The following is a 72089-nucleotide window of genomic DNA, read 5'->3' as shown; positions in this document are numbered from 1 at the left end:
TAATCAGGTGGGCTCACTGGCCTCCCCACCCTTCCCCATCGCCTGATCGAAGGAATAAAATTTCCGGTCCAGGACTGATGGACCCTGAGCAGCCGCCAGGTTCTCCCAAGGCCGTTGAATAGTCTCTAGGAAGAGCTGAGAAGACGGTATGCTTTTTTCCCCTTACAGGCACCTTGGGGGCAGCTCCTTGGCAGCATAGGGTTCCTACCCTCCGTGGGGCGAACCCTTTGAGCTGCGGCCCCTTCTCTCTTGCCCACTCTCAAGCCTCTGTGTGGGTTAAGAAGGGGCCCCCGGGTTGCTTACCTCCGTGGTAGCGCCCGGTGTCAGATAACGCGGCTGCCGCTATGGGGGGCCTGCTCCCTATGGCGGGCACGCTGCAGGGGTATCCGGAGCTGGAAGCGCCCCTGCAGGAGGTCCGGTTTTACCTCCAGTGCTGTGGAGTTTTATTTTATTTATTTTGCCCAATGTACAATACATATTGAAGAGAATAGACGTGTAGTATTATATATAAAGAAAAGGTTAGAAGAAAAGATATAAAAATAGAGAAGATATATGAAAGGAAGAAAAGATATATGAGATATGAGATAAGGAGAGACAATTGCAAAAGGCACACTAGTTTTCTGACCCACCATAAATAGCCGGTCAGTTTTTGGCTCAAGAATCGCTGTTGTTGATCTCAAGGCCTGTGTGTGGGGGAAGTGGAATTAAGAGTGAGAGAAGCGGAAATTCCTGGCTGAGAATTGTGAAGAGAGCAAGGAAATGGAGGGTCTGCCACTAACGCCCTCATCTACGCTAGAGCTGCCCCCCCCCAATGGATTTTCCTCCCACCTTCTTAGCTTCCCTAAGCGGAACTTTCCTTCCCCTTCAGCTGAAGTCACAAAAGACTCTGCCCGGAAACCGATGACGCTCAAGCAGAGACAATTCTCATTGGTCCTGCCGTGATAAAGGCTTCCTCCCAGCCCTCCAGTTCAGAGCCCCGACTCCTCTTCTGGGGGTGGCTGTAAGGATCTGGGCGGGACAGCGCTCCCCCTGCACCCCCCTCCCGTTGATTTCACTGGTGGAAGATTTGTGCTGTGAGAAGGGTTGCTTCCCTGGATGAGAAGAGGGGAGGCGCATCCCGTAGCCAGGGAAGATTTGGAGATCTCACAGACAACCCCCCATCCCAATCCGAAGGGAACCCACAGAAAACCCTCTGCTAAACCAGGAATACCCCACGAGACTAGACTTTCATCCTGAGCCTAGAAAGCTTAGAACTAAGATGCCTTAAACATGATCTAAGTATTGCCCACACAAGATCAGAGGGACGGCATACAAATCTAATATATTATTATTATTATTATTATTATCATCATTATTATTATTATTATTATTATCATCATCATTATTATTATTATTATGTCAGTACAACACAGCAAACGAGATCACTATGCTCGATTTCGTATTTCATCACCAGTCGGGCGCTTCCCAAGCACCTAAGACTGCGTGATGTAGCAGCGAATTATGTTTGCCAATCCCAGCAAAGCAGCCTTTTGCAATTGACAGATGGAGATTTTGTCAATTCCAATGGTTTTCAAATGTCCGCTGAGATCCTTTGGTACTGCACCCAGCGTGCCAAGTACCACTGGGACCACTTTCACTGGCTTATGCCAGAGTCGTTGCAGCTCGATTTTTAGATCTTCATATTTCACTAATTTCTCTCGCTGCTTCTCCTCAATTCTGCTGTCTCCTGGGATTGCGATGTCGATGAGACATACTTTCTTTTTCTCCACGATCACAATGTCTGGTGTGTTAAGCTTCAGAATTCGGTCAGTCTGAAGTCGGAAGTCCCACAGTAGTTTTGCTTGCTCATTTTCGACCACTTTTTCAGGCTTATGATCCCACCAGTTCTTTGCCACTGGTAAATGGTAGTTCCGGCACAAGTTCCAGTGGATCATCTGTGCCATTATTATTATTATTATTATTATTATTATTATTATTATTATTATTATTATTGTTATTTAGATTTGTATGCCGCTCCTCTCCACAGACTCGGGGCAGCTCACAGCAGTGATAAAACAATATACAGTAACAAATCTAATATTAAAAGTCTAAAATAACAAATCTAACATTAAAAGTCTAAAAGCCCCATTATTTAAAAAGCATACACACAAACATACCATACATAAAACTACATAGGCTGCAATGTCCTGCCTGTCGGCGACTACTTCAGCTTCAACCACAACAACACAAGAGCACACAACAGATTTAAACTGAATATTAACTGCTCCAAACTTGACTGTAAAAAATATGACTTCAGTAACCGAGTTGTCGAAGCGTGGAACTCATTACCGGACTCCATAGTGTCATCCCCAAACCCCCAACACTTTACCCTTGGATTATCTATGGTTAACCTCTCCAGATTCCTAAGAGGTCAGTAAGGGGCGAGTACAAGTGCACTAGAGTGCCTTCCGTCCCCTGTCCTATTGCTCTCCTCTATCTCCTATACCTTTCTTCTATTCCTATATCTCTTCTTCTAGTTTTCCAGACAAAGGGAGTGAGAGGAAATGCAGGAATGGCAGCCCAGCCTCTCCCAGAGAAGGGACCTTGCAAATCACTTTCTTCTCCCATCAGGAGTCTTGTCTTCTTTGAGGTGGTTAAAAACAACTGTTATTCAGAAGCTCTGGAGGTGAACACCTGTGCTGTCTCTCTATCCCTTGCTCCTTCTTTGTTGTTCAAGAGCAGGGGTCTCCAAACTCAGCAGCTTTAAGAGTTGTGGACTTCAGTTCCCAGGTTTCCTGCTGTCTGAAGAATTCTGGGGGTTGAAGTCCCTGTCTTAAAAGATATGAAGTTTGGAGAGTCCTTCTCTAGGACTGCAACGGAGAGACTCTCTGAATGACTGGGTGTTTTGCCACATTCTTCAAGTGCCTCTCTGCCCCCCCACCCCAAATCTCTGTGCTTGGAGGTTTAAAGAGCTCTTAGAAATGGAAAGCAGGGACAATTTTCTCTAGCTGGTGGCATGAACAATAAAATCTAGGACACAGGAATGGGTGGGGATGGGAGAGGCATCCTTATCACCTTTACTTCATGCACTGACTGGCATTATTATAATTATTATAATTATAATTATAATTATAATAATTATTATAATAATAATGGCATTATTATAATTATTATAATTATAATTATAATTATTATAATAATAATGCCAGTCAGTGCATGAAGTAAAGGTGATAAGGATGCCTCTCCCATCCCCACCCATTCCTGTGTCCTAGATTTTATGGTTCATGCCACCAGCTAGAGAAAATTGTCCCTGCTTTCAATTTCTTAGAGCTCTTTAAACCTCCAAACACAGAGATTTGGGGTGGGGGTGGGGCAGAGAGGCACTGTGGATTAACCAATCACTTCTGCTGGAAGTTTGTTCCAAGCATCTACTACACTTTCAGTAAAATAATATTTATTCACGTTGCTTTGATCTTTCCCCCAACTAACCTCAGATTGTGTCCCCTTGTTCTTGTGTTCACTTTCCTATTAAAAACACTTCCCAACGAACCTTATTTAACCCATTAACCTATTTAGAAACATAGAAACATAGAACACTGACGGCAGAAAAAGACCTCATGATCCATCTAGTCTGCCCTTATACTATTTTTTGTATTTTATCTTAGGATGGATATATGTTTATCCCAGGCATGTTTAAATTCAGTTATTGTCTGCTGGAAGTTTGTTCCAAGGACCTACTACTCTTTCAGTAAAATAATATTTTCTCATGTTGCTTTTGATCTTTCCCCCAACTAACTTCAGATTGTCTCCCCTTGTTCTTGTGTTCACTTTCCTAATAAAAACACTTCCCTCCTGAACCTTATTTAACCCTTTGACATATTTAAATGTTTCGATCATGTCCCCCCTTTTCCTTCTGTCTTCCAGACTATACAGATTGAGTTCATTAAGTCTTTCCTGATACGTTTTATGCTTAAGACCTTCCACCATTCTTGTAGCCTGTCTTTGGACCTGTTCCATTTTATCCATATCTTTTTGTATGTGAGGTCTCCAGAACTGAACACAGTATTCCAAATGTGGTCTCACCAGCGCTCTATATAACGGGATCACAATCTCCCTCTTCCTGCTTGTTATACCTCTAGCTATGCAGCCAAGCATCCTACTTGCTTTCCCTATTGCCTGACCGCACTGTTCACCTATTTTGAGACTGACAGAAATCACTAATTAATTATTATTAATTTGATTTATATGCCACCCAATCCCGCAGGACTCAGGGCGGCAATAAAAACTACTGTATATAATAAAAAGTCAAATTCAAGCATTCATAATGATACAAATTTCATTAGAAAACCCTTAATAAACACTGGAACCCCTTACATTGATAACAATAAAAACCCATGGATTAAATCAATACTTTCATACCATCATGCATACCAGTCAAATAATGTTTGGCCAGAGATAAGCTATTAATTCTTATGGCTCCCAGGCCTGTTGGCATCACCATACTTCTTTCCCCACAACTTACACATCAACACAATTTCACAGCTGTTGCTGTTACACTCATCTCAGAGGCTGAAACCACCTGAATAACAAAGAAAGCGCAACGGATGGAGCAACAGCCCAGGTGTTAAATTTCTAACACTTCAGAGAACAGCTGCCTTGAAGAGCTTCCTGGAAGTTGGCTACAGTGGGAAGGGGCACCAAATTGGAGAGGTGGTTCTTCCAAGGGTGAGGAGCCCTCAAGGGATCCATTGAGGAGACCCATGGACCCTTTTGGCTGAAGCCCTTTGTGGGAGATCAACAGGCTGGGCTGGGAGGTAGGTTTAAACAACTCGTCAATTTGTCCCAAAGGGGCTGTTCAAGAGGCAACTGGACTTCCCTGGTTTTTTGTTTTGTTTTGAAAATGTTTCACTTCTCATTCAAGAAGCTTCTTCAGTTCTTGGATGAGAAACAAAATGTTTTCAGGGGGGGGGGGAGTGGACACAAAATCCAGTTGCCTTTTGGAAAAGCCTCTTTGGGACAGCCATGACTCGATGCGTGAGAATCTCCATAGACACATGTCATCCATTCGGAATCCAGCCACACAATCCAATTTAGCTTGAACTGTTCATAGACCAAATCCTGGCATATAGGTCACTGATTCTCCTCCAGGGAAGAGCTGTCTGTGTGAAGGGGAACTGCAAACCATTATCCTCTCCATTTCATCCTTCATCCCTGTCTTCCTCTTCCTCTATTTTCTCCATGTAGGATGGACAGCAACACCACCAGATGGATTCCAAACTGGCTAACCAACCACACAAGGTATCGGGTGAAAAGCCCTCCATGGCACCGGACCAGAATATCTCAGGGACCGCCTTCTGCTGCACGAATCCCAGCGACCAGTTAGGTCCCACAGAGTGGGCCTTCTTCAGGTCCCATCTGCTGTGTTTGCTTAGAAACAGCCGGCCGGTTAGAGCCGTGCGATTGGCGTCCCTATCCAAGGTTCTGATAGGGCGCTTTCCATAGTTACTTTGTAAGCGGGAAAGTTACTGTGTATTGATTGGTTCCTGCCTCAGCCTGCGGTGCTATATAACTCTGTATGTATTTGAATGTTCTCTCTAAGCCTGTACCTGCCTTGCTGGCATGCATTCCGTATTAAATCTATCAGTTATCTAAGGCCTCCTCTGTTTTACTGGCGACGAGGATTCTAGCCATTTCTTCGGAGAATTCTATGCTTGGACTCTGTAAGTAAGTGAAGATGTCAGTGCAGCTTACTTTCGCCCCCTTCAATCCCCAAGGGGAGACGTGGGACTCCTATGTCGCCTGTTTCGATTGCTTCTTAATCTCCAATGGGTACACAGAAATTTCCGGGGATAGGAAAAGATCATATTTCCTGGGGTTTTGTGGCCCCGAGATGTTTGAAACTGCCCGTGCATTGTTTGCCCCTACTTCGATCCACGACGTTTCTTGGGATGACTTTTTAAAAACATTGCAGGACCATTATGCCCCAGCTCCCTCACGGTGTGCACAGCGCTATAAATTTTATCAGCGGAACCAAGCCGAAGGGGAGTCTATAAACGACTATGTGGCCGCCCTTCGCCGAGCGGCATTGTATTGCGAATTCGCTGACCTGAACGATTACCTCCTTGACAGGCTTGTAATTGGGGTGAGAGATGGTCATCTTAAGTGGCGTCTCCTGGCCATTAGGGATCTGACATTCCAAGCGGTGCTAGCGGAGGCTCGTGCGTTTGAGCTGTCAACGCAGTCGCTTCCAGCCATGGACAGCGCCGTGAATGTCACCCACAAGAGTGCTGTTTCCACGGATAAGGCCGCCGTTCTTCCTGAAGAGGAAGGCATTCTTGGGGCAGAGGAGGAGGAGGTGTGCAAATTGGTAGTGAATAGGAACCGAGATGCTCCTTCTACACGACCCCGGCCGCCCCAGTCACCTTGTCGGGGGTGTGGGGGTAATCATCTGAGGTCCTCCTGCCCTTCCCGTGATTCAGTGTGTTGGCACTGCGGTGCCAAAGGGCACCTTTCCAGGGTCTGCCGTTCTCGCAGAGTTTCCACAGCCGCGACCCGGGAGCAACGAGAGCCCCAAAGTTTCACTCCCCGATGGCAGAGGAAATTCCCTTCAAACCGGCGGGAGGATTGCAACGCTATCTATAGCCGGCCACGTTTGGCTACCACTTTTGTAAAGGAGATGTCTAATTCGGCGGAGAAGATCTCGTTGGAGGTCCAGTTGGGAAGCTCGAGGTACCCAATGCAAGTGGACACTGGATCTGCTCACTCCCTAGTTTCGTGGGCAACATTGAAGCGCTGTTTTCCAACTATCAGCAGAGGTCGCCTGTTTCCATGTGCTGTGCAACTGAAGGACTACCAAGGGGCACCAATTCCTATCCTGGGGGAGGGTCGTTTTCCAGTCCATTTCAAAACTTTTGTGGGCAAATTGCCTCTGATTGTAATTAATGGGCCGTTCTCTAACCTTTTGGGATTGGACTGGTTCAAGGCATTGGGACTCTCTGTCATTGGGGTAAATGCTGTCAGTGATATGGGGAGGTTTGAGGTTCTGGCACAGGAATTTCCAACAGTATTTGATGGCCAGTTGGGCTGTTATACGGGAACCCCGATTTCGGTTGGGTTAAATCCACAAGTACCGGCGGTTCGTTTAAAAGCTCGCCGGGTGCCCATTCCTCTTCGGCCGAAAGTGGATGAGGAGCTGGATAGGCTAATTGCCCAGGGGGTGCTAGAGCCGGTGGATCAGGCCAAATGGGAAACCCTGGTGGTTATTGCTTTTAAGGGGGATGGGGGAATTAGGCTGTGTGGGGACTACAAATGTTCCATTAACAAAGCGTTGGCACATCACTCATATCCGCTGCCAGTGGTGCAACAGCTGCTGCATACCCTGGGAAAGGGTCGGGTGTTCGCGAAGCTTGATCTCTCTCAGGCTTATCAGCAGCTCCTCGTCGACCCCCTAGCTGCGGAAGCGCAGTCAATCATCACCCACCGGGGGGGTCTTCAAGTGTCACCGTTTACAATTTGGGGTCTCCATTGCCCCAGGGATATTCCAGGGCCTGATGGAAAGGTTGCTATATGGGCTCGAAGGAACTGTGCCATATTTTGACGACGTCCTGGTGTCGGGGAGTTCCACAGACGAGTTGATGGCACGAGTAAGGATGGTTTTGTCCAAGTTTAGGGACGCGGGGCTTAAACTGAAAGAAAAGAAGTGTGTCTTTGGTGTCCCGAGGGTGGAATTCCTGGGTTTTATTGTGGACGGAGAGGGAATTCACCCTACCCCTGAAAAGACACGGGCGATTAGGGACGCCCCCAGGCCAAAATCCAAGGCAGAGCTGCAAGCCTTTTTAGGACTCTTAAATTTTTACGTGGTTTTTATTCCGCATAAAGCTTCGGTGGCCGAACCATTGCACCGTCTTTTGGACAAGCATTCAAACTGGCACTGGGGAAGCAGGGAGGAATTGGCATTTAACGGGGTCAAAGCAATACTATTGTCCAACAATGTGCTGGCCCAATACTCACCGGGATTACCTTTAGTATTGACCTGTGACGCTTCACAGCACGGGGTGGGCGCTGTTCTCAGTCACAAACTGCCCAATGGAACTGAAGCCCCTCTGGCATTTTTCTCTCGCACGTTGGCAAAGGTGGAGAGGAATTATGGGCATATAGACAAGGAGGCACTGACACTCATTGCAGGGGTCAAGCGGTTCCACGATTACCTATATGGACGGCACTTCGAGCTGGTTACTGACCACCAACCATTGCTGGGGCTTTTGTCTGGCAACCGTCAAAGTCCAGTGGTCCTATCACCCAGAATGTCATGCTGGATCGTCTTTTTAGTGAATTACAATTACACACTGACCTATAAGCCAGGACGCCACATAGCACACACTGATGCCCTAAGCAGATGTCCGCTGCCAGATGTTCTAGTCGACCCCGCTCCGGCATGCTCTGTGTTCGCTCTATCTGAGAGTGCTATCCCTATTTCTGCAACCGAGGTAGCTGGAGTAACTGGACGGGATGCCATACTATCCCAAGTGAGGCAATGGGTGTTAAGGGGATGGCCATCTGCAGCCCCCGCAGACATATTTGTTCCATTTTTTAGATGCCAATCGGAGCTCTCTGTAGAGAAGGGGGTGGTGCTGCGAGGCAGCAGGGTGGTGGTTCCAGAAACCTTGCGCAGCCAGGTGTTGGCACTATTGCACAGGGGTCACCCGGGCATAGTGCGCATGAAGAGCTTAGCTCGTGACTATGTTTGGTGGCCAGGGGTGGACAAGGCGGTAGAGCTGAGGGTGGCAGGTTGTGCTGCGTGCCAAGAAAGTCGTCCTTTCCCTCCCCAGGCCGAGCCGCTGGTTTGGGAACCGCCAGCAGGACCTTGGGCTCGCATACATATTGATTTAGCCGGTCCCTTTATGGGACAGACCTTCCTAATAATCGTGGATGCCCATTCGAAATGGGTGGAGGTCGTCCAGCTTAGGTCTACCTGCGCTCAGGCAATCATAGATACTCTAATGACCTTATTTGCTACGCATGGATTCCCTGACCTCCTCGTCTCGGACAACGGTCCACAGTTTACAGCAGTGCAGTTTGAGTCATTCTTGGCATCTGCTGGCATCAGACATGCGTTGAGCTCGCCGTGGCATCCGGCCAGTAATGGCCAGGCGGAACGGGCAGTTCGGTCTGTAAAAGATGCCCTAAAAAGGATGCCGCAAGGTTCTTGGCAGGAAAGGTTAGCAGATTTGTTGCTAGCGCAACATTCCACCCCCTGTGTGGCCACGGGCAAAACCCCGGCTGAATTATTGATGGGTCGCGAGCTCCGAATCATCTTAGACAGACTGCACCCGTGGTATTCCCAAACTGTCCAGTGGCCAGTAACCCCGGCCAGACAGGTAAGGGTAGGAAATGCCGTTTTCGTTCGCTCATACTCTGGGGGACGAAGTTGGGAAAAAGGAAGAGTAAGCAGGGAACTGGGGCCTCGGTCTTTCGAAATCGAACTATTGGATGGTAGGATTTGGAAAAGGCATTTGGACCAGATCCGAATTGACAGGGCGGGCGACCTCCGAGGAGAAAGGGATCCTGGGCAGACAGAATCTGCTCACAGTGAGTTATTGTTGCCCGCAAGGATTTTGGGGGAAAACGCCTCCACGGAGTCATTGAGAGGTGAGGCATTTCCGGATACTGAAGAGGGAGTACAAGAACCAAATTCGGAAAAGGTTTTAGAGCCGGCGGTCATGCCTCGGCGCTCTGAGAGAGTGCGCTACAAACCGGCATATTTAGAGGACTATGTATGTGTCAATCAAGGGGTTAGGAGTGCTGTGTTTGCTTAGAAACAGCCGGCCGGTTAGAGCCGTGCGATTGGCGTCCCTATCCAAGGTTCTGATAGGGCGCTTTCCCTAGTTACTTTGTAAGCGGGAAAGTTACTGTGTATTGATTGGTTCCTGCCTCAGCCTGCGGTGCTATATAACTCTGTATGTATTTGAATGTTCTCTCTAAGCCTGTACCTGCCTTGCTGGCATGCATTCCGTATTAAATCTATCAGTTATCTAAGGCCTCCTCTGTTTTACCATCAACTAAACAATGTCGTTTGGCGGGGCCCAGGGGAAGAAACTTCTCTGTGGCGGCCCCGGTCCTCTTGAACCAACTCCCCCCGGAGATTAGGATTGCCCCCACCCTCCTTGCCTTTGGTAAGCTCCTTAAAACCCACCTCTGCCTTTAGGCAAGGGGGAACTGAGATACTCTTTCCCCCTAGGCCTTTACAATTTATGCATAGTATGTTTGTTTGTAGGTATGATTGGTTTTAAAATTAGGGTTTTTTAGTTGTTTTAGTATTGGATTTACATGCTGTTTTTTTTAATTGTTGTTAGCCGCCCCGAGTCTATGGAGAGGGGCGGCATACAAATAAATAAATAAATAAATAAATAAATAAATAAATAAATAAATAAATAAATAAATAAATAAATAAATAAATAAATAAATAAATAAATAAATAAATAAATAAATAAATAAATAAATAAACAAACAAACAAACAAACAAACAAACAAACAAACAAACAAACAAACAAACAAACAAACAAACAAACAAACAAACAAACAAACAAACAAACAAACAGGGGAGGGGCAGAGCACTCCCAAAACATTGTGTCAAAATGAACTCTAAAGAAAGCAGGGCAGTGATTTGCGAGGTCCCTTCTCCAGGGGAGACTGGGCTGCTGTTCCTGCATGTTCTCTTATTCACTCTGCCTGGAAATCTATTGCGCAAAGGAGCCCAACCCTTTGGATACTCTCCAAGATGGCTGGCTGTTCTAAGCAGTGGAAGAGAAGAAGGACCAGGACCAGATTGATTACACCCCAAGGTTCTGAAAGAACTGGCAGATGAGATCTCAGAACCACCCGATTCAAAGATCCTGGAGCACCAGGGAACTGCCAGAGGACTGGAAAGGAGTTTATTTATTTATTAGATTTGTATGCCGCCCCTCTCCGAAGACTCAGGGCGGCTAACAACAGTATAAAAAGACAATGTAAACAAATCTAATATTAAAAACAATCTAAAAAACCCCAATTTAAAGAACCACTCGTACATACAAGCATACCATGTATAAATTCTATAAGGCTAGGGGGAAGGGAAATTTCAATTCCCCCATGCCTGAAGAAAGAGGTGGGTTTTAAGGAGCTTGCAAAAGGCAAGGAGGGTGGGGGCAACTCTGATATCTGGGGGGAGCTGGTTCTAGAGGGTCGGGGCCGCCACAGAGAAGGCTCTTCTCCTGGGTCCCGCCAAACGACATTGCTTAGTCGACGGGACCCGGAGAAGGCCAACTCTGTGGGACCTAATCGGTTGCTGGGATTCGTGCGGCAGAAGGCGGTCCCGGAGTTGGTGTAGTTCCCATCTTCAAAGAAAGAAAAACAGGTCCAGGAAACTACAGACCTATCAGCCTGACCTCAATATCAGGGACGATTTTGGAAAAGAAAATCAAACATGAGTCAACAAAAACCTAGAAGCAAACAAAGTAATAACAAAAAGCCAACATGGGTTTGTCAAAAACAGATCATGCCTGACTAACCATATTGCATTCTTTGACAAAATGACAAAATTAGTAGACCAGGGGAATGCTGATTGTTACTTGGACTTCAGTAAGAGTTTTGACAAAGTAGACCATAACCAGGGGTGGGCTACTGCCCGGACAGGGGGGAACATAGTGGGATAGCGAAAATGGAGCTCCACCCCATAGTACCCAATTTGCACTGAAAGCTGTTGAAAGAAAATGCAGGGCGTCCTGCATAAGACACACCCACAGTGTGGTAGTAAAAATTTTAGTAGCCCTTCACTGACCATAACCTACTACTAAATAAAGTAGAAAAATGTGTGATGGACAGCAACACCACCAGTTGGATTCAAAACTGGCTAACCAACCGCACTCAATGTGTAGTGCTCAATGGAACTGCATCTACATGGAGGGATGTATGCAATGGAGTACCCCAAGGCTCTGTTTTAGGCCCAGTACACTTCAACATCTTCATCAATGATTTGGACGAAAGGATAGATGGGGAACTCATCAAATTTGCAGATGACACCAAACTTGCAGAAATAGCCAGCACTTCAGAAGATAGGCGCAAAATACAGAAGAATCTTGACAAACTTGAACAATGGGCACTATCTAACAAAATGAAATTCAATGGTGAAAAAAGTAAGGTTCTACATATAGGCAAGAAAAACAAAATGCACGGATACTTTATATGTGTAATAGCAATAACTGTGAGAGGGATCTTGGAGTCGTAGTGGACAACCACTTAAATATGAGCCAGCAGTGTGCAGCAGCTGCCAAAAAAGCAACACAATTCTAGGCTACATTCACAGAGGGATAGAATCAAGATGATACAAAGTGTTAATATCATTATATAATACCTTGGTAAGGCCACACTTAGAATACTGCATTCAATTTTGGTCACCATGATGTAAAAAGGATGTTGAGACTCGAAAAAGAGTGCAGAGAAGAGCAACCATGTGAGCCGCCCTGAGTCTTCGGAGAGAGGCAGCATACAAATCTAATTAATTAATTAATCAATATTAATTAATCAATATTAATTAATTAATTAATTAGACTGGAGGCTAAAACATATAAAGAACGGTTGCAGAGAATGGGTATGGCTAGTTTAGTGAAGAGAAGGACTAAGGGAGACATGATAGCAGTATTCCAATATCTCAGGGGTTGCCAGAAAGAAGAAGGAGTCAACCTATTCTCCAAAGCACCTGAGGGTAGAAGGAGAAGCAGGTGTGGCTCAGCTTTGCTTATCTCTCCTAGAGAAGAATCGACCAACCAGACCAGAGCCTTGGAAGTCTAGTCCAAAGTTCCTCAACTTTTCAACTTTGGCAGCCTGGAGCAGGGGAAGGAGGAGGAGAATAACCCTGGGAGAAGAGCTCAAAGCAGCGTTGTTTTCTTTCTTCTACTCTTCTGTAGACTTTTGATGTGGAGAAACTGTTCATTGACTGCAGAGGGAGTGTTGCTCTCATCTGGGACCCTCATTTATTCTTGGGGGGGGGGAGAAAACTGGTGCCTTTGGTTGCAGGTGCTGGTGGTCGGAGGGTGATGGTGCTGCAGCTGCTTCCTCTCTTGCTCCTGTGGGCTGTGCTGGGGTCCTTGGTGCCAGTGGGCCGACTGGGTGAGTTTCTGGAAGGATTTGTGACCTGCTGGGAAGAAGCTGAAAGTGGGAGTAGGGGGGAGAAAGCATGTGTTGCCTGTATGTCTCCCCCACATTCACACCCCACCCAATTAAAGTTCCTTTCTCAGCAGGAAACTTCTCCCGTCCTTCCTCCTTCGCTCAGCCTTTTTAAGAACTTCTTTGTATCCCAACTTATGAATGATGGACATATGCACAGCACCAGGAAGGTTTCAATAATTGCTTCAGATTTTGGTTTTGCTGATTAGATGAACGGAACAGAAAAGAATGACAGAGTTTGAAGGGTTCTTGGAGGTCTTCTAGTCCAGCCCCCTGTAACATTCCAGGCTGTCTGATTTTCCAATCTCTTCTTGAAAACTTCCAGTGTTGGAGCATTCACAACTTCTGGAGACTTTTGGTTCCACTGATTAATTGTTCTAATTGTCACAAAATTTCTCTTTAATTCTAAGTTGCTTCTCTCCTTGATTAGTTTCCACCTATTGCTTCTTCGGCTAACCTCAGGTGCTCTGGAGAATAGGTTGACTCCCTCTTCTTTGTGGCAGCCCCTAAGATATTGGAAGGCTGCTGTCATGTCTCCCCTACTCCTTTTTTATCAAACTATCATTTAAAAGTAAAAAGTTATTCTACTGCACCAAAAGGGGTGAGAAGTCAATGCTTCTCTTTTTCTTCCCTTACATTTTTCTCCCTTCCCCTTTTCCTCCCTTGTTTTCCCATTACTCTCACTTCTCTTTATACCTCTGTATTTTATATTTTTGATAATCAAAGCAAAATACTAAAAAAAAAAAAATAACCAGAAGAAGAAAATTGTCCCAATGACTTTTGATGTTTAATTTGTTATCCATTCTGAGTGAATTTCTGCCCATGGAGTGAAAGTTAAAAGAGAATGTTTAGAGTCCATGTTGACTCTTCCTCCTTCCTATGTGCCAGCGGGCAAAGGGTAATCATAAAAGTCAAGATGATTGTAGAATTCTGGACTGCTACTAAGGGCAACTGCTGGGTGTGGTTTAGCTTCCAGAGGCAGGAAGTCAAAAACCACAGCCATTCCTTCCCATGTGCCAGCGGGCAAAGGCTAATCATAAAAGTCAACATGATTGTAGAATTCTGGACTGCTAAGAAAAAAATAATAATCAGAAGAAAATTGTCCCAATGACTTTTGGTGTTTAATTTGTCATACATTCTGAGTGAATTTCTGCCCATGGAGTGAAAGTTAAAAGAGACATGTTAGGGTTTTGCCAAATTCCAATGTGTTGGGCCTGAAGAAGTGAAAATCAAAAGAGAATGTTTAGAGTCTATGTTGACTCTTCCTCCTTCCCATGTGCCAGCGGGCAAAGGGTAATCATAAAAGTTGACATGATTGTAGAATTCTGGACTGTTATAAAGGATAACTGCTGGGTGTATTGTAGCTTCCAGAGGCAGGAAGTCTCCACACTCTGGTGAAACTTCAAGCAGCTCCTGCCCACCTGCTCTTCAGGCAATGGGCATTTAGAGTCCAATGGGGTCAGGCCCAGAAGCACTTGTGTGAGCCTAGAGAATCCCCTCACCTGATGTGGCCTTGTCCAAAATGAACCAAAGGTTGCTAGGGTCTCCTTCAGCTATTTTCATGTCTGGAATTTTCCCAAGTGAAGCAAAGTTGGTTTTATTGAAGGAAGAGCTGGAGCTGCAGACTCCCCACAATTCTCTTCTCCACCTTCTTCCTCTCAGGCTCCTCCAGGCACTCCCTGTGCTATTCCTACCTGAAGGTATCAGAGCCCAGCCAGGGGCTGCCCCAGTTCCTCTCCGTGGTCCACCTGGATGACCATCCCATTGCTCGATATGACATCCTCAATGGGAAGACAGTTCCTCTGGTGCCCCGGATGGAGGAGGAGGAGATGAAGGCACCTGAGAGGATGTTCAGAGCTGACCTGGATCAATTAGCAGAACTCAACCACCCGATTGAAGGTGAGCAGAGGCAGAACTGCCTTCAAGCCCTGAATTCTCCCTCAAATCTCTCTTTCCCAGATTTTAACACTTTGGTTATTGGGGAAAGAGGCAAGCAGGCAATGAATAGAAAGTGGGAGGCTGGGAGGTTGAGATGAGCCCCATCCCAGTAAAGGATAATATTGTTTCTGCCATTGACCACCAATATCTGTAAGGAGAATGAGGATAATAATAACAATGTCACAAAGGTGTTGGATGAAGATGGTGCCATGAATATTGCCTATCTGGATTTCAGCAAAGCCTTTGATACGGTTCCACATAAAGAGCTGATAAGTTAGTGAAGATTGGACTTAATCCCTGGATAGTTCAGTAGATTTGCAGCTGAGTGAAGCGTAGACATCAGAGAGTTATTGTTAATGGTGAGTATTCTGAGCAGAGTCAGGTTACAAGCGGTGTGCCACAAGGGTCTGTTCTGGGTCCTATTCTTTTTAATATGTTTGTGAGTGACATAGGGGAAGGTCTGGTAGGGAAGGTTTGCCTATTTGCCGATTACTCTAAAGTGTGCAATAGGGTTGATATTCCTGGAGGCGTCTGTAATATGGCAAATGATTTAGCTTTACTAGATAAGTGGTCAAAGCAATGAAAAGTGCAGTTTAATTATTCAAAATGTAAAATAATGCACTTGGGCAAAAGGAATCCTCAATCTGAGTATTGTATTGGCAGTTCTGTGTTAGCAAAAACTTCAGAAGAGAAGGATTTAGGGGTAGTGATTTCTGACAGTCTCAAAAGGGATGAACAGTGCAGTCAGGTGGTAGGGAAAGCAAGTAAAATGCTTGGCTACATAGCTAGAGGTATAACAAGCAGGAAGAGGGAGATTGTGATCCCACTGTAGAGAGCGCTGGTGAGACCACATTTGGAAAACTGTGTTCAGTTCTGGAGACCTCACCTACAAAAAGATATTGATAAAATTGAACTGGTGCAAAGACGGGCTACAAGAATGGTAGAAGGTCTTAAGCATAAAATGTATCAGGAAAGACTTAATGAACTCAATCTGTATAGTCTGGAGGACAGAAGGAAAAGGGGGGACATGATCGAAACATTTAAATATGTTAAAGGGTTAAAATGAAGTTCAGGAGAGAATTGTTTTTAATAGGAAAGTGAACACAAGAACAAGGGGGCACAATCTGAGGTGAGTTGGGGGAAAGGTTAGAAGTAATGTGAGAAAATATTTTTTTACTGAAAGAGTAGTAGATCCTTGAAACAAACTTCCAGCAGACGGGGTTGGTAAATCCACAGTAACTGAATTTAAACATGCCTGGGATGTATATCCATCCTAAGATAAAATACAGGAAATAGTATAAGGGCAGACTAGATGGACCATGAGGTCTTTTTCTGCTGTCAATCTTCTATGTTTCTAACAACCACAGACTTGGAAGGGACCTTAGAGGTCTAGTCCAACCCCCAACCCTACACTACTTCAGACAGGTGGTTATTCAACATCTCCTTAAAAACGTCCAGTGTTGGAGCATTGACAACTTCTGGAGGCAAGCTGTTCCAGTGATCAACTGTTCTGACTGTCAGGAAATTTCTGACAGGATGAGAGATGCTTTCCTCTCCCCAAGATCATCTCTCTCATGATCTTCTGGCCCAAAGGTTGGCAACCTTAAACAATAAAACCAAAAAGGTTCTGACTGGAAGCCTCTCCCCCCCCCAACCCCAGTTTAATTCCCTTTTCTTCTACCAGTCCTAACCAAAAGCCCTAAAAATTGTGGAGATGACTGGGAAACCAGAGTCTCCTCCTGGCTTGCCCTTCTCCCCCCTCCCCCAACCAGAAGCTCCTCTCAAAATTGTGCTGCCAACTGGTGACAGGGAGCCACAGCAGAGGAATGAATGAGCCACATGCAGCTCCAGGGCTGCATGTTGCTGATCCCTGTTGTAGTCCCACATTAAGAAGACTCCCACCATTGAAAGAAAGAGAGGAGACAAGATCTGTTTCCCCACCCCTGGTGGGATGAGGGGGAAGTAGAATGAATCATTTTGGGGGGGGGCTCCTCTAGGGAGAGGAACTCTAGACAATTTCATCACTTCTTTCTGTATTTCAGGGCTTCACACCTGGCAGCTGATGTTGGGCTGTGAGCTCAGGGAAGACGGGAGCAAAATAGTTTTTTTGCACTATGGTTACCGTGGGATGGATTTCATCAGCTTTGACAAGGAGACCCTCAGATGGGTGGCCGCTCAGCCCCAGGCCGAGAAGGTCAAGGAGATATGGGAGGATGATCCAAGGCGGTCTCTGAGAAACAAAGTCTTTCTAGAGGAGACCTGCATTAAAAGGCTGCAGAGATACCTGCCCTACCAGAATGAGACTCAGAAGAAGACAGGTGAGTGGCCAAGTGGGGTCAGGTTCTTTTCTAGGTATCCTCATCTTCCTCTCCTCTAGTTTTCTGCTCTACACAGCCAAGCTACCCTTCACATGCATGGCAGACTGTGCTAGTGACCATAAGTTAGGCAGGAAGCTGATTCTGAAGGATATTTAATAGATTATGCTAAGAACTTATGCTATGATGGTTGAGAGTTTTTTTTAAAGAGGTAGACACATAATCCATCAAGGCCACGTTTACCCCAAAGTCCCTTTCAAAAATGAATCTAAAGTGTTCCAGAGGAGAGGAAGAGGAGAGGGAGGGAGGAGAGGCAGTGGATGTCCAAAGGAGGTCTTCCCACTTATTCAATTGCCTTGACAGAAACTCTAAAAAATCCCAGGAACTGAGGTGTTGCTTTTCCTGCAGAGCCTCCAGTGGGGAAGGTGACCCACAAGGTGGTGGATGACAGCCTGCAGGTCCTTATCTGCCAGGCCTTTGGCTTCTACCCCAAGGAGATCCAGGCAACCTGGATGAGGGACGGAGAAGTCTGCAAGTATGAGACTCTCCCGAGGAACGTGGCCCCCAACTCAGATGGGACCTATTATGTCTGGCTCAGCATTGAGATCAACCCCAAGGAGAGGCACCGTTTTCAGTGTCATATTGAGCACGAAGGCTTGAAGGAGCCCCTGATATTGGCTCTGAAGGAGGATCCAGGTGAGAGGCTGATGTGACAAGTAGATTTTGCACAAATGATTGAAAATCTGTTTTAGTGGTCTTGATTTCTTCTACAACATCTCATGTTTTCTAATGGAGAGGAGGAAATGTAGTCCTGCATTTAATAATGATGGGAGAGAAGTGATCTCTGTTACAAGGAGGAGTTGGAAATAGTAACTTAATATTAAAGGTATGAAAATCTATATCAGAGGGTTGGTCATGGCTCTTCCTTCTGCCCTTCAAGGCCATTAACTCCTCCCTCTGCAGCGTTGGTGGAGGGGGGCTTTCTTCAGGTGGGGGATCTTCCTGGAGGACATTGCAGTTTTGGAAATGCTTCCATTACTGAACATCTCCACTTCAGGGAACTCAGCATCTGCCTAATCAGAACCATGTTTCTCCTTCTTTAGCTACAGGGTGGCTGATTCCTGCGGTAATTGTGGCAGCCTTAACCTTGGGAGCTTTGATTTTCTTTGTGATATGTAAGTAAAAAACCTCATCCACTGCTTCACCCCCACTTCTGTGTCTTTCTGTGTTGACTGAGCTGATGTGGATGAGAGAGAGACTCCTTGAGGGCCACAGCTAGAACCCCCACGAGACCCTTCCCCACAAACAGCCCTTTGAATTGGAATCCGAAAGGAAGAAGAAACTAAGCAGCCATTTGTTCAACCCATTTAAATCTCAAAATGGTCCACATGCTTCTTGTCTGAGAAGAAGCTGCTTTGGCTTCAGAGGAGCAAATATCAGGGCTGAGGAGACTCCTAAATGACCTGGGAAGCACTAGAAAATCCCTAATCCTGCCCTGAAGAAGATGCATGTGCTTGGGATGAGGGACTTCGGGACGGGGATGGGACTTTTTGCCTCCGCCAGTTGGATGAAGTTCTTTCCTCCGCAGCAGCTGATCGGCCGCTGTCTTCTCTCTCTTTGGTCACAAAAATCTAAAATCAGCCACAGCCTTTTGGCCACATGGGATACTTCGCCACCATCCAATCAGAATGGTTCTTGCAAAATGCTACTTTTTAAAGGAAAGAATGGGATAGTTTGCTCTTTCATACACACACACACACCAGTTGAATGATAGAGAGGGAAGAGGCATCAGTGGCCATCTTGTCTGACCCCCCTTGATGGAAGATAGGTCCATAGAAGGAGGGACCCATGTCCTCTGCCCCTGCTTGCAATCACACGTGGAGACAAAAACAGGGTCCAAGGTCCAGCAGTCGAAGGAGCTGCTGCTTCCTCTGCTTCTACTCAGAGCAAGAGGCATGGCAACGAAAGTGGATGTAGGAAGAATTGAGTTTCACCAAGTGCAGCTCGAGATCTACACCTAACATTCTCATCAATGGGGTGGAATTGCTTTGTCATTTTCTGCTTGAAAATTGTGCTGCTTGTCTAATTCAGAGAAACCGAGTGTAACCTTTCAAGATTGCTGGTACAGTAGCTAAGTTGGGACAGGGACTTTGGAGTACAAACTAAAACAAAGACTGTGAGATCTGGAGAAAGAAGTACCAAGTTTGAAATGGATGGGGATGCCATCTCTCTTGCTCCAGTAACAAGATTCCCAATGATCTAGCATCATTGTTTAAAATAAATTAATGTTGATACAGGACAGGGTCCTTTTCGGAACAGCCCTGCTGGGCAACTTTGAATGGCTTCAGTGGTGGTGGAAAAACAGGATTGTGACATCCCAAAGGAACTGTAATAGGAACAAGGAGAGTTTCAACTTGATTATTCCTCAATAACCCCCAGGAATGTTCTTCTGTATTACTTTCCCCTCTGTTCAGCAGCTCTTGATGGCCAATAATTCTGCTTTTTGCCCATAAACAGACAAGAGCACTAATGCCTGATTCTCAGGATGCTGGGTTATATATAATTCAGCCAGTTTGACTATCTGGGCCTCCTGGAGGTCTTCAGCCAGTGGTGGGCTACTGCCTGGGTGGGGGTGGGGGATGCAGTGGGGTTGCGAAAATGGAGCTCCACTCCAGAGCACCCAATTTACACTGAAAGATGCTGAAAGAAAATGCAGGGCGTCCTGCATAAGCCACACTCACAGTTTGGTAGTAAAAATGTTGGTAGCCCTTCACTGTCTTCAGCATAGTCCTCTGTCCCAGGCAAGAGCTGCTGCCCAATAATTAACTAGCTATCTTTTTTTCCCCATCTATCAGACAAGTGGAGGAGATCCAGGAAAAATTTCCATTGCAAAGTAACAACTGATCCTTATAATGGTTCTCAAGAAAAGGTTCCTTCTCAAACTGTCAGTGTCATAGAAGTTGAGATGCAGTCACAGCCGATGCTCCAACCTACAATTAGCTCAGAGGTGAGCCTGACACTTGCTGAAATCTATTTAACAGACCAAACTCCACACTTGGAAAACACCTGGGAGACAAGACTTGTGGGCTTGTGGGGTAGAGGAATCCACCCTCTTTCAAAGCTAGCCATGAAGAGATGATGGGCTCCCCAAGGTTCCTTTGGGGCTTAGCTCCTCTTGCCTGATCAGATGCTCTGCAGAGGGGATCCTGCCCTGCTCAGCCACTCCATTCCAAAAGCTCAGAGGGAAGAATGTGGGATGAGGAAGGAGACAGCAGGACTGGACAGAAGGGAGAGAGAGAAGGATGGTGGGGGAGGAATCCATCAAAAATATCCCCTTGTTAAGGATGAGCTTCAGGGGTAACAGGAAAGGAATTCTAAGGGGGAGAAGTGAGGATCCCTCCCAGAGAATTCCTCTCTCTCCAAAGAGCAGTTTTGTTGATTGCCCCTGTGTTTGCCTGGGGTTGCTGGAGGTGGTGGGATGGAGAGGGAGATAAGGAGAGGAGAGAAAGTTCCCTCCCTGTCAAGCACCAGGGAAATCAGAAGATCCAGGCTGTTCAAAGGGGTGTCAAGATTTATTGCAAGCTTACGAACTGTGCAAGAATCTCTGAACTACTAAAGGTTAAAGCAATTTGGACATAGACAGGGAACTGAAGGTGGCTTTCACTCAGGTTTCTTGTGTGCATGAAGGGACTCTTGACTTATTACTTGTTTGACCCTCCTATCGGGCTCAGCCTGGTCACCTCCTACACTCCCCATACAAACCAGGATGCTGACTTTCTCCATTTTCTCCCTCTGCAGCACAACACAACCAATGGAGGATGGAGGCCCAGGAGAGCTCTGGAAGACGTTGTTTCACCTTTGCCCAATGGAATAAGGAAGCAACATATTATTGCTGGGAAGAGCTCTGGTCCCCTTCTTCGCAACCCGGGCTACCTGCTGGAGCGCTTCTCTTCCTGTGTCCAGTAGCTGCTCCTGTCCGTTCCCCTCCTTCCTGATCATGACATGTTGTCAATTCCCAGTGGGGATTTTTTATGGGACTCCTACACAAGCCTGACATATGGCAAAAAGAGAAGACTGAAAGCTTATTCCAAGGACAGCAGCTTCTGAGCTGGAGAAGGATTTATTCCGAAGACCTCCCTAGGAATCTGCACTCCACTGCCATCAATTATGTTACAATTAAGAACAATCTTTTTGTTCTTAGAGGATAGATAGTATTTCCCCATATACTCTGGACTCCGGAGTTCTTTTTTTTTTTTAAGTTTTCTTTATTGAGAAAAGAAGTGGGTGAAATTGGAAAAGGAAATCAATAAGATAAATAATAAGGAGTTATTATTTTAAAAATGGAGTACAGTGGAACCCCGACATAAGAGCTGCTCTACTTACGAGCAACTCGAGATAAGAGCTGGGAGGGGAGAGATATTTTTGTTCTACTTACAAGCCCAAATTCGAGATACGAGCGCCAAGGAGCTGTCTCCTGAAGCCGAACGCTAACTTCCGCGTTCGGCTTCAGGAGACAGCTGCGAAGCGGCGCGCGTGTTTTAAAAGGTTGCAGCCAGCCTGGGGGGCTCGGGGGGTGCTTGCAGCCGGCCTGGGGGGCTTGCCAGCACCCCTCCGAGCCCCCCAGGCCGGCTGCAACCTTTTAAAACACGCGCGCGGCTTCGCAGCTGTCTCCTGAAGCTGAACGCGGAAGTTAGCTCTTTTTCTTTCTCTTTTACCTTCCCTTCCTCTATTTCTTCTTTTCTTTCTCCTTCCCACCTTCTTCCCTCCCTCCCTCCCTTCACTCATTCCTCTCTTACTCTCCCCTTTCATAAGTTTCCTTGCTTCCTTCCTCTGTTCCTGTCCCTTCCCTCTTTCCTTCCTTCCTTCCCACCCTCCGTCCATTCATTTATCCCATTCCTCTCTTGATCGCTTAAAGCCGGTCCCTGGTGCAAAAAGGGTTGGGGACCTCTGTCCTACAGGATTGGGTGGCAGAGAAGTTGAACATATGTAAATTTAAAAGTTTAAGAAAGTTTACAAGTTAAGTGAAAGAAACTTCATTATTCATTTATATGTACATGTACATATCTTCATTAAAAACTTGTCTTTCTGCATAATTTAGACTAACTTTGTGAGTTTTTTGAGGGCTGGAACCAATTAAAATTATTTACATTAATTCCTATGGGGAAAAGTCATTCGAGATAAGAGCTGCTCGACTTAAGAGCCCAGGTCCAGAACGAATTAAACTCATATCTCGAGGTACCACTGTAAAAGCAAATTAAAAAGCAGAAAGATAAAAGTTTGAGAAAAATGGCCAAAATAAGAGCTCTTAAAATGATGATTATTCCAAAAATGACGTACTTATTCCAAGTTTTACCAGGTACCTTCCCAGGAGTAAAACTAAGGGAATGGGACAATAAAATGAACTTTTGGATTGAAGGAAATAAAAAACCTAGAACAAGGAAACGATGGTTGATTGCCAGAGAAAAAGATGGAGGATGGGGGTGCCCAAATTTAGAATTATATAGAGAAGCATTTCAAATAGAAAGATTAGTGGAATTACAATCATTGACAGAAAAGAAGTGGGTGAAACTTGAAAGGGAGATTAACAATATTAAAAATAGACTTCCGGGTGTGACGTTGCCCTGGTGCCCTGCTTTTCTTGACTGCTCTGAGAAAGCTGGGCTTTAGAAGGGGTTTTTTTGGCTGCCAAATGGGCGATCGTGGACCCGAGGACCTGCGATCAAATAGGGGAAACTCCAGTGCAGCTGAGGGTGTGATCGACACCCCCCTAGACATTGGGGAACCCCCTTTGCCAACCTTCAAAGAGATCAGCCTCCCTAGACCGATCCAGAAGCGCGACGTCTTTGACTCATTAGCGGAAGCTGTGAGGACGACTTAGAATCAAGATTGAGTGACAGAAAGAAACAAAGAAGAGGGAATTGTGAGTGATTAAATAGTGGATGGTTAAGAAAGCACCTCTTTCAGAACTTTGCTGGGGGTTTCCAAAAGAAATAAAAAACATCGTTGGAACTGCATTGTTTTTCCTCTCCTGTAGCTTTAAGGCTTTAAGGCTGAAACCTCTTACAGAGGGGACAACATGATGCAGCAGGAATACATTACATCAGAAAAACACTGCAGAGTTTGAAACCGAGCCAGGGAGAGCTAAAAAGTGTTAAGGTCTAGCTGAAAGAGTGGAAGATCCTTTGAAAGTGAAGAAGGTTTGTGAAAGTGTTGGATCTCACACTACTTACTAGAGCTTACAAAACTTTTGCCAGACCCATCCTCGAATACAGCTCATCTGTTTGGAACCCATATCGTATCTCAGACATTAACACCCTTGAAAATGTTCAAAGATACTTCACCAGAAGAGCCCTTCACTCCTCCACTCGAAATAGAATACCCTATGAGACTAGACTTTCAATCCTGGGCCTAGAAAGTTTAGAACTAAGACGCCTTAAACAAGATCTAAGTATTGCCCACAAGATCATATGCTGCAACGTCCTGCCTGTCGGCGACTACTTCAGCTTCAACCACAACAACACAAGAGCACACAACAGATTTAAACTTAATATTAACCGCTCCAAACTTGACTGTAAAAAATATGACTTCAGTAACAGAGTTGTCGAAGCGTGGAACTCATTACCGGACTCCATAGTGTCATCCCCAAACCCCCAACACTTTACCCTTAGATTATCTACGGTTGACCTATCCAGATTCCTAAGAGGTCAGTAAGGGGCGAGTACAAGTGCACTAGAGTGCCTTCCGTCCCCTGTCCTATTACTCTCCTATATCTCCTATATCTCTTCTTCTATTCTTTCATGATATACTCTATTCCTATATATATGTGTGTATGTATATATATAGCTGGAAGGGTTCTGATCTGATAGCTCAAACTGCTAGCTCTCTGCTTTACAAAGCAGAGTTCACCAGATCGAATCCCAGTAAGGAAAGGGTGTGGCTAGCTGATGAGGCCAGAACAAGGCCGAAATGGGACCATCCTAGTCTCCCTGATTTTTAAAATTCCAGCTAAAAACATTTAACATATATATATATATATATATATATATATATATATATATATATATATATATATATATATATATATATGTGTGTGTGTGTAATGTTTTGCATGTCTATGCGACGTTTCGGTGAAATCACATTCACCATCATCAGGCTGGAGTTCCAATCTTTGTGTTTTTGCAAATGAATATTAGCAACTGACATTTCTTCTTAGCATGTAGTGTGGGGGTGGAGATTTGCTTTGAATGTAGCAAATAGATTGGGTGACTATGCTTCCGTGATCTGATTGGTTGGTGTAATCATGGTTATAGAAGGAATGGCATGAAGATTATGAAGTGTTTTGTTTAAGTCTGATTTCCAAATATAAAATTCTAAAATCATAATAATTAAAGGATTGATCTGTTGATTATAATGAGGTGTTTATTTTGTTTAAGGCTGGTTTCCAAATCTCTGGCAGGCGCGAGGTATCATCCCTTTTATTTAAACAAAAAGATCTTTTTTCAATTTCAATAGCTTCTAGAGAGATTCTTTTATATAAATTCTCTGTTTTGTGGAGTAATTTAGTTTTTTCAAAGTCAATTTCGTGCCCTGTTTTTTTAATGTGCTGGACAAGGGAGGAGGTCTTCTCCTGTTTCTTGACTGCATTCATATGTTCTGCCATGCGCTGGCTCACTCTTCGATTAGTTTGTCCAATGTATGTGGCTGCACATGTTTTGCAAGGGATTTCATAGATACCTTGGTATTCTAATTGGATTTTATCTTTGGGGCTCCTTAGGATATTAGATATTTTTTGGTTAGTGCAAAATGAGGTTTTGATGTTATGTTTTTGTAGAATTTTACTAATTTTATCCGTGGTGCCTTTGATGTAAGGAAGGATGGTGGTGCCATTGTCCTGTTCTTGATCTTGTTTTTTGGGGGGTGTCTCTTTATTGATTAGGTTTGTTATTGTTTTCTCTTTGAATCCATTAGAAATTAGTACATCTTTGAGTTTGTTCAATTCAGTTTTTAAGTGCTCATGGTCAGCTAAGCGTTTGGTTCTGGTGATGAGAGTTTTGGCCACTGAGGTGATTTGTGCGGGGTGGTGGTGTGAGTGTGCATTTAGATAACGGTTGGTATGGGTTTTCTTTTGGTAGATAGTATGTCCTAGGCTGCCATTGGGTTTTTTATAGACCAGTACATCTAGAAAGGGAAGTTGATCATTGATTTCTGTTTCCATAGTAAACTGTATTTTGGGGTGTAGGCTGTTGAGATGAGTGAGGAAATTGTCTAGTTTTTCTTTACCATGTGGCCAAATTACAAAGGTATCATCAACATATCTCAGCCAAAGTTTGGGTTTGTATTTGGCTTGCTCTAAAGCATTATTTTCGAAATATTCCATATAGAGGTTGGCTATGACAGGTGATAGAGGTGATCCCATGGGGGCTCCCTCTATTTGTTTATATCTTTGTTCATTATAGATGAAGTATGTATTGGTCAGGCAGTGGTTGGTAAGGTCTAGGATATATTTGGGGGGTTTGTGTTTGTCTTGGATAGCTGTCAAGGCTTCTGTAATAGGTATTTGTGTGAACAGGGACACGACATCGAAACTTACAAGTAGGTCATCGGGTTGTAGGTTTTGTTTTTTAATTATTTGTATAAAGTGGGATGAATTTTGAACATATGAGGTAATAGTTTCTGTATATGGTTGAAGGTATTTGGCTAAAAATTTGGCAAGGTTTTGTAGAGGGGAGCCTATAGAACTGACTATTGGCCTGAGAGGTATTCCTTCTTTGTGTATTTTTGGAAGGCCATAGAGTTTTGGACATATGGAAGATTTTTCTCTGGGGATGATTTACCAACCACTGCCTGACCAATACATACTTCATCTATAATGAACAAAGATATAAACAAATAGAGGGAGCCCCCATGGGATCACCTCTATCACCTGTCATAGCCAACCTCTATATGGAATATTTCGAAAATAATGCTTTAGAGCAAGCCAAATACAAACCCAAACTTTGGCTGAGATATGTTGATGATACCTTTGTAATTTGGCCACATGGTAAAGAAAAACTAGACAATTTCCTCACTCATCTCAACAGCCTACACCCCAAAATACAGTTTACTATGGAAACAGAAATCAATGATCAACTTCCCTTTCTAGATGTACTGGTCTATAAAAAACCCAATGGCAGCCTAGGACATACTATCTACCAAAAGAAAACCCATACCAACCGTTATCTAAATGCACACTCACACCACCACCCCGCACAAATCACCTCAGTGGCCAAAACTCTCATCACCAGAACCAAACGCTTAGCTGACCATGAGCACTTAAAAACTGAATTGAACAAACTCAAAGATGTACTAATTTCTAATGGATTCAAAGAGAAAACAATAACAAACCTAATCAATAAAGAGACACCCCCCAAAAAACAAGATCAAGAACAGGACAATGGCACCACCATCCTTCCTTACATCAAAGGCACCACGGATAAAATTAGTAAAATTCTACAAAAACATAACATCAAAACCTCATTTTGCACTAACCAAAAAATATCTAATATCCTAAGGAGCCCCAAAGATAAAATCCAATTAGAATACCAAGGTATCTATGAAATCCCTTGCAAAACATGTGCAGCCACATACATTGGACAAACTAACCGAAGAGTGAGCCAGCGCATGGCAGAACATATGAATGCAGTCAAGAAACAGGAGAAGACCTCCTCCCTTGTCCAGCACATTAAAAAAACAGGGCACGAAATTGACTTTGAAAAAACTAAATTACTCCACAAAACAGAGAATTTATATAAAAGAATCTCTCTAGAAGCTATTGAAATTGAAAAAAGATCTTTTTGTTTAAATAAAAGGGATGATACCTCGCGCCTGCCAGAGATTTGGAAACCAGCCTTAAACAAAATAAACACCTCATTATAATCAACAGATCAATCCTTTAATTATTATGATTTTAGAATTTTATATTTGGAAATCAGACTTAAACAAAACACTTCATAATCTTCATGCCATTCCTTCTATAACCATGATTACACCAACCAATCAGATCACGGAAGCATAGTCACCCAATCTATTTGCTACATTCAAAGCAAATCTCCACCCCCACACTACATGCTAAGAAGAAATGTCAGTTGCTAATATTCATTTGCAAAAACACAAAGATTGGAACTCCAGCCTGATGATGGTGAATGTGATTTCACCGAAACGTCGCATAGACATGCAAAACATTACACAGGGCAAAACCCGAACTCAGAACAATCTACATACATATACCCGTGAAAATTTACGAAAACAAATATATATATATATATATATATATATATATATATATGCCTTACAATGCAGAAGCTTCCCAGATCGAATCCCAGTAAAGAAAGGGTGTGGCTAGCTGATGAGGCCTAATAAGGCCGAAATGGATCTATACTAGTCTCCCTTAATTTTAAAATTCCAGCTAAAAACATTTAACACATACAAAATATAGTTTGTCGGCTATAAATATATTACTGCCTTGCAGTGGCCCTGGGCTGGGCCTAGAGGCAAAAAAAGCAGCTGTGACGTTCCTTAAAAATATACCAGGGTGATCCGACATAAGAAATATATATATATATATATATATATATATATATATATATATATATATATGTGTGTGTGTGTGTGTGTGTGTGTGTGTGTGTGTGTGTGTGTGTGTGTGTATATGTATATATATATGTGTGTGTATGTGTGTATATATATATGCGTACGTGTGTGTATATATATATATATATTCTGTTACTATATTCTATATATTCTATATATTCTATTCCTATATATTCTATTCCTATATCTTCTTTTCTATTCTTTCTTAGATATATTTTACTATGAGTATCTCCTCTAACCATCATCATGTATTTTACTATGTGTATATTGATATACTGTATACTCACTAAAACCCTCATTGTGTATTGGACAAAATAAATAAATAAATAAATAAATATACTTTATTAAAATCCTCTTCCTTTATGTCTCCATGTTCTTTTGACTTGCCCTTTATCTGACTGCCCCACTGACTTTTTAATTTTTTTATTTTCTTCTCTACCTCCACATTTCAACCCAGACTTTGCTCTAACTATTTTGTTTTCAAAGAGACAACTACTAAAATATTTGGATTCCTAACCACAATTGGATCTTTACCCTTTCCCCTCTTCGAGCCTATTTGGATTATATTAACTTTGTGCCTACTTGAACTGTACCAGCTATAACTACCACTCATAACAACTACAGACTAGAGACTATTTGATTATTAGATGGACTGATAGACTGATTAATTAATTGATGGACAAGAAGCGCAGTAGAGAAGAAGCTGGTAACTACAGGCCAGTTAGCTTGACATCAGTTGTAGTTAAAATGATGGAGACTCTACTCAAAAAGAGGATAAATCAGCACCTAAAAAACAATAACTTATTGGACCCAAATCAGCATGGCTTTACTGAAGGCAAATCATGTCAGACTAATCTCATTGATTTCTTTGACTATGTCACAAAGGTGTTGGATCAAGGTAGTGCCGTGGATATTGCCTATCTGGACTTCAGCAAAGCCTTTGATACGGTTCCACATAAAGAGCTGATGGATAAATTAGTGAAGATTGGACTTAATCCCTGGATAGTTCAGTGGATTTCAAGCTGGCTGAGGCATAGACATCAGAGAGTTATTGTTAATGGCGAGTATTCTGAGCAGAGACAGGTTACAAGCGGTGTGCCACAAGGGTCTGTTCTGGGTCCTATTCTTTTTAATATGTTTGTGAGTGACATAGGGGAAGGTCTGGTAGGGAAGGTTTGCCTATTTGCCGATGACTCTAAAGTGTGCAATAGGGTTGATATTCCTGGAGGGGTCAGTAATATGGTAAATGATTTAGCTTTACTAGATAAATGGTCAAAGCAATGGAAACTGCAGTTTAATGTTTCCAAATGTAAAATAATGCACTTGGGGAAAAGGAATCCTCAATCTGAGTATTGCATTGGCAGTTGAGAAGAGAAGGATTTAGGGGTAGTGATTTCTGACAGTCTCAAAATGGGTGAGCAGTGTGGCCAGGCGGTAGGAAAGGCAAGTAGGATGCTTGGCTGCATAGCTAGAGGTATAACAAGCAGGAAGAGGAAGATTGTGATCCCCTTATACAGAGCGCTGGTGAGACCACATTTGGAGTACTGTGTTCAGTTCTGGAGACCTCACCTACAAAAAGATATTGACAAAATTGAACCGGTCCAAAGACGGGCTACAAGAATGGTGGAAGGTCTTAAGTATAAAACGTATCGGGCAAGACTAAATGAACTCAATCTGTATAGTCTGGAAGACAGAAGGAAAAGGGGGGACATGATCAAAACATTTAAATATGTTAAAGGGTTAAATAGGGTTCAGGAGGGAAGTGTTTTTAATAGGAAAGTGAACACAAGAACAAGGGGACACAATCTGAACTTAGTTGGGGGAAAGATCAAAGGCAACATGAGAAAATATTTTTTTTACTGAAAGAGTAGTAGATCCTTGAAACAAACTTCCAGCAGACGTGGTTGGTAAATCCACGGTAACCGAATTTAAACATGCCTGGGATAAACATATATCCATTGTAAGATAAAATACAGGAAATAATATAAGGGCAGACTAGATGGACCATGAGGTCTTTTTCTGCCATCAGTCTTCTATGTTTCTATGTTTGTATGTTTCTATGTTTCTATGACTGATTGACGGAGGATACCAGACAGATTGATAAACTGAAATAAACTGATTTAATAAACTATCTCATTTTCTACACTAAAAAAGCTACTTGAATACCAGTGGAACATTTTTGTGGAATATCTTTGAAACGTTTTAAACTTCCTATCCAAACATACTGAAGATACTTCGTTGAAAAAGATAAGAAAATGGCCTCATTAACTGATTATTAAATTAATTAACTGTTTATTAAATTAATTTTATAAGCAATTATAATAATAGCTTACTCTTACTTAAACTAATAATTGTATTTACTTAATATCTCTTCTCTTTTTTCTTTCTTTTTTTGTACTTTTGTACTTAAATAATTTAGATTAATATTTAGATTAATAGTAAAAGATTTAGAAATGTAGTAGTAATATATATTTCCTCTTTGCATACTTTATATATTTAATTAACTGGAAAAAAAACCTTATTACACATAATATTTCTGATATAACTAATTGTCAACTAGATTGTTATTTTCTTTTTATATAAAATATATATACTCTCCCCACTTTCTTTTCCCTTTCTAAATCTACTCCTTTTCCAAACCGACTATTTTATACTTACTCTCCTTTCTACTCTTTATATATAACATTAACTAATGAATTGTTTGAATCTGTATTAGATAAGTTATTTTGTAAATATTAACATTAATTGGAAATCAAAATAATTGTATTGAAATATTTATAATTGATTTTATATAGATATTTATAGTAGATCTTCCATAGATTAAAACCAATTAACAAAATATAAAAACCTCTCCTAATTGATTGTATAACATAACCTATATACATTATAGACAAAATTGTACTGAATTTATAATATAGAATACTGTGTTTCCTTTTTATATTTAATATATTATAGATAAAACTCTACCTACTTAATAACATAATCTACTGTGTTTTCTTATATATATTATAGACAAAATTGATTGATAAAACTGAATGCCTTATTCTCCTGTTCTACATACACCTTACTTCTATCCTATACATTAAAATCTTACGTTTCTTACTAACTTATTAATAATCTTTAACTTTCAAATAAAACTAAATAAAATTAATCAATTAACATACTAATATACGCTTAAAGATACTAATACCATTCTATTCCCTATACCTAATTAAATAACTCTATTAACCCAAGAATTGAATTGAATACCACCCCAAAAATCTAACGTGAAATATCGAACAATAAACCTGAAGATGTCTACAACAAACCAAACAACAATAACGAAAGCATGGAAAAAGAATACCACACAATTGGCCACATCATCTGCTCAACGTCCACCAGAGGCAACTCCTACAGACAAAGCAACACCACCTCAAGCCTCACAACCACCCCAGAATATTACAATGGCCTCACTCTACGAAATGATGACAAAGATGCAAGAATCCATCGATCGCAACCACAAATCAATGTATGGAAGCTTGGGAATAATGTGAGAAGATATTTAAAAAATGCAAGACACCATTGGCAGCCTAGACGAACACGTCAGAAAACTAGACAACAAAATGGAAATGGTACAAGAAATAGTAACCACTAATGGTCAAAAAATTCAAACAATAGAAGAAAAAAATGAACAAACAGAAACACGGCTGCAATTTACAGAGGCCAGAGTAGAATACATAAACAAGAATTTAGAAGAGGCGGTGATGAACTTAGAAATGGAAAGATCTGCCTTCTTGCGATTTCAAAACATCAAAGAAACAGATGACCAAGATCTTCCACAAACCATGTCCGAAATCCTTTCAAAAATTACTGGGAAAACAAAACAGGAAATGTTAGAACAAATTGACGAAATATATCGAGTCTCTACCTCGTTTGCACGCAGACATAGACTACCTTGTGAAATACATATAAGATTCATAAAGAGAAATATATGAGATGAAATATATAGAACATCAAAAGAAAATGTAATTTCACATGGAGGAAAAGAAATAACAGTACTAAGGCAGATTCCCAAACGAGTACGAGATAAACGCAAACCCTACCAATTCCTAACATCCAAACTAAACAAAAATAAAATTATGTTTAAATGGCTGATACCAGAAGGGATACTCATAACTCTACTGGACAAAAAATACAAAATAACGACACCAGAAAATGCAAAGGAATTTTATGAAGAATTATTAAAACCCCTCGAAGAAAGATTTTCAAAAGAAATAGAAGATAAAGATACAACAAACACCGAAGAATCAAGTTTAGAAGACATCATCCAAGAAAAAGAGCCAGAAACAATACAGACTGAGGGAAATGACCCACAAAAACTACAAAACAAACATGACAGACAAGGACCGATCACAAGGGCAAAAGCCAAAGCCAAAAAATAAAAATGGCAGAAAATTAGATACTACAACACAAAAAGACGACATTACCATATTCTCAACGAATATTAATGGATTTAATTCAGTCAGAAAAAGAGAAAATTTTTTCCACAAACTCCTAAGCCATAATTTCCACATTACATGTCTACAAGAAACACATATCGTAAAAAAAGACATCATGACCTTATTACTCCCAGGTCTTGGCGAACTTTTCACCTCATCAGCATTAGTTAAAAGGAGAGGAATAGCAATATATGTCAAAAGTCAATATAAAGCAAAACTTATATATGAAGAACCTGATGGCCAAATTTTAATGGTACAAATAACGATAAAAAACGAACAATTAACAATAATAGGAATATATGCACCCACTATTAATCAATTAGCATTTTAGACACAACTACATAAAAAAATTCTAGAATTAAATTTAACAAATTTTATTATAATAGGTGATTTCAACGCGATACACAACAAAAACCAAAGACCATAAGAGTAGCAAACACCACTGTTCTCGAAAAATCCTCCCATCTACATTTGATCACCTAACATACGAATTTGCCCTTAAAGATATATGGAGAACACACCACCCGGAAAATACACAATACACTTTTTTCTCATACCCACACAAATCCTGGTCCCGCATAGATATGGCTTGGTCCAATTCTTATATTATAAATCAAACAAGAGAAATAAAAATCTTACCTGCCACATGGGCCGACCATAACCCCATACTCTTAACTCTCAATAACCAAGACTCTATAACATACAAAAGATGGACTATGAACTATTCCACCATAAATGAAGAACATTTTAAAACCAAAATAGAAAAAGAATTACCACCTTTTATAATGACCAACTGCGAAGGAGATACAACTTTACAGGTAGTTTGGGATGCAATGAAAGCCTATATACGTGGAATATATACAGTGATCCCCCGAGTTTCGCGATCTCGATCTTTGCGAAATGCTATATCGCGATTTTTTCACCCAATGACGTCATCCCTTCCTTTCTCATCTTTCTTTCTCTCTCTCTTTCTCTATCTTGCTTCTTCCTCTCTCACACTCTCTTCCTCCCTCTCTCATCTCTTTCTTTCCTTCTCTCTCTTTCTCTATCTCTCCCCCTCTTGCTCTCGAGCAGCGGGCGGCACCCAGGGAAGGTTCCTTCGGCCGCCCAGCAGCTGATCTGCTCGGCAGCGCAGTAGCAGCGAGGAGCTGAAGATGGGGTTTCCCCTTTGCGTGGGCAACGGGGAAACCCCATCTTCGGCTCCTCGCTGCTACTGCGCTGCCGAGCAGATCAGCTGCTGGGCGGCCGAAGGAACCTTCCCTGGGTCTTCAACTCCCAGAGCGGCGGACAAGCGGCGGCCAGACAAGCGGCGGACAAGCGGTGGCCGGACAAGAAAAGCGGCGGCCGGACAAGCGGAAAAGCAGCGGACAAGCGGCGGCCGGACAAGCGGCGGACAAGCGGCGGCCGGACAAGTGGCAGAAAAGTGGCAGACGGACAAGAAAAGCAGCGTCCGGACAAGCGGAAAAGCGGCAAACAAGCTGAAAAGCGCCGGACAAGCGGACAAGCGGCGGACAAGCGGCGGACAAGCTGAAAAGCGGCGGACAAGCGGGCAGGCAGGCGGCTCCTCAGCTGCTGGGTCTTCCCAGGTGCGGAAGTAAAAACACCATCTGCGCATGCGCGGCCATGGAAAAAGGGGCGCGCATGCACAGATGGTGTTTTTACTTCCGCACCACTACATCCCGAAAAATCGATTATTGCGAGGGGTCTTGGAACGGAACCCTCGCGATAATCGGGGGATCACTGTATATCCTACTCAGCCTACACTAACAAACAAAAAAAAGAGAAACTTAACAGCCTTAACATAAAACTACAGGAAGCAGAAACAACATTACAGCAACATCCAGATGACCCAGCAATACTAATTAAAATCAAAACCATAAAACATGAAATAAATCTAGAAACTCAACAACAACTCACTGCCAAATATAAAACCCTAAAGCAACTAAATTTCGAATCGGCTAATAAACCTGGTCGATGGTTGGCCTTTAAACTGGCGCAACAAAAAGCTGACAAAACTATAGAATCCCTTTATGATAATTCAGGCTTACTGAAAACAAACACAGAGGAAAAGAAAAACATAATACAGCAATATTATCAAGACCTATACAATTCAGACAAACCGGATAATTCTGCAATTAAAAAAATACTTAGCTCTAAACGAAACATTTCAGATAACAGAAGAACAAAGAAAAAAGCTAAATAGAAATATCACTTTTACAGAAATTAAATTGGCTATTGCAAAACAACACAATAACAAAACACCAGGACCTGACGGTATTCCTTCAGAATTCTATAAGCATCACCAGGACATACTAGAACCAATAATGCTAAATTTATATAATCAGGCACTACAACAAGGCAAACTTCCGAAAACATGGTCCGAAGCTTACATTACCATCATACCAAAGGAAAACAAAGACAAAAAACACTTAGAAAACTACCGGCCAATTTCATTACTAAACACAGACTGAAGAGTCCAGAGACAAAGGCTTAAGTAAAGATGGTTCCTTTATTCAGCTCTTAAAAGGAAGTGACAATCAGCGGGAACACGTCTGGCTTAACCTGGAGAGCAGCCGCTCTTTTATACATTTGCGGCTCCCGCCAAAAGAAAGCAGTCAGCGCCTGAGCCAATCAGGCGTGACTTCCTGTTTCAGCACAGACAGCGTTTTTTCATGGAACCAACTATTTACATAGGATTCAACACCCCTCCCTCCTTAGTCAAGAATACATAAATCAAGTAAGCCATGTGACGAAATCCTCCAATCTGCTCGGTCTACGCAGGGTTCTCTCCGACCTGCGCAGATCATTAGAGTCCTCGCTTCCAACGGTGGAGGTCGGTTCGCCTGTACCTCCCCAGTGCGGCTGGGGCCGAGTTTGGGCTTTGGCCCACTGAGTCGAGTGGGCAGGCACAACACCGACCTCTGAGGACGAAGATGGCTCGGCGTCGCTGGAGGACCTTTCCTGGCTCGGTAAGTCCATTTGAATGTCCATTAAAGCGGGTTGCGCGTTACAGTCCATTAGAGGGGAAGAGTCTGTTTTTGCGGTTTGCTCAGGGGAGGTTTCAATGCGCTTTCGTACATGGTCAATGTGCCGCTTCCACATTCGACCATCTTCCAATTTTACAATATATGTTTTAGGAGCAGTTTGTTGTACAATTGTTCCCTTCATCCAATTCAAACCCCCATCAAAATTCTTTGCAAAAATACTTTGACCCAAGTACAATTGTCTTTCAGGATTTACATACATAGGATTATGAGTACAATACCTTGGGTGTAATCTATCCAGTGGGGATCTAAGTTTCCTTCCCATTAGTATTTCAGCAGGACTTATATGTGTGTGGGAATTTGGTGTGATATGTTGCGTTAACAGAAATTGGTCCAGATGCTGTTGTACATCTCCAGGGCCTGACCTGCGCAATGCTTCTTTTGCAACCCGAACGTACCGTTCTGCCAACCCGTTAGCCCAGGCCGAGTAAGGCGAGATGAGAGCATGTCTGATCCCCAAGTTATCTAAAAACAATTCAAATTGCCTGGCTGTCAATTGGGGCCCATTGTCTGACACTAAGATGTCAGGACAGCCATGGGTGGCAAACAAATGGCACAGAACCTTAATTGTAGCACTAGTGGTTATATTATTCATTGCAATTATTTCAACCCACTTGGAAAATGCATCTACCACTATTAAGAAATATTGTGACCCCACTGGCCCTGCAAAATCAATATGGACCCTGGACCAAGGCCCTGCAGGTTGCTCCCACTCAGCTGGAGTTGTTTTGGGAGGATTTGGCCGAGACTCTTGGCATGGATCACACTTGGCTACCCACTTTTCAATATCAGTATCCAGACCTGGCCACTATAAGTGCCCCCTAGATAGACCCTTCATCCTGACAATACCAGGGTGGCCCACATGTAGCATGGTGAGTACTTTGGTCTTTAGACTTTCAGGAATGATTACTCTATCACCCCACAACAGGCAACCTTTAACATATGACAATTCCAATCTTTTGGTTTTAAAATCACTTAAGTTTGTTTCTACAGAGTCATTTTGCCACCCCTTGAGTACACAGTTTACCACCTTTTTCAAAATTGGGTCTTGCTGCGTGTGCACAGCCACCTCCCTTGCTGTTGTTAGTGGGTTATCTTCGAGTTCTATCATTAAAACATCAGCAGATGGGGCAGGGTCCTCTACTAACTCTGCCATTGGGCACCTACTAAGACCATCTGCGTGGTTGATGGTTTTACCCCCTTTGTGAATGAGCTCGTACTGGTACCCTGAGAGAAACAAGGCCCACCTAATTAGTCTTGGAGACATAAATGGGGGAGTTGGTTTGTTAGGGGCTAGGAGGCCTAGTAAAGGCTTGTGGTTGGTAACCAATTCAAAACTCCTGCCAAAAAGATAGTTATGAAACTTCTTCACCCCAGCCACTAGCGCTAGAGCCTCCTTATCTAGTTGGCTGTAATTTCTCTCAGTATTGGTCATTGTTCTGGAAAAGAAAGCAATTGGGGCCTCTGTATTATTCGGCAAAACATGTGCCAAGACCCCTCCCACGCCATATGGCGATGCATCGCACATAAGCCTGACGGGTAGCAAAGTGCTATACTGGACTACTACACTAGTGGAAGTTAACAACTGCTTTATTTGTAAAAAGGCTTCGTGCTCAGTTCTCCCCCATGTCCAAAGGGTTCCTTTCTGAAGCAGCCGGTGTAGAGGCTCTGCTGCTGTTGCCTTCTGTTTTAAAAAAACAGAGTAAAAGTTTAGAAGGCCTAAGAATGCCTGCAATTCTGTTTTATTCTGTGGCTCTGGGGCTTCCCTAATGGCTTTTAATTTTTCAGTAGTGGGGTGGATGCCTTCCCCATCGATTCTATATCCTAAGAATTCCACACTGCTGGTTCCCCGCACACATTTGTCAGGTTTGATCCTTAGCCCTTTATCTTGTAGTCTATGTAATACCTCTCTTATTCTTTTGTTGAGTTGAGATTGGTTTTCTCCTGAAATTAAAATGTCATCAAAATAGGGAATGGTCCCTTTAATTCCTGACAACAAACGTTCCATTATGCTTTGAAAAATCCCGAGGGCTATGCTTACTCCAAATTGTAATCTGGTACATTTAAACGCACCCCTGTGGGTGACAATTGTTTGTGCGAGTGCTGTCGGTTCATCGACATCGAGTTGCTGGTAAGCTTGGGCTAAATCGATTTTTGCGAACACTTTCCCTTCCCCCAGGGAGTGAAGGAGCTGTTGTACCACTGGAATGGGGTAAGGGTGATGTTGGAGGGCTTTGTTGAGCGTTGACTTATAGTCAGCGCAAACCCTCAAAGAGCCATCCGGTTTAAGAGGCGTAACTATGGGTGTTTCCCAAGGCCCCTGCTCTACAGGAACTAAAATGCCCTGGCTTATGAGCTTATCTAGCTGTAGGTCAAGCTTGGGAAGGAGCGTGAGGGGTACCCTGCGTGGTTTGAGCCGGACAGGAGGAACCTTGGGGTCAATCGAAAAGTAGATAGGGGGCCCTTTATACGATCCCAAGGTGGGGCTAAACACCTCTGGGAATTCCTGTAAGAAATTTGGAATGCTATCAGAGTTAACAGTACAAATACCAGAAATTTCAATTCCCAATGGTTCCATCCAAGCCAAACCCAGGAGAGAGTGTCTAGCCCCTGCAACAACAACCATAGGAAGGGTACATTTAACAGTTTTAAACATAATAGGTACATTCACTTGGCCTAGAACAGGTATTATCCCCCCTTGAAAATCTCTAATTACCAATGAAGTTTGTAAAAGGTCAGACTTTGAGAGGCTAGGCATGTACATTATAAGCTTTTCCCATGGCATAATGGTGTATTTAGACCCCGTGTCAAGTTCCATAGTGCATGGCTTGTTGTTTAGGAGCAGTGAGATTACAATCTTGCCCCCATTTTTTGTTGCCGTGCTATTTACAGAAAATTGATTGTTACCTCTTGAGTAGTCGCGGTTAGTGGTTGAGTAGTTCTTGCGGCCGGAAAACCGAGGAAACCGGTTTTCGCGCGGTTGAGGTGTTTGGGTCTGGAAACGAGGAGGACGAGGAGTGGAAAAAGATTCCTCAGGCAAAGGTGCTCTGCAGGCTTCGGCGATATGGCCGCGTTGGTTGCAGCGGTGGCAAATGGCGTCCTGGAAAGGGCAGCGTTGGTGCGGATGGTTTCCTCGGCAGCCGGAGCAGGGGGCGACGGGGCGAGGGTATCTGGGTTGTCTCGGCTGGTCCTGTTGCAGCAGAAAACAGCTGTCCTCGTTGAGGGCTGGTGGGCTGAGGTCGTCTGGGGCCTCTGTGTGGGAACCCGTGGAGTCGATCTTGGCAATGACTTCCCGCTTGTCATGCTCCTTCAGCTCTTTGGCAGCAGCGTCAGCGACCTCTGCGGTTTGTGCCAGCTTGATTACTGCCTTGAGAGACGGTTCGTCTTCGGTGAGGAGCTTGTTTCGGACCATGGCATTTCTCATGCCGAAAATTAGGGCATCAGTGAGGCGAGCTTCCGGGCTATTAAAACTTACATTTTGAAAGCACCGTTCGAAGACGCATTGCGAACTGGTTAATGGATTCGGATTCTAGCTGGGCCATTCTTGAAAACTGGTGCCGGAAAACGACGGCTGGTTTCGTAGGCTTGAAATGGCTCGCGAGCTTGGTTTGCAGGACGTCCCAAGCGACGGATTTGGCTGGAAGCGGATCGGTGAGAGTCTGGGTGAGATCGAATATCTCTGGGCTGCAGTAATTCAGGAAAATTGCCCGCTTCCGTTCGGCGTCGGCGTCCCTTATTCCGGCAGCTTCGAGGAAGATCTCGAACTTGGCCATGTAGGCGTCCCAGGAGGATTTCTCCGGATCGAAGAACTCAGGAGCCCGGCCGATTTGGAGGTTGTTCATCTTGCACGCGTGGTTCTTCCGTCCGTCGTCGCCAGTGAAGAGTCCAGAGACAAAGGCTTAAGTAAAGATGGTTCCTTTATTCAGCTCTTAAAAGGAAGTGACAATCAGCGGGAACACGTCTGGCTTAACATGGAGAGCAGCCGCTCTTTTATACATTTGCAGCTCCCGCCAAAAGAGAGCAGTCAGTGCCTGAGCCAATGAGGCGCGACTTCCTGTTTCAGCACAGACAGCGTTTTTTCATGGAACCAACTATTTACATAGGATTCAACACAGACTACAAAATCTTCTCATCTATAATTGCAGAACGCTTCAAAAATATATTAAATAATATCATACATCCGGACCAAAACGGATTTTTACCAAAAAGAAATATAAGCAATACTACCTGAACTGTACTTAACACCATAGAATACTATAACGAAAATCATGATAAACCAGTGGCACTCATGTTTATTGACTTGAAAAAAGCCTTTGACTCCCTTTATTGGGAATATTTTATAATACAAATCGAACACATGAAATTTGGAGATAATTTTACTAACTTAATAAAATCTATTTACTCCCAACAAACAGCAAAAATACTTTTCAGCAAAGCCACCACAGAAGAAATAACAATAAGAGGAGTATGCCAGGGATGCCCTTTAGCACCTTTAATTTTTATATTAGCTATTGAAACATTTTAAAAAAATATAAGAAACAATGAAAAAATAAATGGACTTAAAATAAAAAAGGAACACTTCAAAATTCAAGCGTTCGCAGACGATATAGTACTTACAATTCAAGACCCCCTTAAATCAGCCCACATTCTAATGAGTGAAATCCATAGATTTGGGGAAATAACTGGTCTTAAAATTAACCTTGATAAAACTCAAATTATAACCAAAAACATGACAATAGAACAAAACTCTATACTGGAACAAACCCTTAATATAAAAATAGTGAAAAAAACCAAATACTTGGGCATTACGATCTCAGCGAACAACAATACTCTGAAAAAAGATAATTACGACAAACTCACACAGGACATACAAAAAGATTTAAATAGATGGACAAATTTAAAATTATCACTGATGGGTAAGATTGGTGCAATAAAATCAAACATTCTCCCCAGATACCTATATTTATTCCAGGTAGCCCCAATTAAATTAAACAAATCATTCTTTAACAATTGCACAAAATAATTAGGAAATTCATTTGGACAAAAAAAAAAAGGCAAGAATAAAATTTAAAAATTTGCAAAATCACAGATCAAGGGGAGGCTTTGGCTTCCCCAACTTCTATCTTTACTATCAAGCCACTATTTTAACTAAACTTAAAGATTGGATAGCATTACAAAATACAAGATTGCTTTTCCTAGAAGGATTTAACCTACAATCAGGATGGCATACATTCTTAATGGTAGAACCAAATGAAATTCCAAAATACTTTAAAAATCATCATATTAGAAATACACTAATATCGACATGGCAACAGATAAAAAAAACTTATTATCTAGCAATTCCAAAATGGCTATCCCCAAATGAATCTTTCATATACCAGACCCCTCATTCAGTACCAAAAATAATAACCTACTCTAATCTGTTAGATACTAATGATAACATTCTCACCAGACAACAACTACAAGACAATGGAATACTCATAGACTGGTTCACATACATACAAATAAACACAAAATATAAACATCACAAAAGCACACTCGGATTTCAAAATACAAATCCTCTCGATTTAATAATATTTGGATTCAATATAAAAATGATTTCTAAACTATACACCTACTTGTTAAAAGAGGATACTATAGAGGAACAAGTTAAAGGGTCAATGATTGCATGGACACAAAACTTTGGATGCATAATAACACTCACGGAATGGGGAAAAATATACACAATCAATTATAAAATGACACTCGCGGTTTCCTACAAGGAAAATCTTTACAAAATGATATACAGATGGCACCTTCCACCAGCTAGGCTTTCTAAAATGTACCCAAACGTATCTTCTCTCTGCTGGAAATGTAAAAAAAAATCAGGGAACATACTATCATATGTGGTGGACCTGTACATACGCCCAAAAATTTTGGACACAAATTAAAAGAATAATGGACCAAGTCATATTGACAAAGATTATAATTAAACCAGAGCTAAACCAGATTCAGATTAAACCAGATTAAACCAGATTCAGCTCCAGTGATCTTAGAAACCGATGTCTTAGAAGAACTTGAACGATTAAAGATAAATAAGGCAATGGGTCCAGATGGCATCCACCCCAGAGTTCTTAAAGAACTCAGATCTGTCATTGCTACCCCCCCTGACTGATTTGTTTAACCAATCCTTGTTAACAGGAGAAGTTCCTGAGGATTGGAGAATGGCCAGTGTTGTGCCTATTCACAAGAAGGGCAGTAGAGAAGAAGCTGGTAACTACAGGCCAGTTAGCTTGACATCAGTTGTAGTTAAAATGATGGAGACTCTACTCAAAAAGAGGATAAATCAGCACCTAAAAAACAATAACTTATTAGACCCAAATCAGCATGGCTTTACTGAAGGCAAATCATGTCAGACTAATCTCATTGATTTCTTTGACTATGTCACAAAGGTGTTGGATGAAGGTGGTGCCGTGGATATTGCCTACCTGGACTTCAGCAAAGCCTTTGATATGGTTCCACATAAAGAGCTGATAGATAAATTAGTGAAGATTGGACTTAATCCATGGATAGTTCAATGGATTTGCAGCTGGCTGAAGCGTAGACATCAGAGAGTTATTGTTAATGGCGAGTATTCTGAGCAGAGTCAGGTTACAAGCGGTGTGCCACAAGGGTCTGTTCTGGGTCCTATTCTTTTTAATATATTTGTGAGTGACATAGGGGAAGGTTTGGTAGGGAAGGTTTGCCTATTTGCCGATGACTCTAAAGTGTGCAATAGGGTCGATATTCCTGGAGGCGTCTGTAATATGGTAAATGATTTAGCTTTACTAGATAAATGGTCTAAGCAATGGAAACTGCAGTTTAATGTTTCCAAATGTAAAATAATGCACTTGGGGAAAAGGAATCCTCAATCTGAGTATTGTATTGGCAGTTCAGTGTTGGCAAATACTTCAAAAGAAAAGGATTTAGGGGTAGTGATTTCTGACAGTCTCAAAATGGGTGAACAGTGCAGTCAGGCGGTAGGGAAAGCAAGTAGGATGCTTGGCTGCATAGCTACAGGTATAACAAGCAGGAAGAGGGAGATTATGATCCCACTATATAGAATGCTGGTGAGACCACATTTGGAATACTGTGTTCAGTTCTGGAGACCTCACCTACAAAAAGATATTGACAAAATTGAACGGGTCCAAAGACGGGCTACAAGAATGGTGGAAGGTCTTAAGCATAAAACGTATCAGGAAAGACTTAATGAACTCAATCTGTATAGTCTGGAGGACAGAAGGAAAAGGGGGGACATGATCGAAACATTTAAATATATTAAAGGGTTAAATAAGGTCCAGGAGGGAAGTGTTTTTAATAGGAAAGTGAACACAAGAACAAGGGGACACAATCTGAAGTTAGTTGGGGGAAAGATCAAAAGCAACATGAGAAAATATTATTTTACTGAAAGAGTAGTAGATCCTTGGAACAAACTTCCAGCAGATGTGGTAGATAAATCCACAGTAACTGAATTTAAACATGCCTGGGATAAACATATATCCATCCTAAGATAAAATACAGAAAATAGTATAAGGGCAGACTAGATGGACCATGAGGTCTTTTTCTGCCGTCAGACTACTATGTTTCTATGTTTCTATGTTTCTATTTCTCCTGGGCATTTTTAGACAGAAATTAAGTAAAGAAGACAGATACCTCACCATCCAAATACTAACGGCCGCCAGACTAACATATGCACAACATTGGAAAAACGAAGGCATTCCGACATCTAACCATCATTACTAAAATTATGGAATGTACCGAACTAACAAAATTAACAATGGAAATTCAGAACAAAAATGATTCAGAGTTCTACAAGGCCTGGGAGAAATGGTTCAGATCCAACTCTAAAGATGACAAAGCGAAAAATAACCAAAATTGTTTAATATGAACCAAAATAAAGATATGTATAACCAAAAATCGGATAAAAAATAACTCAATCCCTGTCTGAGTTCAATCCATTTGATAACTATTAGAAATCTACTAATACTACAATCTATGATTAAATTCTACTAACAAAAACAATAAATATAATCCATCTAAGTCGCCACAACCCAAACGCCTGCTTGCTTGCAGGTACTACCTCTCATCTTGCTATCTCTCTCTTCTTTCGCTTTTCTCTCTTTTTTTCTCTCCCTTTTCTCCCCTTCTATCCTTTCTCTTCCCACATTACTGTTGGATTATCAAATATTACAGCTATAAGATACTTAATTAAGAACTCTGAATACGAAATATTTACATATGGACAAATACCCGAAATGTATATACAATAATATATATAAGCTGTGATATAACAATACTGTTTATCCCACTCCCCTCCCACTTTTCTTTTCTGTATTCCAATCCCCCTTTCCCCGTTTTATTCCTTTTTGTATAAATTAATAAAGTATATTAAAAAAAAAAACAATATTAAAAATAAAGATATTTTATTTAAAAAATGGAGTAAAATAGAAAGCAATAGATTAGCCGATCCTTTGAAAGCAGCTCTAGATATTTGGTCAAAATGACAAGGGAAATTAGCAAATAGGAATTCAAAATTATCAACGTTGCATGTTTTGAATATAAATAATGATGTTAACCTAGGTAGAGTTATAAAGGAATTAAATGATAAAGGCATAATGAGAATAGAACAATTATATGAGACAGATGGAAGAGTTAATAGAACTTGCTTCGAATGGTGGTTGGGCCAACAAAAATGGTTGCAGATTAATGCAATATGCAAATATTTGAATAAAAGTGAGATTAAAGAAGCATTTTTGAGAGAAGAAAACTGTCTAGAGAAAATATTGAAAGAAAAGATTAATGATTCAAAAGGACAGGCTAGTAAGATTTATAGCATGTTACTACAAGTGGAAGAGGAAGTGATTAAAGGCCTAACAAGATACTGGCAAAATGAATTACAGATTAATGAAAACGAGATGGAAGAAGTAGTAGAAAATATATATAAGATAAAGAAGACAAGAATTAGAGAGATGAGAAGGAAAATTTTACATAAATGGTACTTTACACCAGTAAAACTAGCACACTTCCAGAGGAAAGGAAAAGGAAATTGCTGGCATGGTTGCCAAATAAAAGGAGTTTTTATGCATATGCTCTGGGAATGTGTTGAAGTTCAAAAATTTTGGAAGGAAGTACAGAATGAAATTAACAATATGCTAAACATTAATTGGATAATCATGAAAGAATTAGCAACACTAATTAAACATGGAGAATTATGAGAATTTAAAGAAATCAAAACAGTATCTTTGGAAAGCGCTCAAGCAGTAGTGGTACTTGGGTGGAAGGATAGTAATAAATGGACAATCCAGAATTGGTACTGGTATATGGTGGACCACATCCACTTCGAAATTATGGAAATAAGATTAAATAACTTTGATGAAAATAAATTGGAGAAGCTGATGGCATGATGGAATAAGGTGAAAAATTATATCTTAAGTAGAATTTATGACGACAATGTGAAAAATAAATTCCAATCACTTTTTGTATGTAAAGAAATGTAAACCGGAGCCAAGGAAGAAATTGAAATTTATTGTAAATAATTTAACCCCCTAAATGGTGGTGGTGGTGTTTATTGGTGTTGGGCACTTTTTCTTTAAGATTTTTGTTTGTTTGTTTGTTGTAATAAAAATTTAATAAAAATATTTTTTAAAAAAAATTTAAAAAATGGAGTAAAATAGAAAATAATTTAACCGACTCTCTGAAAGCAGTTTTAGAAATATGGTTTAAATGGCAGGGGAAATTAGGAATTGCTAATTCAAAATTATCAACGTTACATGTATTGAATACAGGTAATGACGTTAACTTAAGCAGAATTATAAAAGAATTAAATAGTAAAGGGATAATGAGAATTGAACAATTATATGAGAAGGACGGAAGAGTTAGCAGAACTCGGCTGGAATGGTGGCTGGGTCAAAAGAAATGGCTGCAGATCAATGCAATATGTAAATATTTAAATAAAAGTGAGAATAAAGAAGCTTTCTTGAGAGAAGAAAATTGCTTAGAGAAAATATTAAAAGAAAAGATTAATGATACAAAAGCACAAGCTAGTAATATATATAGAATGTTATCGCAAGCAGAAGAGGGAGTAATAAAAGTCTTGACAAGATGCTGGCAAAATGATTTACAAATAGACGAAAGTGAAATGAAAGAAATAGTAGAATATATATATATATAAGATTAAGAATACAAGAGTTAAAGAGATGAGAAGAAAATTTTTACATAAATAGTATTATACACCAGCACAACTTGCACACTTCCAGGGGAAAGAGAAAGGTAACTGTTGGCATGGTTGCCAAAAGAAAGGAATTTTTATGCATAATTACAAAAGAAATAGCGATATTAATTAAACAAAGAGAACTAAGAGGTTTTAAAGAAATAAAAACTGCAGCACTGGAAAGTGCTCAAGCGGTAGTGGTATTGGGTTGGAAAGAGCCTATAAAATGGACATTACAGAACTGGTACTGGTACGTGGTGGTTCACATTCATTTTGAAATTATGGAAATAAGATTAAACAATTTTGATGAAAATAAATTGGAGAAGTTGATGGCACGATGGAATAAGGTGAAAGGTTATATGCTGAGTTGAATCTGTGATGAAAATGTGAAAAATAAACTCCAATCACTCTTTTAATAATAACAAATGCAAAGTAGAGCTAAGGAAATCATATATATATATATATATATATATATATATATATATATATATATATATATATATATATATATATATATATATATATATTTGTTTTCGTAAATTTTCACGGGTATATGTATGTAGATTGTTCTGAGTTCGGGTTTTGCCCTGTGTAATGTTTTGCATGTCTATGCGACGTTTCGGTGAAATCTCATTCACCATCTTCAGGCTGGAGTTCCAATCTTTGTGTTGTTGTAAATGGAATATATTCCAGCTAAAAACATTTAACAATAACATATATATATATATATATATATATATATATATATATATATATATATATATATATATATATATATATATATATATATAAAATCCCAGTAAGGAAAGGGTATGGCTAGCTGATGAGGCCAGAACAAGGCCGAAATGGGACCATCCTAGTCTCCCTTAATTTTAAAATTCCAGCTAAAAACATTTAACACATACAGAATATAGTTGTCGGCTATAAATATATTAACTGCCTTGAAGTGGTCCTGGGTTGGGCCTAGAGGCAAAAAGGAGCTGTGACGTTCCTTAAAATATGCCAGGGTGATCCGACATAAAAAAACATATAGCCCCTCCCTGGTACAGAGCTGGAAGGGACCTGATCTGATAGCTCAAACTGCTAGTTCTCTGCTTTACAAGGCAGAGTTCACCAGATCGAATCCCAGTAAGGAAAGGGTGTGGCTAGCTGATGAGGCCAGAACAAGGCCGAAATGGGACCATCCTAGTCTCCCTTAATTTTAAAATTCCAGCTAAAACATTTAACACACACATATATATATATATATGTGTGTGTGTGTGTGTGTGTGTTTTTTGTAGATTTTCACGGGTATATGTATGTAGATTGTTCTGAGTTCGGGTTTTCCCCCATGTAATATTTTGAGTGTCTATGCGACGTTTCGGTGAAATCACATTCACCATCATCAGGCTGAAGTTTTAAGCTTCATGCTGTTGTAAATATGGAATGTTTGCAACTGCCATTTCTTCCTTATATATAGTGTTAGGGGTGGAGATTTGGTTTGAATGTAGCAAATAGATTGGGTGACTATGTTTTAGTGATTTGATTGGTTGGTGGAATCACAATTACTTGAAGGATTGACATGGTGATTATTATGAAATGTTTTTTTGTTTAAGGCTGGTTTCCAAATCTCTGGTGGGCGGGACGAATCATCCCTTTTGTTCATGCAGAGGGGGTGTTTCTCAATCTCTATAGCTTCCAAAGTAATTCTTCTATATAAATTTTCTGTTTTGGAAAGTAATTTAGTTTTTTCAAAGTCAATTTCGTGCCCTGTTTTTTTAATGTGCTGGACAAGAGAGGAAGTCTTTTCTTCTTTTTTAACTGCATTCTTATGTTCTGCAATGCGTGCGCTCACTCTTCGATTGGTTTGTCCAATATATGTGGCTGCACATGTTTTGCAAGGGATTTCATAGATTCCTTGGTGTTCTAGTTGGATTTTATCTTTTGGGGTCCAAAACTCTATGGCCTTCCAAAAATACACAAAGAAGGAATACCTCTCAGGCCAATAGTCAGCTCCATAGACTCCCCTCTACAAAATCTTGCCAAATTTTTAGCCAAATATCTTCAACCCTATACAGAAACTATCACCTCATATGTACAAAATTCATTCCACTTTATACAAATAATTAAAAAACAAAACCTACAACCCGGTGACCTACTTGTGAGTTTTGATGTCGTATCCCTTTTCACACAAATACCTATTAAAGAAGCCTTAACAGCTATCCAAAACAAACACAAGCCCCCCCAAATATATCTTAGATCTAACCAACCACTGTCTGACTAATACATACTTCATCTATAATGAACAAAGATATAAACAGATAGACGGAGCCCCCATGGGATCGCCCCTCTCACCTGTCATATATAAACTAGTAAATATTTGAACCCCCTGCAATTGGTGATGGTGGTGGTGGGATTGTCAGTCGGGTGATGGGCACATGTACTGTGCACTGTTTTATGTTTGTTTTATGTAACTTTATGTGCAAAGCCAATAAAAATATATATATTTTTTAAAAAGTTTTCTTTATTGAGTTTTACAAACATTTAATAAAAGAAATTATACACCACAATATCTATTTTTACAGATCTTACCCATTTCATCTTTTCCTTGTACAGTATTTCCATTTTTACATTTTATAAATTTACATTTCTATATCAATCAATTTGTAATAACCTTTGCAATGTTTGTTACATTATATATACTATTTGTCTATTTTTGTATACCTTTACACATTGTCTCATTTTTCCAATTTTCTATTTTTTATCCAATTGTACCATAAATTCCAAATATTATAGTATTCCGAATCATTTATTCCTTTAATGTCCATGGTCATTTTGTCCATTTCAGTGCACTGATAAATTTTATCAATTACGTTATTTTCTGTTGGTATCCATTTATTTTTCCAGAGTTGGGAGTAAGATATTCTACCAGCTGTCTGGACTCAGAAGTTCTTAATTCGACTATGATGACTTTAGTGATTCATTCGTAACCTAGCCAGATCTAACAACCAACAGCTTTGCTGATCTTGGAAGGCTAAGCTGGGTCTGGCTGAATCCCAAGTCAACCAGAAGGCCTATCATAGAAGAAGGAAGGTTAAATGCTTCCAAATCCTTGCTCAGAAAATTAACAGAAAGTACAGAGATGGGACACAAGGAACATATTACCACATGCGGTGGACCTTCCCCAAAACAAAGCAATATTGGAACAAAATTAAAATACAGTTAGAAGAGATCATTGAAGAAAAAATAGAGATGAGACCAGAAATATTTCTATTGGGAATATTACCCCAAAATAATATTTAATAATACATGTGATAACTGCTTCAAGAATATTATTCATTCAAAATTGGAAAAATTTATATACACCATCAGAAGAAAATTTGATTAGAAATGTCTTAAAAGTGTTCTGAAATGGATAAACTTACAAAGGAAATACAAGGAAAAGAGGAAATAGAATAGTACAAAGTATTGGGGAAATGGTATGAGTAGGTAGAGAAGAGAGATAAAGGATAAGAGAATAAAGTAAGAAAAATGACAGGAGTTATTAATGGTATCAAACAAACAATTATAAGGCAAATACAAAATAAGGTAGAAATAGTGTACCCTGTTGTATGATGTATATAAACAAATTGTGAAATATATGTACTGTATATAATATATGATATGATATATGATATATTTGATATATGATATATGATACAATAGAAAAAGAAATTGAAGAGGAAATAATTGTAAAACACAACGTTTTAACAATGAGAAAATGTAAAGAAGGAAACTATTTTTAACTTTACAAATGTTCAATAAATATATATATATATTTTAAAAGTAAGTGCAGAGATGAACTTGGTGAAACTCAACTGAGAAGACATGTCCTGCATCCTCCCTCCCTCTCGTGTCTCTTGCTCTGAGTAGGAGTAGAAGAAGTAGCAGGACTGGACTGTTCTTCCCCTTTTTGCTTCTCCTGAGGTGTGATTGCAACCAGGGACCAGAGTCCTTGGGCTCCTCACTCCATGGACCTCCCCTTCCATCCGAGCTTCCAATTGCCAGGAGATACAGCAAATAGATGGATACATACATAGCCACCGCCAATGTTCCCTCTAACTTTTTTTCGGTGTGGGCAGAAAAGTATAGTGTCTGAGCGGCAATCCCTTTGGGACTGGGCGGCATAGAAGTATGTATGTATGTATGTATGTATGTATGTATGTATGTATGTATGTATAAATAAATAAATAAATAAATAAATAAATAATTCCCTTCTTTTTTATTAAAAGAAATTAACAATAAAACAAAACCAAAATCTATTACTATTATTACTATCTTCTCCTCTTTTTCCATCCCTGTCTCCTCCCCCCTTGTGTGTGTGTGTGTGTGTGTGTGTGTGTGTGAACCCTTGAACCATTTCCAATAACAGGTGAGCTATTGGAAATGGTTCAAGAGTTCACACACACACACACACACACAAACGGCTGGGGTTTTTTTTCTCTGTTATTATTTGGGTGCTTTTTACCATATGCTTTAAATCAAGAGTCATTTCTCTCTCTTTCTCTCTCCCCCTCTTGCTCTCTCTCTCTTTTTCTCACTTTCTCCCTCTCTTTCTCTCTCTCTCTTTTTCTCCCTTTCTCTTTCTCTCTCTCTCTATTGCTTTCTTTCTCTCTCACTCTTTCTTTCTTTCTATCTCTCTTTCTTTCTCTTCTCTCTCTTGCTCTCTCTCTCCCCCTTTCTCTCTCTCTCTCTTTCTCACTTACTTTCTCTCTCTCTCCCTCTCTCTCTCTCTCTCTGTGTCAGTGAGGGAGCTGCGAGAGCGCTTTCTCCGAGCGCTCCAGGAACACCTGCCCTGCCTCTACTGCAGGCCCCTTGCTGAAAGTCCAGGACGAAAGCGCTCCCAGCGAGGGGGCTGCGAGAGGGGCGGGCATTCCTGAAGTGCGTGGAGAAAACCCTCTCTCGCAGCCCCCTGGCTGGGAGCATGGAAGAGAAGGAAAAGAAGCTGCAGCCACCGGCACTGGAGAAGTCGCGCCCCAAGGCAGGAGGTGGTGGAGGAGGAGAGGGGGCGTATCGGGTGGGCGGGGGGCAGCGCCGAGAAGCCAGGGGTGTGAGGGGGCCGGAGGCACTGTGGGAAGGCAGTGGCAGCCGCGGCTCCCTTTCCTTTAACTGCCGGCGCCTCCCCGCCTCCGCAACTCCCCCCTGTGGGCTGGCAGGGGGATGGGGAGCACGCACCCGTGGAAAATGGTGCGAGGGGGGGGTATTTGGGGGCGCGCGTGTGCGCACGTGCGCAGCATACGGGGAACGCTGGATATGATAGCTGTATACAAGTACTTAAGGGGAGGAGGGGGACACACTGTTTTCCAGGGCACCAGAGGGCCGGAGGAACAACGGTTGGAAACTGGCCAAGGAAAGATTCAACCTGGAGATAAGAAAGAATTTCTTGACAGTGAGAGCGATCAACCCGATCAACCAGTGGAACGGCCTGCCAGCGGAGGTTGTGGACTCCCCAACTTTGGACATTTTCAAGAGAAGATTGGACTGCCATTTGGCTGGGGTGCTGTAGGATTTCTTGCTCAGGCAGGGGGTTGAACTTGATGACTTGCATGGTCCCTTTCAACTCAAATAAATGAATGAATGAATGAATGAATGAATGAATGAATAAACAAAATAAACAAATAAACAAATAAATAAAAAATAAATAAAAATAAATAAATAAATAAATAAATTTTTAAAAAATAAAAAAAATAAAAAAATTAAAAAAATTAAAAATTAAAAATTAAAAATTAAAAAATTAAAAATAAAAAGGGATCCTGAAAGATGGAGAAAAGATCCTTTTTTGGAATCAGTTGCAGTTTCGTCTCCCCTTCTAAAATAAGCTTTCAGAAAGGGGAGCTCAATTGTTTGTGGGCAAGTGCTTTTAACCAAGGTAGATGAGGGCGCCCTCTAGAGGTGAATAGAGGGTGTCATCATTTATTCCTTTATTTTCTTCAGTTTCGCTACAGTGTACAGTGGAGAGCATCTGAAGGGTTGGGCTTCTCTGCACAATATTGTTTTCCAGACAGAGCGAATGAGAGGGCATGCAGGAACAGCAGCCCAGCCTCCCCTGAGAAGGGACCTCACAAATCACTTTCTTGTCCCATCGGGAGTTTTATCTTGTTTGGGGTTGTTAATCGCAGCTATTATTCAGAAGCTCTGTAGCTGAACACCTGTGCTGTCTCTCCATCCGTTGCTCCTTCTTTGTTGTTCAAGAGCAGGGGTCTCCAAACTCAGCAGCTTTAAGAGTTGTGGACTTCAGCTCCCAGGATTCCTGCTGGCTAAGGAATTCTGGGAGTTGAAGTACCAAGTTTTGGCTCTAGCACTGCCACAGAGAGACTCTGAACCACCAGGGGTTTTGCCACATTCTTCAAGAGCCTCTCTGCCCCCCAATCTCTGTGCTTGGAGGTTTAAAGAGCTCTGAGAAATGGAAAGAAGGGACAATTTTCTCTAGCTGGTGGCATGAACCATAAAATCTAGGACACAGGAATGGGTGGGGATGGGAGAGGCATCATTATCACCTTTACTTCATGCACTGTCTGGCATTATTATTATTATTATTATTATTATTATTATTATTATTATCTGGAGGACAGAAGGAAAAGGGGGGACATGATCGAAACATTTAAATATATTAAAGGGTTAAATAAGGTCCAGGAGGGAAGTGTTTTTAATAGGAAAGTGAACACAAGAACAAGGAGACACAATCTGAAGTTAGTTGGGGGAAAGATCAAAAGCAGTGTGAGAAAATATTATTTTACTGAAAGAGTAGTAGATCCTTGGAACAAACTTCCAGCAGACGTGGTTGGTAAATCCACAGTAATTGAATTTAAACATGCCTGGGATAAACATATATCCATCCTAAGATAAAATACAGAAAATAGTATAAGGGCAGACTAGATGGACCATGAGGTCTTTTTCTGCCACCAGACTTCTATGTTTCTATGTTTCTATGTTTCTATGTTTCTATGTTTCTATGTTTCTATGTTTCTATGTTTCTATGTTTCTATGTTTCTATGTTTCTATGTTTCTATGTTTCTATGTTTCTATTATTATTATTATTATTATTATTATTATTATTATTATTATTATTATTATTATTATTATTATTATTATTACTATTTAGAAATATAGAAACATAGAAGATTGACGGCAGAAAAAGACCAGATGGTCCATCTAGTATGCCTTTATATTATTTCCTGTATTTTATCTTAGGATGGATATATGCTTATCTCAGGCATGTTTAAATTCAATTACTGTGGATTTACCAATCACATCTTCTGGAAGTTTGTTCCAAGCATCTACTCTTTCAGTAAAATAATATTTTTTCACGTTGCTTTGATCTTTCCCCCAACTAACCTCAGATTGTGCCCCCTTGTTCTTTTGTTCACTTTCCTATTAAAAACACTTCCCCCCAAACCTTATTTAACCCTTTAACCTATTTAGAAACAAAGAAACATAGAAGACTGACATCAGAAAAAGACCTCATGATCCATCTAGTCTGCCCTTATACTATTTTTTGTATTTTTTTCCATCCCTGTCTCCTCCCCCCTTGTGTGTGTGTGTGTGTGTGTGTGTGTGTGAACTCTTGAACCATTTCCAATAACAGGTGAGCTATTGGAAATGGTTCAAGAGTTCACACACACACACACACACAAACAAACGGCTGGGGGTTTTTTTCTCTGTTATTATTTGGGTGCTTTTTACCATATGCTTTAAATCAAGAGTAATTTCTCTCTCTTTCCCTCTCCCCCTCTTGCTCTCTCTCTCTTTTTCTCACTTTCTCTCTCTCTCTTTTTCTCCATCTCTCTTTCTCTCTCTCTCTATTGCTTTCTTTCTCTCTCACTCTTTCTTTCTTTCTATCTCTCTTTCTTTCTCTTCTCTCTCTTGCTCTCTCTCTCCCCCTTTCTCTCTCTCTCTCTTTCTCACTTACTTTCTCTCTCTCTCCCTCTCTCTCTCTCTCTCTGTGTCAGTGAGGGAGCTGCGAGAGCGCTTTCTCCGAGTGCTCCAGGAACACCTGCCCTGCCTCTACTGCAGGCCCCTTGCTGAAAGTCCAGGACGAAAGCGCTTCCAGCGAGGGGGCTGCGAGAGGGGCGGGCATTCCTGAATCGCGTGGAGAAAACCCTCTCTCGCAGCCCCCTGGCTGGGAGCATGGAAGAGAAGGAAAAGAAACTGCAGCCACCGGCACTGGAGAAGTCGCGCCCCAAGGCAGGAGGTGGTGGAGGAGGAGAGGGGGCGTATCGGGTGGGCGGGGGGCAGCGCCGAGAAGCCAGGGGTGTGAGGGGGCCGGAGGCACTGTGGGAAGGCAGTGGCAGCCGTGGCTCCCTTTCCTTTAACTGCCGGTGCCTCCCCGCCTCCGCAACTCCCCCCTGTGGGCTGGCAGGGGGATGGGGAGCACGCACCCGTGGAAAATGGTGCGAGGGGGGTATTTGGGGGCGCGCGTGTGCGCACGTGCGCAGCATACGGGGAACGCTGGATATGATAGCTGTATACAAGTACTTAAGGGGAGGAGGGGGACACACTGTTTTCCAGGGCACCAGAGGGCCGGAGGAACAATGGTTGGAAACTGGCCAAGGAAAGATTCAACCTGGAGATAAGAAAGAATTTCTTGACAGTGAGAGCGATCAACCCGATCAACCAGTGGAATGGCCTGCCAGCGGAGGTTGTGGACTCCCCAACTTTGGACATTTTCAAGAGAAGATTGGACTGCCATTTGGCTGGGGTGCTGTAGGATTTCCTTAAGATCTTCCACCATTTATGTAGCCCGTCTTTGGACCCGTTCGATTTTGTCAATATCTTTTTTGTAGGTGAGGTCTCCAGAACTGAACACAGTATTCCAAATGTGGTCTCACCAGCGCTCTATATAGCGAGATCATAATCTCCCTCTTCCTGCTTGTTATACCACTAGCTATGCAGCCAAGCATTCTACTTGCTTTCCCTATAGTCTGACCGCACTGTTCACCCATTTTGAGACTGTCAGAAATCACCAATTAATTATTATTAATTTGATTTATATGTCACCCAATCCCGCAGGACTCAGGACAGCTCACAACAATAAAAACTACTGTATATAATAAAAAGTCAAATTCAAGCATTCATAATTATAAAAATTTCATTATAAAACCCTTAATAAACACTGGAACCCATTACATTAATAACAATAAAAACCCCTGGATTCAATCAATACTTTCATACCATCATGCATACCAGTCAAATAATGTTTGGCCAGAGATATGGACAGTGGGCCCATACCAACAAAATGATGTTTAATATTGACAAGAGCAAAGTCCTTCACCTAGGCAGAAAAAACCCTGGACACACATACAACCTGGGAGAAACCCCTCTTAGCAGTAGCGACTGCGAAAGAGACCTCGGAGTCTTGGTGGATATCCAACTAAACATGCGCCAACAATGTGCAGCAGCAACTAAAAAAGCCAACAAAATCCTAAGCTGCATCAACAGGGGAATACACTCCAGGACCAGGGAAATCTTAATACCACTCTACTATGCCCTGGTCCAGCCACACCTGGAGTACTGTATTCAGTTCTGGTCACCACACTTCAAAAGAGACATTGAAACTCTGAAGAAGGTGCAAAAAAGAGCAACCAAGATGATTAAGGGAATGGAAACCAAGACTTACGAAGAGAGACTGAGAGAACTGGGCATGGATAGCCTAGAGAAAAGGAGGGCCAGAGCGGACATGATAGCAATCTACAAGTATATGAGGGGATGTCACAGAGAGGAGGGGATCACTTTATTCTCCAGGGCACCAGAGGGCCGGATGAGGAACAACGTCTGGAAGCTGACCAAGGAGAGATTCAACACAGAGATAAGGAGGAACTTCCTGACGGTCAGAGCGATCAACCAATGGAACAACCTACCAGTGGACGTTGTGAACTCCAACACTCTGGACATTTTTAAGAGAAGATTGAACTGCCACTTGACTGGTGTACTGTAGGGTTCCTGCTTGGGCAGGGGGTTGAACTTGATGGCCTTTACAGTCCCTTTCAACTCTAACAGTAAATGAATGAGTGCATGAAAGAAAGAAAGAAAGAAAGAAAGAATAAATAAATAAACTAAACTAAAATAATAAACTAAAATAAACTAAAATAATAAAATAAAATAAAATAAAATAATAAATAAACTAAAATAAACTAAAATAAACTAAAATAAACTAAAATAAAATAAACTAAAATAAACTAAAATAAACTAAAATAAAATAAAATAAAATAAACTAAAATAAAATAAAATAATAAAATAAAATAAAATAAAATATAAAATAAAATAATAAAATAAACTAAAATAAACTAAAATAAACTAAAATAAACTAAAATAAACTAAAATAAAATAAACTAAAATAAAATAAAATAAACTAAAATAAACTAAAATAAACTAAAATAAAATAAACTAAAATAAACTAAAATAAACTAAAATAAACTAAAATAAAATAAAATAAAATAAAATAAAATAAAATAAAATAAAATAAAATAAAATAAAATAAAATAAAATAAAATAAAATAAAATAAAATAAAATAAAATAAAATAAAATAAAATAAAATAAAATAAAATAAAATAAAATAAAATAAAATAAAATAAAATAAAATAAAATAAAATAAAATAAAATAAAATAAAATAAAATAAAATAAAATAAAATAAAATAAAATAAAATAAAATAAAATAAAATAAAATAAAATAAAATAAAATAAAATAAAATAAAATAAAATAAAATAAAATAAAATAAAATAAAATAAATCAAATAAGTTATTAATTCTCATGGCTCCCAGGCCTGTTGGCATCACCATACTTCTTTCCCCACAACTTACACATCAACACAATTTCACAGCTGTTGCTGCTGCACTCATCTCAGAGGCTGAAACCACCAAGAGAGACTCCTGAATAACAAAGAAAGCACAACGGATGGAGCGACAGCCCAGGTGTTCAATTTCTAACACTTCAGAGAACAGCTGCCTTGAAGAGCTTCCTGGAAGTTGGCTACAGTGGGAGGGGGCACCAAATTGGGGAGGTGGTTCTTCCATAGGGGAGGAGCCCTCGAGGGATCCATTGAGGAGACCTATGGGACCCTCTTGGCTGAAGCCCTTTGTGGGAGATCAACAGGCTGGGCTGGAAGGTAGGTGTAAACAACTCATTAGTTTGTCCCAAAGGGGCTGTTCAAGAGGCAACTGGACTTCTCTGTTTTTTTGTTTTGTTTTGAAAATGTTTCACTTCTCATCCAAGAAGCTTCTTTGGTTCTTGGATGAGAAGCAGAACATTTTCAGGGGCAGGGGTGGGACAAAATCTGGTCGCCTTTTGGAAAAGCTCCTTTGGGGCAACCATGACTCGATGCATGAGAATCTCCATAGACACATGTCACCCATTCAGAATCCAGCCACACAATCCAGTGAATTCTGCTGACTCTTAACAAGTACCAATTTAGCTTGAACTGTTCATAGACCAAATCCTGGCATATAGGTAGCATGTAATCAACTTTTAATGCTTTGAATTCAACCCATGTTTCTGGTTATATGTGCCTGATTCTCCTCCAGGGAAGATCTGTCTGTGTGAAGATGAACTGCAAACTATTATTCTCTCCAGTTCATCCTTCATCCCTGTCTTCCTCTTCCTCTATTTTCTCCATGTGGGATGGACATCAACACCACCAGATGGATTCAAAACTGGCTAACCAACCGCACAAATTATCGGGTGAAAATGGGGAGGGGCAGAGCACTCCCAAAAGATTGTGTCAAAATGAACTCTAAAGAAAGCAGGGCAGTGATTTGCGAGGTCCCTTCTCCAGGGGAGGCTGGGCTGTTGTTCCTGCATGTCCTCTCATTCGTTCTGCCTGGAAATCTATTCCGCAAAGGAGCCCAACCCTTTGGAAACTCTCCAAGATGGCTGGCTGTTCTAAGCAGTGGAAGAGAAGAAGGACTAGGACCAGATTGATTACATCCCAAGGTTCTGAAGGAACTGGCAGATGAGATCTCAGAACCACCAGATTCAAAGATCCTGGAGCACCAGGGAACTGCCAGAGGACTGGAAAGGAGTTTATTTATTTATTTTGTTTATTAGATTTGTATGCCGCCCCTCTCCGAAGACTCGGGTCGGCTAACAACAATATAAAAAGACAATGTAAACAAATCTAATATTAAAAGCAATCTAAAGAACCCCAATTTAAAGAACCGCTCATACATACAAGCATACCATGTATAAATTCTGTAAGCCTAGGGGGAAGGGAAATTTCAATTCCCCCATGCCTGACGAGAGAGGTGGGTTTTAAGGAGCTTGCGAAAAGCAAGGAGGGTGGGGGCAACTTTGATATCTGGGGAGAGCTGGTTCCAGAGGGTCGGGGCCACCACAGAGAAGGCTCTTCTCCTGGGTCCCACCAAACGACATGGCTTAGTCGACAGGACCCGGAGAAGGCCAACTCTTTGGGACCTAATCAGTTGCTGGGATTCGTGCGGCAGAATGTGGTCCCGGAGTTGGTGTAGTTCCCATCTTCAAAAAAAAAAAAAAAAAGATCCAGGAAACTACAGACCTATCAGCCTGACCTCAATATCAGGGACGATTTTGGAAAAGATGATCAAACAATGAGTCAACAAACACCTAGAAGCAAACAAAGTAATAACCAAAAGCTAACATGGGTTTGTCAAAAACAGATCATGCCAAACTAACCATATTGCATTCTTTGACAAAATAACAAAATTAGTAGACCAGGGGAATGCTGATTGTTACTTGGACTTCAGTAAGAGTTTTGACAAAGTAGACCATAACCAGGGGTGGGCTACTACCCGGACAGGGGGGAACACAGTGGAGTAGTGAAAATGGAGCTTCACCCCAGAGCACCCAATTTGCACTGAAAGCTGTTGAAAAAAATGCAGGGCGTCCTGTATAAGTCACACCCACAGTGTGGTAGTAAAAATTTTAGTGCCAGAAAGAAGAAGGAGTCAAGCAGGTGTGGCTCAGCTTTGCTTATCTCTCCTAGAGAAGAATCAACCAACCAGACCAGAGCCTTGGAAGTCTAGTCCAAAGTTCCTCAACTTTTCAACTTTGGCAGCCTGGAGCAGGGGAGGGAGGAGGAAAACAACCCTGAGAGTGGTGCTCAAAGCAGTGTTGTTTTCTTTCTTCTACTCTTCTGTAGACTTTTGATGTGGAGAAAACTTTTATTGAACGCAGAGGGAGTGTTGCTCTCACCTGGAACTCTCATTTATTCTTGGGGGCAAACTGGTGCCTTTGATTGCAGGTGCTGGTGGTCGGAGGGTGATGGTGCTGCAGCTGCTTCCTCTCTTGCTCCTTTGGGCTGTGCTGGGGTCCTTGGTGCCAGTGGGCCGACCGGGTGAGTTTCTGGAAGGATTTGTGACCTGGTGGGAAGAAGCTGAAAGGAGGGGGAGGAGAGAAAGCGTGTGTTGCCTGTATGTCTCCCCCACATTCACACACACACCATCACAAGTTCCTTTCGCAGCGGGAAACTTCTCTCGTCCTTCCTTCACTCAGCTTCATTTAAGAACTTCTTGTGTTCAGTTTGTAACCCTGCTTATGAACGAGGGACATATGCACAGCACAAGGAAGGTTTTAATAATTGCTTCGGATTTTTGTCTTCCTGATTAGACGAACAGAACAGAAAAGAATGACAGAGTTTGAAGGGTTCTTGGAGGTCTTCTAGTCCAGCCCCCTGTAACATTCCTGAAAAATGGTTGTCTGATTTTCCAATCTCTTCTTAAAAACTTCCAGTGTTGGAGCATTCACAACTTCTGGAGGATTTGGTCCCACTGATTAATTGTTCTGTCATTAAATTTCTCCTTAGTTCTAACTTGCTTCTGTCAATTTATTTCCACCCATTTCTGCTTCTTCTAACCTCAGCTTCTTTAGAGAATGGATTGACACCCTCTACTTTGTGGCAGCCCCTAAGACAGTGATGGTGAACCTACAACACGGGTGTCACAGGTGGCACATGGGACCATATCTGCTGGCACGCGAGCCGTTGCCCTAGCTCAGCTCCAATGTGCCGGCCAGCTGATTTTTGGCTCACCCAGAGGCTCTGGGTGTTTTTGGCTTCCAGGGGGATGGTTTTTGTACCCTTCTCTGGCTCCAGGGAAGCCTTTGGAGCCTGGGAAGGGCAAAACACGTGTATACTGGGTCTACCAGAAGTAGGGAAACAGGCCATTTTCAGCCTCCAGAGGGCCTCCAGAGGTTGGGGGAAGCTGTTTTCGTCCTCCCCAGGGATTGGATGGGTGTGGGCACTCGTGCATATGCAATAGAGTGCATGCATGCTCTTTTGGCACCCGGGAAAAAAAGGTGTGACATCACTGACCTAAGATATTGGAAGACTGCTGTCATGTCTCCCCAGTCCTTCCTTTTATCAAACTATCATCTAAAAGTAAAAAGTTATTCTACTGCACCAAAAGGAGTGAGAAGTCAATGCTTTACTTTTTCTTTTGCCTTTTCCCTTAAACTTTTCTCTCTTCTCCTTTTCCTCCTTTGTTTTCCGATTACATTCACTTCTCTTTATACCTCTGTATTTTATATTATTGATAAACAAAGAAAAATACTAAGAAAAAAATAATCTGAGGAAGAAAATTGTCCAATGATTTTTGCTGTTTAATTTGGCATTCATTCTTACTGAATTTCTGCCCAAGGAGTGAAAGTCAAAAGAGAATGTTTAGAGTCCATGTCGACTGTTTTTCCTCCCCAGCTCCCAGCGGGCAAATGGTAAAAAGTCAACATGATCGTAGAAGTCAGGACTAGACTAAGGATAACTGCTTGGTGTGATGTAGCTTCCAGAGGCAGGGAGTCTCAATACTCTGGTAAAACTTCAAGCAGCTCCTGTCCAGCTGTCCTTCAGGCAATGGGCATGTAGTATCCAATGGAGTCAGGCCCAGAAGCACTTGTGTGAGCCCAGAAGGTCCCCTCACCTGATGTGGCCCTTTCCAAAGTCAACCAAAAGTTGACACAAATATTTTTGTAGACCTGTGTAATCAGAAGAAAAAACTGTCTCTTTGGGGCAATAACTTTTGGTGTTTAATTTGTTATCTGTTCTGAGTGAATTTCTGCCCATGGAGTGAAAGTCAGAAGAGAATGTTTAAGTTTTGCCAAATTCCAATGTGTTGGGCCTGAAAAAGTGAAAGTCAAATGAGAATGGTTAGAGTCCATGTCGACTTTTCTTCCTCCCCGTGTCCCACCAGGAAAAAGGTAATCATAAAAGTCAACATGATCATGGAAGTCTGGACTGTGACTAAGGATAACTGCTGGGTGTGGTGTAGCTTCCAGAGGCAGGAAGTCTCCACACTATGGTGAAACTCCAAGCAGCCCCTGTCCAGCTGTCCTTCAGGCAATGGGCATGTAGTCTCCACTGGGGTCAGGCCCAGAACCACTTGTGTGAGCCCAGAGGGTCCCCTCACCTGATGTGGCCATGTCCAAAGTCAATCAAAAGTTGCTAGGGTCTCCTTTAGCTCCTTTCATGACTGGAATCCTCCCAAGTGAAGCAGAAAGTTGGTCTTATTGTTGGAGAAGGGCTTTTCACAATAACATTGAAGAAAGGGATGGAGTTGCAGACTCCTCAATTCTCTCCTCCACCATCTTCCTTTTCCAGGCTCCTCCAGGCACTCCCTGTGCTATTCCTACCTGAAGGTATCAGAGCCCAGCCAGGGGCTGCCCCAGTTCCTCTCCGTGGTCCACCTGGATGACCATCCCATTGCTCGATATGACATCCTCAATGGGAAGACGGTTCCTCTGGTACCCCGGATGGAGGAGGAGGAGATGAAGGCACCTGAGAGGATGTTCAGAGCTGACCTGGAGCAATTAGCAGAACTCAACCACCAGACTGGAGGTGAGCAGAGGTAGAACTGCCTCCAAGCCCTGAATTCTCCCTCAATTCTCACTTTCTCACATCTTGTCACTTTGGTTATTGGGGAAAGAGGCAAGCAGGCAAAGAATAGAAAGTGGGAGGCTGGGAGGTTGAGATGAGCCCCATCCCAGTAAAGGACAATATTGTTTCTCCCTTTGACCACCAATGTCGGTAAGGAGCATGAGGAGGAGAGATCCTTTCCTGCAAAAGAAAGAAAACCCCTTCCCCTCCCCAAGATCTTCTCTCTCAAGATCTCCATGATCTTCTAGCCCAGGGGTCAGCAAACTTAAACAATCAAAGAGCTGCAAAGATTCTAACTGGAAGCCCCCCTCCCATTCAATTATGGAGCCAATCAGAAATCTGGTTTCCCCACTATAGAGTGTGGATGCTGCTGAGTCCCTCATGAAAGCAATGCCTTCAAAAGAGGTTAAGAGCGGAGACTTCCGGTGGCTCCGTTGTCGCTGCTGGCAGCCTCTTTTGAGACTGCCGACCCTCGAGATAGTGTAGTCGCTAGAACAGTGAAAACCGGCTGTCTGGCGGCTTGAAAACTTCACCCCCTGTGAGAAGAGGGTGAGGAGAGTAGCTGGGCAAGGGTAGAGCCCCTTTTGACCCCCCAGGGAATTTTCCGGGGAGGTAAGAGGGAAGCTCCCTATTGTGCCCGACGAAAGCTCCGCTTCCGAGGTGTTTCTGCTGGATCAAAGCAGACTGAAGTGACACGACCACCCCTGCAAGATTGTAACAACTAATACTTTTGGAAGAATATATTGTTGCAGGAAGAGTGAATCGCGAGGAAAAAGGAAAGAAAATAGCAAGTATTGTCCTCTTTAACTCTATTAAAATTCTCTTCTGAGTTCAGCAGAAGAGAAGCGGCTCTGAAAATGGCGCTGTGACAGGCAGAAACGAAAGTGAAAAGTGAAAGTTTGAAGCGAGAGTGATCGTTAGAGATTGTAAATCCGAGCCGGCTCAAAGACTTTTCCTGCTTATTTTAAATGGACTTCCCTCGTAAACTTAACCCTTAGTCTTCTGGAAGGGGGGGGGGAGAAAAAAAAAGGAAAGAAAGTGTGGGGACACAGTATAGAATATTAAGAAGAAAGGATAGACAAATTGATTTGGAAAATGGTTTCTAAACAACAGCCCAAAGTATCATTCCTAGATCCACCAGCCACAACTATACAGGAGCTGCACCAGGCATTACAAATGGGATTTAAAAAGCAATCAGAAGAGTTAGATGAAAAAATTCAGAAAATGGAGGAGAAATGGGAGGAAAAAATTGATGGTGTGACTGAAACAATTCAACATCAACATGACACGATGAGGGAGGATATTGTTTTAGCATTTCAAGGGATATTGTTACAAATACAAGAAATTGAACAAGTTAATTTACAGCTGGAAAATAAAATGGAGGAGGTACAAGAGAAGATAGAAAAATCAGATGCTGAATGTGTAATGATGCAATATAGATCTATGGAAGGGGCTATTAGAATAAGAGGTCTAAGGGAAAATGAAGGAGAGGATTTAAGACAGATTTTTGCAGACGCCCTGGAGAAATTTCTAGAAGATAAAGATGTTGACTGGGCTTGGAATATCGATAAAATTTACCGTGTGAATTCATGGATTGCCAGACAAAGGAAATTACCAAGAGATGTTGTTATACAGTGAACCCTCGATCATCGCGAGGGTTCCGTTCCAAGACCCCACGCGATGATCGATTTTTAGCGAAGTAGCGGTGCGGAAGTAAAAACACCATCTGCGCGTGCGCAGATGGTGTTTTTGCTTCCACTGCCGCCCGCCCTTCGCCCGCCCACCCCGTTGCTCGCGCCTGGGGTGCGCGTGCGCGGTGGGGACTCCCTAGCTCCGCTTCCCAGCTGGGGAGCGGAGCTGCGATGTCCCCAAGCGCGCGCGCTTTCCCCAGCAATGCGCGCGCGGTGGGGACTCCCTAGCTCCGCTTCCCAGCTGGGGAGCGGAGCTGCGATGTCCCCAAGCGCGCGCGCTTTCCCCAGCAACGCGCGTGCGGTGGGGACTCCCTAGCTCCGCTTCCCAGCTGGGGAGCGGAGCTGCGATGTCCCCAAGCGCGCGCGCTTTCCCCAGCAACGCGCGCGCGGTGGGGACTCCCTAGCTCCGCTTCCCAGCTGGGGAGCGGAGCTGCGATGTCCCCAAGCGCGCGCTTTCCCCAGCAACGCGCGCGCGGTGGGGACTCCCTAGCTCCGCTTCCCAGCTGGGGAGCGGAGCTGCGATGTCCCCAAGCGCGCGCGCTTTCCCCAGCAACCCGCGCGCGGTGGGGACTCCCTAGCTCCGCTTCCCAGCTGGGGAGCGGAGCTGCGATGTCCCCAAGCGCGCACGCTTTCCCCAGCAACGCGCGCGGGGTGGGGACTCCCTAGCTCCGCTTCCCAGCTGGGGAGCGGAGCTGCGATGTCCCCAAGCGCGCACGCTTTCCCCAGCAACCCGCGCGCGGTGGGGACTCCCTAGCTCCGCTTCCCAGCTGGGGAGCGGAGCTGCGATGTCCCCAAGCGCGCGCGCTTTCCCCAGCAACGCGCGCGCGGTGGGGACTCCCTAGCTCCGCTTCCCAGCTGGGGAGCGGAGCTGCAATGTCCCCAAGCGCGCGGGCACCGCCCGCCCGCCCACGCTGTTGCTGGGGCCGCTTCCCAGCTGGGGAGCCGAGCTGGGGTGTCCCTGCGCGTGCCGCCCGCCCGCCCACGCCGTTGCTCGCGCCGCCGCTGGGGTCTTACGGGGGCAAGAGGGGGAAGACCCAGGGAAGCCTCTGCCCGGCGGGGAAACTCCACACCTACGCATGCGTGGAAGGGCACGCATGCGCAGATGGTGGAGTTTACTTCCGGGTTGAAAACTCGCGAAATAGCCCTTTCGCGATACTTGAAGACGCGAAACTCGAGGGATCACTGTATATTTTGTTACAAGAGGTGCTAGAAACAGAGTTATACAACACTCATTTCAAAACAAACTTCAAGTTCTAGGGCAAGAAGTTGCTGTATTAAAAGAAATCCCTCCTAAGATTTTAAAAGCAAGGAAAGACTATTCTTTTCTGGTTACTGAGCTAAAAATGCGACAAGTACAATATAGATGGGATGTTCCATATGGATTAACAGTCACATACAAGGGAGAAAGACATCGCCTTAATACAGTGGTGAAAGCAAGAGATTTTTATGAAAAAATTTTAAAGGCACGTCAGGAACAAGCAATAGCACCAACGAAGGAGCAGGCACAAGAAGGAGCGATGGCTATACAAGAAGGCTCAATACAACCACCAGAAGAGAGGATAGTTCTGGGTAAAACCCAGAAACAACTAAAACTACAAGACCAGAGGCAAACACGCGCAGCAACAAGACGTAGAGATCAAGAGACCAAGCTACCCTTGATGACATATGCTCAAGTGGTGGATGGATCGAAAGCAGTGGGAGGAGCCAGATCCAAAACGACTCCAGCGGATCTGGAGGCAGTGCTCCAGAGGCTTTCGGGTGCCAAAGATGGCAATTAAATTCTTGACATGGAATGTTAATGGTTTAAATTCACCGCAAAAAAGAAGAAAAGTATTTCATCATTTGAAACAATTTAAAAATGATATAATTTGCTTGCAAGAGACTCATATAAGATTTGAAGATCAAAAGCTTTTACAGAACGCAAAACTAGGGACACCATATATTGCATCGGCTCCGGAAAAAAAGAATGGAATTGTTGTATATGTAAGACCTGATCTTAAAGTTAAAGTGATTGAAGCTGATAATCTGGGCAGATACATAATAATTTACTTAACAATAGAGACAAAGAATTTTATGGTAGTTGGAATATACGTACCTAATCAACAGCAAGGAAAATTTTATGAGTTATTACACAAAGAATTAATAAACTTGGATCGTAAATCATATATAGTGATGGGAGATTGGAATGGAGTAATTGATGTTAAAATAGACAAGAAGGGCCCTTCTAAGAATATCCAAAATAAGGCTAAGCTCCCTAAATCGTTTTTTGATATGATGGATGATATAGAATTAAGAGATTTATGGAGAGAAAAGAATGACAAAGAACAAGATTTTACTTTTTTTTCAGATAGGCATCACTCATTCTCAAGAATTGATTTTATACTAATAACAAATGATCTTTGTGCTAGGGTTAAGAAGATAAAGATTTGTCCAAGAACTCTGTCAGACCATAGTCCAGTATGGATGGAGTTGGAAACGGGAGAGAAGCCTAGGAGATCGTGGCGTTTAAATGAAAATTTATTTAGATATGATGGGAATGTTTCGGAAGTGTAAAAAGCTGATGAAGGAATTTTTTATCTTAAATATGCAAAAGGAAACAACGATAGATATGGTCTGGGATGCAAGTAAAGCCTTCATGAGGGGGGTATTAATTAACCAGAATAATGTTTATAGGCGGAAACAGAAACAAAAAAAAGAGGAATTGGAAAAAGAAATCAAAAAGAAAGAACAAGAGCTGATACATAACCCAGAGGATAAGAAAATTAGAGAAATAATTACATTATTAAGATCACAATTTAATATGTTGGTTTCAGACCAAGTAGCTACTAATTTGCAATATGCAAAACATAATAATTTTTGTAATGCAAATAAACCTGGGAGATGGTTAGCCTATATGTTAAGGAAAAGCAAAAAATGCGAACAATAGATAAGGTATTTTATAAAGGTAAAGAGGTATTTCAACAGGATTTGATTAAAAAGGCTTTTATAGATTTTTATAAGGATCTGTACACAAAAGACAAAATACAAGGTACTGACATAGATAGATATTTAGATAAGGAGTGCACTCTTAAAATCCCCGAAGCACAAAAAGAGAAATTGAACTTATATATAACTAAAGAAGAGATTTTATTGGCAATTAAACAGTTAAAAATAGGTAAAGCTCCAGGCACGGATGGTTTGACAGCAGTGTATTATAAGAGCCTTCAGGATGAGATAGTAGAACCACTTAAAGAATTATTCAATAAAATACAAGAAGGAAATAAGATCCCTCCATCATGGAAAACAACTTTTATTTCATTAATTCCAAAAGAAGATCAAGATCACACCCAGCCCAAGAATTATAGACCTATATCACTGCTTAATATAGATTATAAAATCTTTACAAAAATTTTAGCTAACAGACTGATGCCAATCATGCAACAGATAATACATAAAGATCAAACAGGTTTTATACAAGGTAGACAGATGAGAGAGAATGTTAGACAAATTGTGAATATATTGGAGTATCTTAGGAGAGATAGTCAGACTCCGGCGGTGCTAATGTTTTTAGATGCTGAGAAAGCGTTCGATAGATTGAATTGGCAATTTTTGGAAAAGATACTTCAAAAGATGCAAATGGGAGAACATTTTACTCAGTCTATTAAAGCAATATATAAAGAACAAACTGCACGGATAATAATTAATGGGAATTTAACAGAATCTTTTCAAATTGGTAAAGGTACAAGGCAGGGTTGCCCATTATCACCATTATTGTTTATATTAACTCTGGAAATGTTGTTAAATAAAATACGTAAAGTAGAGGAAATAAGGGGGGTTAAAGTTAAACATCATGATTATAGAGTGCGTGCATTTGCAGATGATGTGGTGGTAACACTAACACAGCCTCTACAATCTACCAAGGTATTAATGGAAATTATCAAAGAGTATGGAAAAGTATCTGGTTTCAAAATTAATGTGGGGAAAACCAAGATGATAACAATAAATATGACAGGGAATCAAAAAGAAGGTTTGGTAAAGGCAACTGGGTGTGAGATTGTGAAAAAAGTAAAATACCTGGGGGTTTATATCTCAGCAGAGAATGGAAAATTATATAAGTATAACTATGAAACTTTATGGTCCAAGATACAGATAGAGATGGATAAATGGAAAAAATTGCAATTATCATTGTTGGGGAGGATAGCGGTAATCAAAATGAATGTTTTACCTAAATTTTTGTTTTTGTTTCAAATGATTCCAATACTTAAAAATGAGTCAAAATTGTGGGAATGGCAGAGAGGAATTAATAAATATGTATGGCAAGGGAAAAAACCAAGAGTTAAAATGAAAATAATGCAGGATATAAGAGAAAGAGGTGGCCTAAAATTGCCTAATTTGAAATTGTATTATGATGCAACAGTTTTGGTATCTATAAGTGATTGGGTAAACTTAACTAATGAAATGATATTGAATATAGAAGGGTATGAATTGTTATATGGTTGGCATGCATATTTGGTTTATAATCAAAAGGCGGACAGGACTTTCAAGAACCATGTACTAAGGAATGCTCTGCTGCGTGTCTGGAGAAAATATCAAGGGATAATGGATTATAAAGTACCTATATGGGTGGCGCCCAGACACGCAATAGAGAATACTAGTATAGAACAAAGGCAAGATGTTGTAACATATAAGGAATTATTGAAATTAACTGATGGAATATTACAACTAAAATCTTTGAATGATTTAAAAGAAGAAGGATTAGTGCAAACATGGTTTCAATATGCTCAGTTGAAGGATAGATGGCAAAAGGACCAAAGACTTGGTATGGAACAACGGGAAGGACAATTAATAAAACAAATTAGGGACCAAGATCCAATGCATATAAAAAGAATATATAATATACTTATAGAAAAAGACTCTGAAACAGAATTAATTAAGGATTGTATGATAAAATAGTCACAGAATTTTGAGGAAACGATTACATTAGATACATGGGAAGTAATTTGGGTAAGAAATGTTAAATTCACACAAGCTCAAAATTTGAGAGAAAACTTTTATAAAATGCTTTATAGATGGCACTTGGACCCTAAGAAGTTGGCTAGTATGTATACTGATATACAGCCTAAATGCTGGCGTTGTGATTGTATGGACACTACTTACTTTCATGTGTGGTGGTCATGTGTAAAAGTAAAAGCATTTTGGATAAAAATATGGTGGATTATGCAAAATGTTCTTAAGAAAAAATTGAAGTTTATACCACAGTTGTTTTTATTAGGTATTACCACAGACTGTACAAGTATAGAGACTAAATTGATATTGAATCTAATAACAGCAGCGAGACTCTTGATTGCCCAATATTGGAAGAAGGAAGAGTTACCCACAATTCAAGAATGGACAATAAAGGTCACGAATCTAGCAGAGATGGCGAAGATATCGGCCTATATGAAGGATCACTCGAATGAGAAATACATATTGGACTGGAAAAAATGGATTGATTATATTCAAATTAAATATCATTCTAAAAAATTTCAAATAGCTTATGAATAGTTTAGGATTCTTATTAGTATAAAGAGCCTAAATGGATTTGGGTGTGAAGGTAGTAGAGTTGGGGAGGATAATAGATAATATAGAATTTAAGTATGTATGATCTTGATATTAAGGGAATTGATAATCTAATTTCACTCTGGGAAGTTCGAGGAGGGGTGGTGGTTGGGGGGGTAGGGCGAGAGGGAGGGAAAGAGATTAGTGTAACTGTTATGGGGGAAACTTTTATTTATGTTTTTTCCTTTGACTTATTTTATGTTTCTTATATAACTATGATCTGTAATATGAGAAATAATGTCTGCAAAGTTTCCTAATATTTCAGTTTGTATAATTTTGAAAAAACTAATAAAACTTATACAAAAAAAAAAAGAGGTTAAGAGCAACCCAGCCATGTGGGGTCACTCACGAACACGAATCCTAGAAAGAAAGCTTGGACACATTGTCTCTCTCTGGGTGAAGTGACATAGTGTAGAGCCATGCACTCCTTTTTATTTGGGAACATAAGGAAATGGGGTATAATTACATATACATGTCAAATGATACAACTTCAAACATATTTTTTGAGTTCTTCCTTTCCCATAGATACCAATAAACAATTTCCTACAAAACTCTTTCCAAGAGCAGATGTTCTCACACCTAATTTCTCTGAAGGCTTCTTCCTTATCTGGCTAATCTTCCTTAATCACCCTGTCCTGCTGATTAGGCAATATAAATTCCCCCCTTTGATCCTATAGTGGTGAAAACTTTGTTTATTGTGAGATGTTTTATTTGAGCCCCTTTTGTTTCCCAGGATTGCAGATTAGTGTCCTCCTGTCCTGGTTTTATAGAATCAGGGTTTTTTTAATGCTAGAAATCCAGATTTTTAATACAATCCTATTCTAATATAATTTGCTATGCTGCAACAAGAGAGTGTCCTCCTAGCATGGCATCCTTTCCCCTCTACTAGTCCTAACCAAAAGCCCTGTCAATTTTGGAGCTGATCGGAACTTGCCCCTTGCCATAGAGTCTCCTCCTGGCATGCCCTTCTTTCTCCCTCCCCCAACCAGCATCTCCTTTCAAAACTGTGATGCTGACCTCTAATTTTTTGGGGGGTATGTGTGGATAAGTATAGTGTCTGAGCCACATATCTCAATGCCGGAGCACCTGATTTTTTTTGCATAGATATCACTCAAGACAACAACCAAATCAGTGTTAAAGATTTTGCAAAAACCCCTTTGCAGAATGTGTACAGCAACTGTATGGGATTTCAGTTTGAGATTGTTTTTATTTTGGTGTGTACTTCACACTAAATAAATAAATAATCAAATAACATATTTTTTCCGATAATGAAAAAAAAGGGAAAGTAGTATAGTTTATTTCAAGCTCTTTTGCTCTCTGCAGCTAGCCATATCAGGATTTGAACCTGTGGGGCATGCCTTGCAAGGGAGGAGCTTTAACCACTAGACCACAGGATCTCACCCCTTTAGCTTGTTCCAGGGAAGAGCCATATGCTTTTTTCTGTAGAATCACCCTGGCCTACCCAAATATGGGAGGTAGCACACAGCTTCCTTTTTGCCTATCGGCCCCTCCAGGGGTCCTTTAAAAAAGTAAAATGTAAAGTTATTTCCACTGTGTTTTTTTCTTTCCACAACCAGTATCCTTCTGGTATCCCAAATTAATATGATATTTTTTTCCAATTTTCACACACCCCTCCAATAAGAATTAAGGTGGCACAGGAACTCTGCTTCTAACTCTGCTCCGATTGGCCCAAATTTGCCCAGGAAGTTTCAATTTCCCCCCCTTTTTTCTCCTCCTTGCTTGGTCCACACAGTGAGCAGCAGCACACAGGCTGGGGGAATTGTCTCTTGGCAGCACTAGGCAGCAGAGTCCCGTGGGCTTTGTGAGCCTTCTCCCCCTCCCCCTCCCCCTCCCTCTCTCCTCCCACTGCCACTGCCTGCAAGCTGGAGGACTCCAGCAAGGCAGGCAGCAGAATTGAAGAGCAGGGCTAGAAATGGCTTGTGCAAAGCTCAGCTGCTGGGGAAACTGAAGTGAGTCATCTGTGCAGCGCTTGAAAGTACTGTTCTAATGTTTGGTTTTATTTGCGCGGCTGCGCGGCTGCTCAGCTTAGAAGGAACAGTGCTGACCTGCAACCAGGAGCGACAGCAAAGGGATGAAAAAGCCACAGGCAGCTCCAGGGCTGTAAGTTGCTGACCATGTTCTAGCCCCACATTAAGAAGACTAGGTGCCGCCCCAGATCACAGGAAAGACCTCCCACTATTGAAAGAAAGAGAGGAGACAAGATCTGTTTCCCCTCCCCTGCAGGAATGAGAAGGGAAGAAAATACTCAAGTCATTTTGTGTGTGTGTGGGTCTCTAGGGAGAGAAACTCTGGACAATTCCACCCAATCTTTCTGCATTTCAGTGCTTCACATCTGGCAGGTGTATTTGAGCTGTGAGCTCAGTGAAGACGGGAGCAAAAGAGGGTTTTTGCATTACGGTCATGATGGGATGGATTTCATCAGGTTTGACAAGAAGACCCTCAGATGGTTGGCCGCTCAGCCCCAGGCAGAGAAGGTCAAGGAGACATGGGAGGATGATCCAAGACGGTCTCAGAGAAACAAAGTCTTCCTGGAGGAGACCTGCATTGAGTGGCTGCAGAGACACCTGTCCTACCAGAAGGAGGCTCTGAAGAAGACAGGTGAGTGGCCAAGTGGGGTTAGGATGTGAGGTTTCTTCTAGGCATCTTCATCATCTCCCTCCTTTAGTTTTCTCCTCTACCCAGCCAAGGTGTCCTTCACGTGCATGGCAGACCATGCTAGTAACCATAAGTTAGGAAAGAATCTGGTTCTGAAGGATATTTCATAGATTATGCTAAGATGTTGTGCTATGGTGGTTGAGAGCTTTTTAGAGAAGTAGGCACATAATCTATCAAGGCCAATTTTACCCCAAAGTCCCTTTTAAAAATGATTCTGAAGAAGCAGTTTCACAGAGGAGAGGGAGGGAGAAGAGGGACGGGGTGGCCAAAGGAAGTCTTCCCACTAATTAAATTGCCTTGAGAGAAATTCTAAAAATCCCAGGAACTCAGATGTTGCTTCTCCTGCAGAGCCTCCACTGGGGAAGGTGACTGGCAAAGTGGTGAATGACAGCCTGGAGGTCCTCATCTGCCAGGTTTTTGGCTTCTACCCCAAGGAAATCCAGGCCACCTGGATGAGGGACCAAGAAGTCTGCAAGTATGA

General features: G+C 41.7%; 2 protein-coding genes across 2 annotated transcripts in view; both read left to right on the top strand.

The window, feature by feature from the left end:
- The first annotated feature begins 13016 nt into the window (after positions 1–13016).
- On the top strand, positions 13017–23310 carry LOC139159132 (major histocompatibility complex class I-related gene protein-like). The gene is made up of 6 exons (XM_070736489.1): positions 13017–13122; positions 14842–15078; positions 17160–17435; positions 17841–18128; positions 18536–18607; positions 23204–23310. Exons 1-6 carry the CDS (start codon positions 13050–13052, stop codon positions 23308–23310), a joined length of 1053 nt encoding a protein of 350 aa, XP_070592590.1. The 5' UTR covers positions 13017–13049.
- A 35752-nt stretch (positions 23311–59062) lies between these two features.
- The window catches only part of LOC139159131 (major histocompatibility complex class I-related gene protein-like), a 17087-nt gene continuing 4060 nt past the window's right edge, over positions 59063–72089 (top strand). Inside the window, exons 1-4 of the mRNA XM_070736488.1 lie at positions 59063–59135; positions 61389–61625; positions 71276–71551; positions 71957–72089. The exon at positions 71957–72089 is cut by the window's right edge and continues 155 nt beyond it. Coding sequence (XP_070592589.1) covers positions 59063–59135; positions 61389–61625; positions 71276–71551; positions 71957–72089 — 719 coding nt within the window. The remainder of the gene's footprint in view (positions 59136–61388; positions 61626–71275; positions 71552–71956) is intronic.

Source organism: Erythrolamprus reginae, chromosome 2 (genome assembly GCF_031021105.1).
Source record: "Erythrolamprus reginae isolate rEryReg1 chromosome 2, rEryReg1.hap1, whole genome shotgun sequence".
NCBI lineage: Eukaryota > Metazoa > Chordata > Lepidosauria > Squamata > Dipsadidae > Erythrolamprus > Erythrolamprus reginae.
The sequence above is the reverse complement of the archived record's forward strand: the minus strand, read 5'-3'. Positions and strand labels throughout refer to the sequence as shown.

Coding starts and splice junctions, on each gene's coding strand:
- LOC139159132 (XM_070736489.1), top strand. CDS start 13,050: ATGGTGCTGCAGCTGCTTCCTCTCTTGCTCCTGTGGGCTGTGCTGGGG. Junction 13,123..14,841: donor GGTGCCAGTGGGCCGACTGG/GTGAGTTTCTGG, acceptor TCTTCCTCTCAG/GCTCCTCCAGGCACTCCCTG. Junction 18,129..18,535: donor GGCTCTGAAGGAGGATCCAG/GTGAGAGGCTGA, acceptor CTCCTTCTTTAG/CTACAGGGTGGCTGATTCCT.